General features: G+C 37.2%; 3 protein-coding genes and 2 pseudogenes across 3 annotated transcripts; all 5 read left to right on the forward strand.

Moving 5' to 3' along the window:
* On the forward strand, nucleotides 10,247-11,232 carry OR51L21P (olfactory receptor family 51 subfamily L member 21, pseudogene; annotated as a pseudogene).
* On the forward strand, nucleotides 22,741-23,700 carry OR51L16 (olfactory receptor family 51 subfamily L member 16). Its single transcript, NM_001390367.1, has one exon. It carries the CDS (start codon nucleotides 22,741-22,743, stop codon nucleotides 23,698-23,700), a length of 960 nt encoding a protein of 319 aa, NP_001377296.1.
* Nucleotides 23,701-36,881: 13,181 nt separating this feature from the next.
* OR52A1G (olfactory receptor family 52 subfamily A member 1G) lies at nucleotides 36,882-37,820 on the forward strand. Its single transcript, NM_001390612.1, has one exon. It carries the CDS (start codon nucleotides 36,882-36,884, stop codon nucleotides 37,818-37,820), a length of 939 nt encoding a protein of 312 aa, NP_001377541.1.
* A 12,517-nt stretch (nucleotides 37,821-50,337) lies between these two features.
* OR52A5D (olfactory receptor family 52 subfamily A member 5D) lies at nucleotides 50,338-51,294 on the forward strand. The gene has a single exon (NM_001390611.1). It carries the CDS (start codon nucleotides 50,338-50,340, stop codon nucleotides 51,292-51,294), a length of 957 nt encoding a protein of 318 aa, NP_001377540.1.
* On the forward strand, nucleotides 64,702-65,638 carry OR52A36P (olfactory receptor family 52 subfamily A member 36, pseudogene; annotated as a pseudogene).

Consider the following 70,076-nt stretch of genomic DNA (forward strand, 5'->3'; position numbering starts at 1 on the left):
CTCACAGTCAGACAGGACTGAAGTGACTTAGCAGCAGCAATAGTTGAACAAGTATTTCAATAAAGTAAAATGCATCAAAATGTACAATTAAAATGGATGTATTTTGTGGCATAGGTATCTCAATGTTGTTGTCCAGTAGTGTCTGACTTTTTGCGATCCCATGAGGGTCGCCAGGCTCCTCTGTCCTCCACTGTCTCTTGGAGTTTTCTCAGATTCATGTCCTTTGAGTCAGTGATGTTATAGAAGGAGCAAGTGTCTTTCAATATAATAGCTATAGTCACTGTCCACAGTGATTTTGGAGCCCCCCAAATAAAATCTGTACAACTTCCACTTTTTCCCCTTCTATTTGCCATGAAGTGATGGGACCAGATGCCATGATCTTTGTCGTGTCCATCCTTGCATGAAATTTTGCTTTGATATCCCCAGTTTTCTTGAGGAGATCTCTAGTCTTTCCCATTCTCTTGTTTTCCTCTATTTCTTTGCATTGTTCACTTAAGAAGGCCTTCTGAGAAGGCCCCTCTTCTATCTATTCTCTGTAACTCTGCATTCATTTGGGTATATCTTTCTCTTTCTTCCCTGCTTTTCACTTCTCTTTTCTCAACTGTTTGTAAAGCCTCCTCAGACAATCACTTTGCCTTCTTGCATTTCTTTTTATTTCATGTGCTTTTGGTCACTGCCTCCTATACAGTGCTTTGAACTGCTGTCCATTGTTCTTCAGGCACTCTGTCTATCAAATCTAAGCCTTTAAATCTACTCATCACTTCTACTGTATAATCATAAAGGATTTTATATAGGTCATACTTGAATGACCTCGTGATTTTCTCTACTTTCTTCAATTTAAGCCTGATTTTTGCAATAAGTAGCTTATGATCTGAGCCACAGTCAGCTCCAGGTCTTGTTTTTGCTGACTGTATAGAGCCTCTAAATCTTGGAGTGCAAAAATATAATTAATCTCAATAAAGCAGTTTTAAAACTTAGTGGAGAAGACATAGGAAATATATAATCAATGTTGCCATTATTGACAATAAAATTGTGTTTCATTTACAAAATTTGCAAAGTAGAAAGCTACTAGATAGTAGCTATCCAAAAAATATCTAGTGCTAAACAAATAAGGAAGCAGGATGGGTATGATAAGTACTAGTATAATGATTAATACACAAATGATAATAATATAGAGATGCTAATGCACTAAGATGTTATCAAGTATCATATATGAATGTATAAAATTGAGAGAAGAAAGTTAAGAGATGTTATAGAGATGTTATCTTAATAGTGATTTTAAACAAAAGGATTCCGAGGTTGGGAAGATCCCCTGGAGGAGGAAATGGCAACCTACTCCAATAGTCTCGCCTGGGAAATCCTACTGTTCATGGCATAACAAAGAGTCAGACACAACCAAACAACTAACACTTTCCCTTTCAGGTGTCATCTAAGTCAGAGAAGAGTAATAACCGTTCTTGCATAAATACCTCACTTAGAAAGGGAACAGAATAATTTCCATTGGTTTACATAGTGATAAAGGGGTACTGGTTTGATAATTGCAAAATTTTAAGGGTTCCTTCCTGCTTACAAGCACAAGATGGCAGTGTCCCCTCATGTATGGATCTCAAATGACATAATAGCAAAGTTTTTTCCTTCTAGTTATTTTCCGATATAGTTGACATACATGCCTGCCTACTCAGTCGTGCCCAATTCTTTGCAACTTCATGGACTGTAGCCTGCCAGTCTCCTCTATCCATGACATTTCTCAGGCAAAAGTACTGGAGTGGGTTGTCATTCCCTTCTCCAGGTAATCTTCCCGACCCAGGGATTGAACCCTCATCTCCTGTGTCTCCTGCATTGGAAGCAGGTATTCTCTAGGACTGGCATAATCTCTAGGACCTACCCAATTTTATGTTTATTTTTTAGTTCTGTAGTCCCCTTATTTTATTTTATAGTCTTAGTATTCATAGTTCTTTTATTCCACCAAGTATTTTTTCAGTTGGAACCCTCCTGTCTCCCACTGTATATGTAAACTCAGCAGCCAGAAGAGGTAGGGTCAGGATTTCCTTTAATTTGTCCACTTTTGTCTCTGTTAGGTGTTCTGTTCTTGTGGAAAATCCTGCTGTCTCAACCTGAACACCATTGCCTGAACTTAAATCTAGAATATACTACATAAGTATCTGTGATTTGGGCATTTACTTACCTTTTCAATTTTATAGCTCCCTCAGAGCATTGATAGCATTGAAGACTTCACTTGTTAATCTGTGCTTTTAATTTTCAATTATACATTTTTCATTTAAATTTTAAAAAAATATTCCAGTTTCTTCCTGAATATTGAAATCATGGCAGATTCATTTTGATATTTGGCAAAACTAATACAATTATGTAAAATTTAAAAATAAAATAAAATTTAAAAAAATAATATAAATTTATTTATTTTAATTGGAGGCTAATTACTTTACAATATTGCATTGGTTTTGCCATACATCAACATGAATCCGCCACAGGTGTACTCATGTTACCCATCCTGAACCCCCCCACTCACTTCCCTCCCCATACCATCCCTCTGGGTCATCCCAGTGCACCAGCCCTGAGCATTCTGCATCATGCGTCAAACCTGGACTGGCAATCCATTTCACATATGATAATATACATGTTTCAATGCCATTCTCCCAAATCATCCCACCCTCACCCTCTCCCAGAGAGTCCTAAAGACTGTTTTATACATCTCTGTCTCTTATGCTATCTAGCTTACAGGGTTATCATTCAGTTCAGTTCAGTCACTCAGTCGTGTCCAACGCTTTGTGACCACATGAATCGCAGCACACCAGGCCTCCCTGTCCATCACCATCTCCCAGAGTTCACTCAAACTCACGTCCATTGAGTCGGTGATGCCATCCAACCATCTCATCCTCTGTCGTCCCCTTCTCCTTCTGCCCCTAATCCCTCCCAGCATCAGAGTCTTTTCCAATGAGTCAACTCTTCGCATGAGGTGGCCAAAGTACTGGACTTTCAGCTTTAGCATCATTCCCTCCAAAGAAATCGAGGGCTGATCTCCTTCACAATGGGCTGGTTGGATCTCCTTGCAGTCCAAGGGACTCTCAAGATTCTTCTCCAACACCACAGTTCAAAAGCACCAATTCTTCGGCGCTCAGCTTTCTTCACAGTCCAACTCGCACATCCATACAGGACTTCTGGGAAAACCATAGCCTTGAATAGATGGACCTTTGTTGGCAAAGTAATGTCTCTGCTCTTGAATATGCTATCTAGGTTGGTCATAACTTTCCTTCCAAGGAGTAAGTGTCTTTTAATTTCATGGCTGCAATCACCATCTGCACTGATTTTGGAGCCCCCAAAAATAAAGTATGACACTATTTCCACTGTTTCCCTAAATATTTGCCATGAAGTGATGGGACCAGATGCCATGATCTTCGTTTTCTGAATGTTGAGCTTTAAGCCACCTTTTTCACTCTCCTCTTTTACTTTCATCAAGAGGCTTTTTAGTTCCTCTTCACTTTCTGCCATAAGGGTAGTGTAATGTGCATATCTGAGGTTATTGATATTTCTCCCGGCAATCTTGATTTCATCGTGTGCTTCTTCCAGCCCAGCGTTTCTTATGATGTACTCTGCATAGAAGTTAAATAAGCATGGTGACAATATACAGCCTTGAAGTACTCCTGATGGTTATTGTTACCATCATTCTAAATTCCATATATATATATACATTAGTATACTGTATTGGTGTTTTTCTTTCTGGTTTACTTCACTCTGTAAAATAGACTCCAGTTTCATCCACTTCATTAGAACCACAGCTCTCTTATCCATTCGTCTGCTGTTGGACATCTAAGTTGCTTCCATGTCCTGGCTATTGTAAACAGTGCTGTGATGAACATTGGGGTACACGTGTCTCTTTCAATTCTGGTTTCCTCAGTGTGTATGCCCAGCAGTGGGATTTCTGGGTCATATGGCAGTTCTATTTTCAGTTTTTTAAGGAATCTCCACACTGTTCTCCCTAGTGGCTGTACTAGTTTGCATTCCCACCAACAGTGTAAGAGGGTTCCCATTCCTCCACACCCTCTCCAGCATTGATTGCTTGTAGACTTTTGGATAGCAGCCATTCTGACTGGCGTGAAATGGTACCTTATTGCTGTTTTAGATTTGCATTTCTCTGATAATGAGTGATGTTGAGCATCTTTTCATGTGTTTGTTAGCCATCTGTATGTCCTCTTTGGAGAAATGTCTGTTTAGTTATTTGGCCCATTTTTTGATTGGGTGTTTATTTTTCTGGAATTGAGCTGCAAGAGTTGCTTGTACATTTTTGAGATTGTCAGTTGCTTCATTTGCTATTATTTTCTCCCATTCTGAAGGCTGTCTTTTCACCTTGCTTATAGTTTCCTTGTTGTGCAAAAGCTTTTAAGTTTAATTAGGTCTCATTTGTTTATTTTTGCTTTTATTTTCAATATTCTTGGAGGTGGGACATAGAGGATCCTGCTCTGATTTACATCAGAGAGTGTTTTGCCTATGTTCTCCTCTGGGAGTTTTATAGTTTCTGGTTTTTGTTTAGATCTTTAATCCATTTTGAGTTTATTTTTGTGTATGATGTTAGAAAGTGTTCTAGTTTCATTCTTTTACAAGTGGTGGACCAGTTTTCCCAGCACCACTTGTTAAAGAGAGTGTCTTTTCTCCATTGTATATTCTTGCCTCCTTTGTCAAAGATGAGGTGTCCATAGGTGCATGGATTTATCTCTGGGCTTTCTATTTTGTTCCATTGATCTATATTTCTGTCTATGTGTAAGTCCCATAATGTCTTGATGTCTGTGGCTTTGTAGTAGAGCCTGAAGTCAGGCAGGTTGATTCCTCCAGTTCCATTCTTCTTTCTCAAGATTGCTTTTGCTATTTGAGTTTTTTTTTTTTTCCATACAAATTGTGAAATTATTTGTTCTAGCTCTGTGAAAAATACTGTTGGTAACTTGATAGGGATTGCATTGGATCTATAGATTGCTTTGGGTAGTATACTCATTTTCATTATATTGATTTTTCCAATCCATGAAAATGGTATATTTCTCCATCTATTAGTGTCCTCTTTGATTTCTTTCACCAGTGTTTTATAGTTTTCTATATATAGGTCTTTTGTTTCTTTAGGTAGATATATTCCAAGTACTTTATTCTTTTCGTTGCAATGGTGAATGGAATTGTTTCCTTAATTTATCTTTCTGTTTTCTCATTGTTAGTGTATAGGAACTCAAGGGAGTTCTGTGTATTGATTTTATATCCTGAAACTTTACTATATTCATTGATTAGCTCTAGTAATTTTCTGATGGAGTCTTTAGGGTTTTCTATGTAGAGGATCATGTCATCTGCAAACAGTGACAGTTTTACTTCTTCTTTTCCAATTTGGATTCCTTTTATTTCTTTTTCTGCTCTGATTGCTGTGGCCAAAACTTCCAAAACTATGTTGAATAGTAGTGATGAGAGTGGGCACCCTTGTCTTGTCCCTGACTTTAGGGGAAATGCTTTCAAATTTTCACCATTGAGGATAATGTTTGCTGTGGGTTTGTCATATATAGCTTTTATTATGTTGAGGTATGTTCCTTCTATTCCTGCATTCTGGAGGGTTTTTATCATAAATGGATGTTGAATTTTGTCAAAGGCTTTCTCTGAATCTATTGAGATAATCATCTGGCTTTCATTTTTCAATTTGTTAATGTGGTATATTACATTGATTGATTTGTGGATATTGAAGAATCCTTGCATCCCTGAGATAAAGCCCACTTGGTCATGGTGTATGACCTTTTTAATGTGTTGTTGGATTCTGATTGCTAGAATTTTGTTAAGGATTTTTTGCATCTATGTTCATCAGTGATATTGGCCTGTAGTTTTCCTTTTATGTGGGATCTTTGTCAGGTTTTGGTATTAGGGTGATGGTGGCCTCATAGAATGAGTTTGTAAGTTTACCTTCCTCTGCAATTTTCTGGAAGAGTTGGAGTAGGATAGGTGTTAGTTCTTCTCTAAATTTTTGGTAGAATTCAGCTGTGAAGCCATCTGAACCTGGGCTTTTGTTTTCTGGAAGATTTCTGATTACAGTTTCAATTTCCATGCTTGTGATTTAATTATTTTAAAGCCTATCTAATTTTTTTTTATTTTTGGATCCTCTATGTTTATCTTTTTATTATTATTATTTTTAATATTAATATTATAACACATATACTTGTTTCTTTTTCTGCTTGGTTATGCTATGGCCAAATATTTTGTGTAAAAATAAACTAGAAATAATTTAAGTCTAGGATAATGTCATATGATATTATATAAGTTTGCAGGATAGGTATACACTTCTGATAGATGGTTATTGGCACTGATAATCTCATATCTCTTTAATAAAATCAGAATTTGAGGTTATTTTCACCTATGTTAGTCTCTCTGAAAACTTATCTATTTGTGACTCACCCGTACATCTAGGGAAGATCCCATATGGTCTGCGTATTCTCTAGGACCTGGGTAATCTCGAGCACCTCTCCAGAACTAATATCTATTTTAGTTCTGAAGTCCCTTTATTTTATTGTGTAGTTTTAGTATTCATAGTTCTTTTTTTCCACCAAAGAGTTTTTCAGTTGGAACCCTCCAACCTCTCATTGTGTATCTAAACTCAGCAGCCATTAGAGGTAGAGTCAGAGTTTACTTGCATTTGTCCACTTGTTGCTCCCTTAGGCTTTCTCTGCTCCTGTGAAAATTCCTGCTGTCTCATCCTGAACAACATCCCTCCCTTAGGCTCACAGCTCCCTACTCCTTAATGTACCACTAGTGTCTGTGATTTCCTCAGGCTTCCAGAGACCAATAAAACCAGGAAAAATGATGAGCTTCTTTTATCACAGATGTATAAGCTGGAAACATTCTATACTCCTTAGAAAACACTATTTCCAAATTGAGCACTTTAACTATGAGCAAGAAAGCAAAGTGGCGAAAGTTAATCAAGTGACAGAGAAACACAAGTGGCCTACAGATAGGAGTAAGTCGATTATGGGGGAGGAGGGCAGATCTGGGAGGGAAAAGCACTCTCAATTTCTCAGTGGAAAGAAGGGAAGAAACTGTGGGTCAAAAGTAAAAGATTGGCTTTGGATAGTTGGAGATAGAGAATTTGAATGAAGTGAAAAAATAGTGAATTTTGCAGGGAAAAAATATATCATGTGATGCAATAATATGAGATGAAATGTGTTTTGTTATTTTAAATACTTTGGAAAAGGGTATTTGGATAGAGTGGTGAGGAAAGAAACTTGATTATACAAATTGAAAAAAGGAAAGAAGGTCTGCAGTTTAGTGAACAGGAGTGGCAACGAGGTCAGAAGTAGTAAAATGTGTAAGAGGCAATCTAGGGGATTTGAGAATGAGAGCACAAAGATGGACAGGGAAGGGAGCAAGGGAAAAATCACGTGTATAATCCACCTCTCTTTTTCCATACACAGGGAAAAAGGACCTTATAAGTACTGAAATGGCTTCCCTTTCATTCAGAGATCAGTAGGTCATTTAACATATTTTAAACACAGAAATGAACTAACTTGTTTATGTCTTTAAAAATTCACTGCTCTAAGGAGATTTGGTTTGAGGGGAATGACACAAAAGTGGAAAGTATTAGATGAGATAAGTGGCTAATAAAATAGTTTAGAAGAGAAATCATGACAGTGGTAAACAGCAAAAGTGAATAAGTTAAAATATTTTGCACATCAAAACAAGACATGTTAGTGGATTTGAATAACAAAGGACAATGCATGTTGATCTTATATAAATATTTAGTGGTTTAAAAAAGATAATAAATACACAAATCATTTTAAGATTCTAAAAGTTCTGTTAGATAATAGGACCTGAATATTTTTCATGAATAAAACTTAAGGAATTGAATAATAGTGTCTGTTTTTCTTAAGCTATGAAAAGATCTGTGTTAATAAGAGAGATCTCTACTCATGAAATTAAAAGACACTTGTTCCTTGGAAGAAAAGTGATGACCAAACTAGACAGCATATCAAAAACAAGAGACATTACTTTGCCAACAAAGGTCTATCTAGTCAAAGTTGTGTTTTTTTCCAGTAGTCATATATGTAAGTGAGAGTTGGACTATAAAGAAAGCTGAGCACCAAAGAATTGATGCTTTTGAACTGCGGTGTTGGAGAAGACTCTTCAGAGTCCCTTGGACAGCAAGGAGATCCAACCAGTCCATCCTAAAGGAGATCATCCTGAGTATCCATTGGAAGGACTAATGCTGAAGCTGAAACTCCAATACATTGGCCTCCTGATGTGAAGAACTGACTCTTTGGAAAAGACCCTGATGCTGGGACAGATTGAAGGCAGGAGGAGAAGGGGACGACAGAGCATGAGATGGTCAGATGGCATCACCAATTCAATGGACATGAGTCTGAGTAGGCTCCAGAAGTTGGTGATGGACAGGGAAGCCTGACACACTGCAGTCCATGAGGTCACAAAGAGTCGGACGCGATTGAATGACTGAACTGAACTACTCATGAAAGAGTCATTGAATCATGCAGAAAAAAGCCCAGATGATTAAATTTCAGGGGATTTGGTAATATACCTAAGATGCTATATGGCTGTTGTGACAGACAGCCTGGCAGTAAACATATAGACTAGTTAAGTACTGATGTGTTTAAATGTCTAAGGGAACTGATTTTTTGTTGTTGTTGTTTATTTTAATATCATTGTGGCATTAGGAATAGCACATGATGTAAGGCATATGACTGAATCTTCAAACATTGACCAAGCTAGTCACATAACTGCAGCAACCATGTAGATGGGTTAGCCACTGTTCTGGGAAATCACCATCCACATGAGCAGAACCCTAAAACTGATATCCATTAAAGCTATTATTGTACTTATGGAGTATTGGGCAAACCATTCGAGTCTCTAAGCCTCCACTTACATATCTATAATATTTCTTTCTGTTCACATCACTGAGATACTTTATGGTACAAATATGATTATCAAAATGTAAAAATTCAAAATGAAGGGGGACTGTGGTAAGCATTTTTAATAATTTAATTGTCTGTACAATATTGTGGGACAAGGCTTGTTATCTTTTTCAATGAGGTACATAAAACAATGAGCAGAGGAGCAAAACAAAAACATCAAGAGAATGAACTATGTTATTGCAATTATAGTGGACCACTGAATCGCAGTCTGTGGGTGAGTTAATTTCATTCTAATATCTAGGGATGATGAGACTGTGATGGTTGATATTTTTCTTATAGTTTTCAGAGATGGCCAAAGACCATGTCCATAGATGGCAACATCAGAAAACTTGTGAATTCCAATGACAATAAAAGGGATCGATCAACAAACTGACATAACTCTCATATCAATTATTATCAGTGGAACAAATAATGGAAATTCACTTAAATAAAACTCTTGCTTCATTGCAGGGTATTACTGTTAGTCTTTGCAACCCAATGGACTGTACCTCTGTCCATGGAATTCTCCAGGCAAGAATACTGGAGTGGTTGCCATTCCGTTCTCCAAGGGATTTTCCTGACATCCTGACCCAGGGATTGAACCAGGATCTCCTACACTGCAGGCAGATACATTACCACCTGAGTGATCATTTCAGGGTAAGTACATAAAGAAAACTTGGTAGAGAATATGAAAGAGAAACCAAATTCCAAATACTCTAGACTGTAAATTGCTGCTGCTGCTGCTAAATCGCTTCAGTCGTGTCCGACTCTGTGCCACCCCATGGGTGACAGCCCACCAGGCTCCCCCATCCCTGAGATTCTCCAGGCAAGAACACTGGAGTGGGTTGCCATTTCCTTCTCCAATGCCTGAAAGTGAAAAGTGAAAGTGAAGTCACTCAGTCGCGTCCGACCCTCAGTGACACTGTGGACTGCACACTTCCAGGCTCCTCTGTCCATGGGATTTTCCAGGCAAGAGTACTGGAGTGGGGTGCCATTGCCTTCTCTGAGACTGTAAATTAGGTCAATCCTATTTACCCTTGATGATTTTGAATCTGATTCCCATTTAAACCAGTTTGAGGGCCAGTCTGTGTGCCTCTTTCAACTACGCACACTTGCTGGACAGTTCATATCTTATAATGTTACTTCATTATTCCTGTGGGCTTTATCTATTGGTTAAAATAAATCCATGCATTCATTGCTTTAACTTTTTCTGTCATACATTATAAAATGTTTCCACCTAGTATCCTTGTCAGAGAAAATGAATGCTTTAGGGTTGTGTTATTCCTTTTAGGAGTTCACATTTTTGTGGTAGAAAAATGGCTCCGTGCGACAGTCTCATGACAAGCTGTAATTCAAGTATTGAACAGTTGGCTTCATTCTACCTCTCTGGGATTCCTGGCTGCAAGGATGTTCAACACTTTATTTCCATCCCCTTTTGTGTGTTCTATCTGATTGGAATAGTGGGCAACTGTACAGTTCTTCACATCATCCACACTGACAAGAGTCTCCATGAGCCCATGTACTACTTCCTGGCCATGCTGTCCCTCACAGACATGGGCATGTCCATCTCCACCCTGCCCACAGTACTGAGAACCTTCTTTGATGCTAAGGTTTGATGCTAAGGAGATTGAGATGAGTACTTGTGAAGCCCAGATGCATTTTATTCACACTTTTTCTCTAATGGAATAAGTTGTGCTCCTAGCCATGGCTTTCGACCGCTATGTTGCCATCTTCGATCCTTTGAGGTATTCCAGCAAACTTACCCCACAACACATTGTCTACATAGGGGTCTTCATCATAATCAGATGCTCCACTGTCCTCCCTGTTGTTCTTGTTCATATCCCCACATTTTCTTTCTGTCACTCCCATGTTCTCTCCCACTCCTTCTGCTAACATCAAGATGTCATCCAATTGGCCTGTTCTGACATCTCATTCAATGTTTTGTATGGCTTGTTTGTTGTTGCATTTTATTGGGGTGTAGATTCTCTAGGAATCTTTTTATCTTGCTCTCATCCTCTGCTCTGTGTTGCACATTGCATCCCAGGGAGGGAAACTCAAAGCCCACAGTACATGTGTCTCCCATATTTGTGCTGTGCTCATTCTATATGTGCCAATGATAGGGTTGTCCTTAGTGCATCGTTTTGTAAAACATTTCTCTCCCATTATTCATATTACCATGGCAGATATTTACCTGTTAGTTCTACTAGTTCTCAACCCAATTATTTATAGCATCAAGAAAAAACAGATTCGCCAAGGTTTCCTGCTGCTGCTGCTGCTGCTAAGTCGCTTCAGTCGTGTCTGACTCTGTTTGACCCCATAGACGGCAGCCCACCAGGCTCCCCCGTCCCTGGGGTTCTCTAGGCAAGAACACAAGAGTGGGTTGCCTTTTCCTTCTCCAATGCATGAAAGTGAAAAGTTAAAGTGAAGTCCCTCAGTCATGTCCAACCATCAGCTACCCCATGGACTGCAGCCTTCCAGGCTCCTCCATCCATGGAATTTTCCAGGCAAGAGTACTGGAGTGGGGTGCCATTGCCTTCTCTGAAGGCTTCTTAGGGATATTATTATCCAAAACGATCAGGTTTGCTCACACTTAGAAGATATATGATCCCCTTTCAACCTTTACATTCATTTTCTTCATCCTGAAGATAACCTGTCAGAAATTCTTAGACACATTTTGTACTTATAGTTCCATGATAGTCAATAATTTCTACATGTCACCTCAAGAAAAATAATTGTACTTATTTCTATCAGTACTTCCTTGCTTTATATCATCTCAAAATCTTTGTGTCAGGAGATTTAGTAAGAGGGAATTTATTTCATTCGGCTATTTTATGGTGATATTTTCCATTTAGATTTTAAGATAAAATCAAGTTTCCATGTTAAAACTAAGATAGACAAGTTAACTATTCAAAGGAAAAAGAGATAATATAGAGTAGAGTAGGTGTTGATAGCTAGGTACATTTTGTTTCCATTGAGGCAAATTAGACTTCATTCTCCATATTTTAATTCACATAATAATCAAATGAATGTTTTATTTTAGAGATGGGATAAATGAAAATATTGCATTTATCTCCTTTACATCTACTCAAATGATTGTCAGAAAAAAAGCTAGACAGTAAATGCATATACATACTTTTCATCAGTGGAGAAAACTCACAAGACAAATACAGACTTCACACAAAAGGGACTCTCTACTCATGAAATGGGGTAGAAAAAAAGTAAAAATCCTTTGGTTAATGTACACTTCTATTAAGTCTAATACCACCTGATCTGCCTCTTGAGAAATTTGTATACAGGTCAGGAAGCAACAGTTAGAACTGGACATGGAACAACAGACTGGTTCCAAATAGGAAAAGGAGTACATCAAGGCTGTATATTGTTACCCTGCTTATTTAATTATATGAAGAGTACATCACGAGAAACGCTCGACTAGAAGAAACACAAGCTGGAATCAAGATTGTGGGGAGAAATATCAATAACCTCAGATATGTAGATGACACCACCCTTATGGCAGAAAGGGAAGAGGAACTGAAAAGCCTCATGATGAAAGTGAAAGAGGAGAGTGAAAAAGTTGGCTTAAAGCTCAACATTCAGAAAACGAAGATCAGGGCATCTGGTCCCATCACTTCATGGGAAATAGATGGGGAAACAGTGGAAACAGTATCAGATTTTATTTTGGGGGGGCTCCAAAATCACTGCAGATGGTGACTGCAGCCATGAAATTAAAAGTTGCTTACTCCTTGGAAGGAAAGTTATGACCAACCTAGATAGCATATTCAAAAGCAGAGACACTACTTTGCCAACAAAGGTTTGTCTAGTCAAGGCTATGGTTTTTCCTGTGGTCATGTATGGATGTGAGATTTGGACTGTGAAGAAGGCCGAGCGCCAAAGAATTGATGCTTTTGAACTGTGGTGTTGCAGAAGACTCTTGAGAGTCCCTTGGACTGCAAGGAGATCCAACCAGTCCATCCTGAAGGAGATCGTCCCTGGGATTTCTTTGGAAGGAATGATGCTAAAGCTGAAAGTCCAGTACTTTGGCCACCTCACGTGAAGAGTTGACTCATTGGAAAAGACTCTGATGCTGGGAGGGATTGGGGGCAGGAGGAGAAGGGGACAACAGAGGATGAGATGGCTGGATGGCCATCAATGACTCAATGGACGTGAATCTGAGTGAACTCCGGGAGTTGGTGATGGACAGGGAGGCCTGGGGTGCTGCGATTCATGGGGTCGCAAAGAGTCAGGCACGACTGAGTGACTGACTGAACTGAACATGTGCAGACTGGTTCCAAATAAGAAAAGGAGTACATCAAGGCTGTATATTGTCACCCTGCTTATTTAACTTATATGTAGAGTACATCACGATAAACACTGGGCTGGAGGAAGCACAAACTGGAATCAAGATTGCCGAGAGAAATATCAGTAACCTCAGATATGCAGATGACACCACCCTTATGGCAGAAAGTGAAGAAGAACTAAAGAGCCTCTTGATGAAAGTGAAAGATGAGAGTGAAAATGGTGGCCTGAAGCTCAACATTCAGAAAACTAAGATCGTGGCATCTGGTCCCATCACTTCATGGGAAATAGATGGGGAAACGGTGGAAACAGTGTCAGACTTTATTTTGGGGGGGCTCCAAAACCACTGCAATCATATGGTGATTGCAACCATGAAATTAAAAAACACTTACTCCTTGGAAGGAATGTTATGACCAACCTAGACAGCATATTAAAAAGCAGAGACATTACTTTGTCATCAAAGTTCAGTCTAACTCAAGCCTATGGTTTTTCCAGTAGTCATGTATGGATATGAAAGTTGGAATATAAAGAAAGCTGAGCACAGAAGAATTGATGCTTTTGAATTGTGGTGTTGGAGAAGAGTCTTGAGAGTCCCTCAGCCTGCAAGGAGATCCAACCAGTCCATTCTAAAGAAATCAGTCTTGGGTGTTCATTGGAAGGACTGATGTTGAAGCTGAAACTCCAGTACTTTGGCCCCCTGATGTGAAGAGCTGACTCATTGGAAAATACCCTGATGCTGGGAAAGATTGAGGGCAGGAGGAGAAAGGGACGACAGAGGATGAAATGGTTGGATGGCATCACCAACTCGATAGACATGGGTTTGGGTGGACTCCGGGCATTGGTGATGGACAGGGAGGCCTGGCGTGCTGTGGTTCATGGGGTCGCAAAGAGTCGGACACAACTGAGCAACTGAACTGAACTGAACTAACATTTGCAGAACCTTGAACAAAAATAAAGCAAGAAAGATTCCCTCCAGATCACCATTAATTGTAACTGCCCACCACCCTTTGCTGTCTCTCACAATTCCCTAGAAAATAAGAAGAAAGACATTTTCAACAGCTAAGCTTAAAGTACACATTTTAATGAAAGAATCAAAATGGATCCAGACAATTGGAGAATTTTAAAGAGAATGCTAACTAATAATTTTTGTACAAACACTATTTTAAATCACCCCAACACCCCTGCTTTGTTAAATTATGGGAAGCAAAAATAATAATTAAATATTTTATGCAAGGGTATGGCTGGAATATTCATTGGAAGAACTGATGCTGAAGCTGTAGCTCCAATACTTTTGGCCACCTGATGCAAAAAAACTGACTCATTAGAATAGACCCTCATGCTGGGAAAAATTGAAGATAGGAGGAGAAGGGGGTGACAAAAGATGACATGGTTGGATGGCATCACCAACTCAATGGACATGAGTTTGAGCAAATTCGAAGAGATAGTAAAGGCCAGGGAAGCCTGCAGCCCATGGGGTCAAAAAGAGTCGAACACAACTGTGAGACTGAACAACAATGGCTAGATAATTGAAAAGCAGAAAAATACAGAAAGTAACTTTAAAAATCAAACTATACAGAACCATAGTTTTCAAAAATTCTTTTAAAAAGTAACGTAAACTCAGGAAGAAGAATTACAATAGACAACAAACTCTGCAGTTCCAAATGAATTGAAGACAGAAAAAATTCTGCCAAAATATACCTTAAAATTAAATCAGATAAGAAGACAGATTTTTTTTTATCAAAATGAGTCACTGAACACTGGAGAATACCGAAAAGAATTTTTTTAAAGTGCTATTAAGATTTACACATGATGGTAGCATTATTTCTTCATCCTAACTATGTGCAGGCTGAGCTCCAGGGCAAACCTGTCATATTTTCTTTGCCTATTAAGGAATTTGTTTAACATCCCTTTCTAAAAGAGTCTTCTTTTCTCCTTCATATCTAGGCTTACTTGCACTCTGTCCTCTACTTACTCTTCATTAGTCACAGTTTTTTCTCCTTGTTATATGTAGAAAAACTAAATATGCAAAGATTTACCTGAAGCTTTCTCTCTTACACTTGGGAAACTGATGTTCTTGAGTTGAATCCCCCCCCCCCCATTTTGGAAGAAAAAGCAACTTTTTGGTCTGATTAACCAAGAAATGAACATTAAGCTTCTTATTAAAAAATGATAATTGCACATATTAAATCTTGACTATATAAGAAGCTTGTGGATAGTCATGATGATAAACCAGAGACAGAGATAGAAATTGACAGAAGGTGTACAAATGTATATAAGGTAGAAATTTCTCCTTTATATTAATTAAGGTTCTATTAGGGGAAGAAACAGAGAAGGCAATGGCACCCCACTCCAGTACTCTTGCCTGGAAAATCCCATGGACAGAGGAGCCTGGTAGGCTGCAGTCCATGGGGTCGCTAGGAGTCAGACATGACTGAACGACTTCACTTTCACTTTTCACTTTCATGCATTGGAGAAGGAAATGGCAACCCACTCCAATGTTCTTGCCTGGAGAATCGCAGGGACGGGGAGCCTGGTGGGCTGCCGTCTATGGGGTCACACAGAGTCGGACATGACTGAAGCGACTTAGCAGCAGAAGCAGGGGAAGAAAAGTCATTCTCAAACTGCATAAAGACTTTGATAAAGGCATCAGGGGGTTATTGAAAATATGTGTGCAGGATTTATGAAAACTAAAAAGAAATATTTATTTGTATGTCTTATAAATATATAGATGATGTATGTATTATAGTATTACAGAAGGTAATTTGCTGCCAACACTAGTCCTAAAGTGTCAAGAAAAAAGAAAGGTATTTACCAAAATATGGAAGGGACAGGAAGGATATAGAGAAGGACACTCAGCATGAGTTTTCCCTTTCTGTAGAGAGATGCAGCCACCATGAGGAAGCCACAGTGGGGGTCAGTGTGGAATCAAGGGAGTAAACCCTCCAGCTGTATGTTTTTCTGTATTCCTGTTTTGCACCATTTCCGTTGTTGATCAAATCAAACCAGAAGTCAGAGGGCAAAGTGGCTTGTTGAGGCAGCTCACTGTCGTGAGGAGACAGAACATAGCAGATCTGGAAAAGAGCTTAAGGATGCCCTTCTTCCTGTAGTCAGAGCAACCAGTCTTCCTTTCATAGTTGTATCTACTCTTGGGCTTTGTGGTCTAGGTAGTGCTCTCTATATACTTGTTAATGTGAACATTTGTCCATTACCTTCTCATCATCAGAATGAATCATCCATAATGGAGCTTACACCTAGGTTGCCAAAGAATTCAGCAATGAGAGGTTGAAATTGTTTATTTCCCTCTATTTTATACATGAGAAATATATAGACCTCATGATAAAGTAATATGGTTGCGCCAACTAATAATCCTCTGAATTTGGGATCTTTGATCATATCAAGCTTAGATGATGTCAAAGTGATTTAAGTTCATATTTAAAAAGTAAGTATAGGAAAAGTATAAGGCATCTGGTGCCAATGAAATCAGGTAAATTCAAATTGTTTTCTGGTAATTTAAAAAAGAGCTGTGTTAATTTGGAGTTGCAAAGGGTTTCTAGTGATGCCAGTATTTTCATGGACTATTAGTAGATGGTGAATTTCTTAATAAGTAATTTTTCATTATGAAAGCTATTGCTTCTATTGACATAATTACTTCTATTTTCAATTCCTGAGAGAGTCAGTTCTCAATGAGTATCTTAAATACTGGAAGATTACTGGCTTAGTGCAATCTACAATATCTTAGTTGAGTGAATCAGTGATAGTGTTAAGACTTATAATTAAACCAATATTACCAGTCTCAAGACCAGAATTGCAAAGATTAAAAGTAGAACACATTTTTAAAAGAGTTCCTGTACTAAGCATTTAAAATTCAGTATTGTTGGTGGACACAGTTTTATTCACCCTGAGTAGTCCACATGCCAACCCTGCTGCATGGTATAATTACCAATAGACATTTAGAAGTCAATATTGTTGACAGACATAGGAAACCTTATTCATTGAGTGAAAGCTTCTCTTCATAGTCTGATCCAATGTATATAATCTATTCAGCAGGAAGAGCTCAATGACACAGTGAAGTCAGTACCACTTCAGAGAATCAAGACTTGAGTGATCGCATTGACTTTATTGTTTATGATCTTTCAAATACACTTTATTTTTTATTGTAATTTTAAGAGTACAGCAAAATTGAGTGGAAGTTAATAGACATTTCTCACATATTTTGTATTGTAATAGTTTTGAGGGAGGTGACTCACATAAGTGTTTCATTTTTATCTAGTATTGGTAACAGAACTGAACTAGAGTCATTCCCAGCCTTTAAGTTGTAGATTCTATGTCCCTCAACAGTTTAAGTCCTTAATAAGTCCTTTTCATTGGCTACTCCATAGCTAACATTCTTTATCACATGCATGCGTGCCTGTCAGTGACTCATTTTATCCGACTCTTTGTGACTCTATGTGCTGGGGCCCTCCAGGCTCCTCTGTCCATGGAATTTTCCAGGCAAGAATACAAGTGGCTTGTCGTTCCCTACTCCAGGGGATCTCTCCAACCCAAAAATCAAACCTGCATCTCCTGTATTGGCCAGTGGATTCTTTACCACTGAGCCACCTGGGAAGCCCAACATCTTTATTAGCCAGCCATATTCTGGATACAAGCTACTATTTCATCACATGTTGCACTACCACATTTGTTCCAGATATTGAGGTGATCAATATTTGAGACTCTCTATAACCTTCATGTTTCTTTGCCTGTAGCTCAAATGGTAAAGAATCTGCCTGCAATGTATGATACCAGGATTCTATTCCTGGGTTGGGAAGTTCCTCTGGAGAAGAGAATGACAATCTACTTCAGTATTCTTGCCTATAGAATTCCATGGCCAGAGAAGCCTGGCAGGCTACAGTCCCAGGGATCACAAAGAGTCAGACACGACTGAGCAAGTGAACTGCACTGATAATGCAGCTTGGGAATGCAAAGGCAAGAAGGCTATGTGTGTGTTAGTTGCTCAGTCATGTCCAACTCTTTGCATCCCCATGGGCTGTGCACATCAGGCTTCCCTGACCATCAGCAACTCCTGGAACTTGCTCAAATTCATGTCCATCGAGTTGGCAATGGCATCAAGCCATCTCATTCTCTACCATCCCTTTCTCCTTCTGCCTTCAATCTTTCCTATCATAGAGTCTTTTCCAATGAGTCAGTTTTTCACATCAGGTGGCCAAAGTATTGGAGCTTCAGCTTCAGCATCAATTCTTCCAATGAATATTCAGGACTGATTTAGGGAATGGAAAACAGAGGATTTGGAAAAGGGCCAAAAACTACAAGGGTGGCATAAACAGGGTTACAGGTGCAGTCTTGAATTTCTCATGGAGACTCACATCCCTAAGGACTGGAGGAAGACTTATTAACTCATCTTTCTTTCCTTGAGAATTAGAGCAGTCACTCATGACAAGAGCAACTTCTATCATTAGGTGAGGATTGGGAGAAGTAAAACTGAGAGGTAATAGGAAAATACAGAGGGGGCTTGAGAGATCAAAGAGAGCCAGGCAGACACCCAAAGTGTGAGAAGAAGGACCAGGGGAATGGTTTGAGAAGGAAGAGGTTCTCAGGTTATTAGAGTGCATACTTTCTCCAGATCTTTATTGTCCATACCCATAGACAGAGGATTCAAGCCAGACATAGGTTTTTCAGATAGAACTTGCCTGAGTCTGAGTGAACTCCCGGAGTTGGTGATGGACAGGGAGGCCTGGCGTGCTGCGATTCATGGGGTTGCAAAGAGTCAAACACGACTGAACTGAACTGAATATACCCTAGGCTTTCATGGCAAGTAGTCCCCTGTCTGTCAGTGCACATGACTGTTTACACAGCATAAAGGAATATTACCAGACATAACAGAAGACGAATCCAGAATAAGAGTGGGATTACAGCAGATAACATTTCAGGTCCCTTCTAATACCATGTATCAGTGATTTTTAACATCATATTAACTATTAATTAAAAACTTTAAATTAAAAAAAGTTTTTAATTAAGAACTTCCCTGGTGGCTCAGACAGTAAAGTGTCTGCCTACAATGCAGGAGACCCAGGTTCTATCCCTGGGTCAGGAAGATCCTCTGGAGAAGGAAATGGCAACCGACTCCAGTACTCTTGCCTGGAAAATCCCATGGACAGAGGAGCGTGGTAGGCTACAGTCCATGGGGTCGCAAAGAGTCGGACATGACTAAGCAACTTCACTCACTCTATTAATTATTTTCTAAACCTCAAAACTTACAGATTTTTAAATTTATTACCTAACTCCACTGACCTCCTTCTCTGGGGATGTGAAAGATACCAAAAGCTATGTGAATGAATTTGAAATTGCAGTATCAGGACAAAGAGGTTTTTGATTGTCACATCAAATGGGAGCTAAAACATGGGGGCTGTGAAATAATAGATGGACCAGATACTAGTGAATATGGAAAGTAATGAATATTTATGTTGTGATAACAGAATGCTAATGTGACTGCTCATATTCCAGTTCACTGAAGATTCCAGTTCACCCAGGGTCCAGGTCACTGAAGTCCTCAAAATCTCATTCTTACTCTTGGTGAGATTTCTCATTCTATTTTGGACTCTTCTTACAACCCCCCAATATTGGCACTGATTAAAATGAAATGTATATATGTAGTTTCATCATGATGATCAGAGGAATTTCTGGGTAGAAAAAAATACTAAGGAGCAATTCATATTTCTTGCTATACTGAAATTTTAGTGGAGGAAAAGGAGATTAAACTGATACAGTTCATTTTCTACTTCTCAGAGCATCTGGGTCACTTGTAAGACGGCTACTCATGGTGTTTCCTCTAGAGGAGAGTAATTAATAGTCTCCCCTTGTCTTCCTCCTCTCATTATACTTCAGTCGTTGTTGCTGTTATTGTTATCATCATCATTGTTGATGTCATCATCATTGTTCTCATTTTCATCACTATCATCATCACAGAAAAGGCTCTGTACCAAGTATTTCACACACAATATCTCCTTCACCTTAGCATATCCCATCAAACTATTAGTATCTTCAGTTTACAGAGGAGGCAACTTTGGTACAGAGGAAAAAGAGTCATTTTGTCTAAATTAAAATGAGTAAGCTTTGAAACCAGAATATAACTTAAGTTAATGTGATTGCAGAACCAGAGAAACAGACTCTACATAAGGGAGATGTTAGATCTCTGTCTCTTTAAAACCTCAGAAAAAAGTCAGTGATATGATGAAAGATGACCTCTAGATCAGGTATCTTCCAGTTTTCAATGAAACTTCATGTTTACTACTTCATGTCAATGGGAGAGAACATTTATAAAAGAACAAAAAATGGTCTGAATTGACTAAGCAGTGAGATAAAAACCAGATTTTAAAATTTTGATTATAGAATAGAAATTGGAAAAGAATCAACAAAGATAAGGGATAATATTGGAAAATCTGAGCATTGAAAGTAATAGCCAGTGCAATTTTAGACAGGAAGGTGAGGAGATAGACAGGAATTTGAGAAGTTAAATAGCAGGACCATAAGAAATATCAGTTCATACAGTAAGTGGGTAGAACTTAAGTGTAATATGAACAGTCAGGAAGATTGAATTTGTTTCTAGAATTTACTTATCTGATGTCTTGATTATGGATCTTGCATTTCTTAGAAAATTATTAAACAATTTGGGGAATATCTTCTGTAATCAAGGGTATTTACATGGAACTAGAGGAGACTGAGGGGATTTCATTTCCCAGAACATCAAAGAAGACTTTCCAAGACAGAAGATGCTGATTTATTAGTTTACAGTGGAAGGTAATTTGTCCCATAGACTTTAAATTCTTAAACCAATATTTTGGTGAGCATGGAGGCTGGGCAGTTGATGAGCAAGTGGGTTTTGAGAAGTGGCTCACCTTTCTTAATACAGAGATTTCTTTCTTGACCACGAAGAAATCCTGGAATCTAGTGGGGGAAGATATATTTTCTCATTTGAGCATAAAAGTTTTGGTGTGAAGGTCAGATGCCAGTAGGCACTTTTTTGTGCATTTTACTTTTGTTGTTGTTGTTGTTTTCTCTTATTTTTGATTTGATGGATAAGTTTCCAATCTCTCAACAATCCCTATAACTATTGTTTTGTAATTTTTTACAGGAAAAAAAAAAAAACTAGTCTCTAAATGATTAATCAGTTCTGTAACATAAGAGGAAGAATGTTCAGAATCTTTTAAATCAGATTCAAAATCAATTATAGTTTGCTTAACATTCCATATATTATGTATTTTATAATTAAAAGTTTTAAAATCCACATATTCTTCTAAATCATCTTAACCTGTATTTACCTCAGGGGGATGCTCATCCCAGAACATATTGATGTTAGAGTTGACTCTATGTAGATATAATCCCTAGGTGGCACTAGTGATAAAGAATCCATCGGCCAATGCAGAAGACTTAAGAGAGGTGGGTTCTATATCTGGGTAAAGAAGATCCCCTGGGCAGGAAATGACAACTGTCTCCAGTATTCTTGCCTGGAAAATCCCATGGACAGAGGAGCCTGCCTGGTCCCAGTCCATAGGGCCTCAAAAAGTTGGACCTGACTAAAGCCAGTTAGCATGCATATGTGGATACCATCCCTGGGGTATCAATCATGTGGTCAAACTTATGTATAGTAAGAATAAGAACCATCCTGACCAAATCTTGCCTGAATACTGTAATGATGCCTTGCATATTCAAGTATTGCTGAAAAATCTATCAAGCTCAGATGAAGACATTTATAAAAGCCATTGTCTCTGTCTCTCTCTTTAGTCTTTAAGTCATGTCCGACTCTTGTGACCCCATGGACTGTAGCCTGCCAGGCTCCTCTGTCCGCAGGATTCTCCAGGCAAGAATACTGGAGTGTTGTAGAAAGTCAATTTTTTTTTTTTTTTTTTTACACAGCTAAAATAACACCAGTGGACTTCCCTCATGGCTCAGATGGTAAAGAATCTGTCTGCTATGTGGGGGACTTGGGTTTGATCCCTGGGTTGGAAAGATCCCTTTTGGCATGGTAACCCACTCTATTATTCTTGCCTGGAGAATCCCTGTGGATAGAGGAGCCTGGAGGGCTACAGTCCATGCAGTCCCAGAGTCAGATATAACTGAGCGCCTAAGCACAGCATAGCACATAAGACCAGTAACTCTGGCCAAGACTGTTCTAAAGAAAAGTATAAAATTAATAATATAATCTACAATGGTTTTGTATGTGCTGCTCTGGGGGCAGTGTCTTTAGAAGGAAATTGTGTATATTTAGACAGCTTGTTAATAGTTCTTCATCTGAGGAGAAGGGAAAGTCCTTATAGTTATAAAACTGAATGTTTTCTGTAATTGATGACACTCAGCAGTGAAACGAAGAAAAACAAAGCAAAACTGTGAGGGTGAATCTAGGAGAGATTATAGGACAGACTGAAGTTTTGTTTTGTTTTTGTGACACAGGTGGTGATCTTATCATTTGTTCCCCCTCTGAAGTGTGATTGTGAATTGGTATTGTGGTTTAACAGTAAGCCCTATGGAAACTGCAAACTCCAGCAATATCCTGGCCTCCACCTTCTATCTCACAGGTATCCCTGGATATGAGGAATTTCATCACTGGATTTCCATCCCATTCTGTCTCCTCTACCTTATTGGAATCATGGGTAACTGTACTATCCTACATGTTGTCTGGACAGACCCCAGGCTCCATGAGCCCATGTACTACTTCTTGGCCATGCTTTCTCTCACTGACATGGGCATGTCCTTGCCCACAGTGATATCACTCTTCAGGGTGCTGTGGTCCATTTCCAGGGAGATCCAGTTCAATACCTGTGTGGTCCAAATGTTTTTCATTCACACTTTCTCCTTCACTGAATCATCTGTGCTCTTGGCCATGGCCCTTGACCGATATGTGGCCATCTGCCACCCACTAAGATATGCCACCATTCTCACTCCTACACTTATCACTAAAATTGGAATTGTAGCCCTGCTTAGAAGTGCCTTTGCCATGATTCCACTTCTAGCCCAGCTGGCTTTCTTTCCCTTCTGCCACTCTCACGTCCTTTCTCATTCTTACTGTCTACATCAGGACATGATCCGCCTTGCTTGTGCTGACACTAAGTTTAATGTTATTTATGGGTTAGTTCTGATCACTTTGCTGTGGGGAATGGACTCTCTGGGTATTTTTGTGTCTTATGTTTTCATCCTTCACTCAGTATTAAACATTTCATCTCAGGAGGGGAGATTTAAGGCCCTCAACACATGTGCATCCCACATCTGTGCTGTACTTATTCTTTATGTGCCTATGATTGGGCTCTCTATTGCCCATCATTTTGCTAAACACTCATCCCCCCTCATCCACATCTTCATGGCTCATATCTACCTGCTAGTTCCACCTGTGCTCAACCCAGTCATCTATAGTGTGAAGACCAAGAAGATCCGCCAAGGAATCCTCCACCTGCTTTTCCCCCTAAGAATCAGTTCTTCTGTGATGTAGACATGTCCTCAAGTCAATGATGGCATCAACCTTAAGTGTGAAAATACATAGTGAATGTCTACACTCCATGTTGGTACCAGAGTTACCAATAAAAGATTACTTTATAAAGAGAAATAGAACTGACCGTTGATCTAAAGGAGAGAATTGATGTCCACTGGAATTATAAAGCCTGACTTGGCATGTGCTTCATAAACCTCCTTTAAGTATGAAATTGTTGGAGTGAAGTTTTGGAAATCATTTCCATCTGTTGTCTCTCATTTCTAATCCTAACCATGATTCAAGGTTACCCATCCATGACATTTTCCCTGAGTAGTCTAAATCTTTTTTTTTTTTTGCTTCTTGACATACTGTATTTGCCCACAATTATTATATTACCTTTCTCATAAGTGTGTTTATAAATCTGCTGAAGTTTCCTATATTAAAGATTGAAAAAATCATATGTTGATATAAGAGCTTATTACAGCTCACAGCATTTTATCTATCTTCATGGTGCATTAGTAGCATATTTTAAAATTTTATACACATGTTCAGTCTTTTCTGAGGAAATTTAGTTTCACCAGGAATAGAAACAGTCAACCTTCATAGTCTGTTTGTTTTTACTTAATTTTCAGAAATAATTTTAATCTTTCAGAAAGCTGCAACTCAGAACCTTTTGAAATCCCTGAGATAATGTCTTGTGAAGTCAGGGTTTATAATCCATTGGATTAAATGTATCTAAGAATAATTTAGGATATAATATTCAAATGTAAAAATTCTAAGTCACTAAGGTATAACCACTTACATTTGTGATAGCAAGAAACAAAATATAAAGCTTTTTATCCAGGACTCTTAGCATACAAACTCTTTTCATATAACTCAAATGATCTAGTTTCATGTATGCATAGAGTTGTATAAAAAACTGATACTTCTCATTGAAATTTCTTAATTCACATGTCTACACTTTTTCAAAGACAAGTAAATTAAGCAGGAAAAAAAGATTTAAGAATGCTTTATAACTTTCAGTATGTATATTGGTTTTAATAATAAGTAATATGTTTTCTCAGATCTTACTCTATCTACTGTAGGAACTGTGTCTCATACAGCTTGCTACTTGTGAGAATGAACACTAGGTTGGTTAAATTATGCACTTAATAATTATTGAATACATAATTGATTAATAAATGAATCAATCATTGGATATAGAAGAACTAGTTGTTTTGCATTTTTAAAAAAGTCTTGGAGAGAAAGATTTCACCTGTCATGAGCCCACATTTCATATAACAAAAGAGGTATCATTAACTTAAAATTATATTTCAAATGTCAAGCATATGACAGACATCTTCACATGACTTATTTCTTTTGCCTAGTTTAAATGCAATTTCTAATTACCCTTCTCCTTCAGCATATTCACTTTGACCAAAGGGATATCAAGTAAAAATAAAGCAAGATATATGAACATCAGACTTAGTTAATATTTCCTGAAGTAGATAAGAAAAATAAAATTAATAGAAATAAATTTTAGAAGAAAATGTGAACATTATCATCTGCTGTATGTCATATAAATAGCATTTAACTATAGCCATTCTATAAAACATTCAAATTTAAAATATATTTTTAGTGTCTGCTTGCTGAACACACCTATTATAATGCTTCTGCTCCAAAAAATGAAAAAAAATTATCATTTTTTTGGCTAACAGAAATATATTTAAACTATTGAATGTTAGACTTTTCATTTCACTCACAAAGAAAAATATACAAATGAATATCTAAATAATGCAAGCCAACTTTTGACTTTACGTATTATTATCCTCTAATGTTTCTTAAGATGTATTATGAGTTACATTATATTCATAAAGTATACATTACTAAAAGCATTCAGAAAACACATAGTCTCAAAATTAAGATAACTCTTCCAGCGAAATATAGTCAGTGAAGACATGAGTGATTGAATAAACAAATGAATGAATAGCATTTTTTATTATGCTATGATCGCAAGTTTGTATAATGAATTGAGAACAGAAATACTATTTTGTTTTTAAAAATTTAATGAAAGCTGAAATCCCAGCAAATAGATAGTGCTATTGAAAGAGGAAGGCCTCTTGTTTTTCCATAAATTCACAATAATATGATCTAAGCATCTATCTTATTTGTACATGGGTTTATAAATTGAGGCACTCTTACTCATATTGTAATATATAGTAATGTTGAGTTGTTAAGTTGTATCTGACTCTTTGTGACCCCATGGACTACAGCACGCCAGGCCTTCGTGTTCCTCACCATCTCCCGGAGTTTGCCCAAGTTCATGTCCATTGAAAAGGTGGAAACATCCAACCATCTCATCCTCTGCTGTCCTTTTCTCCTTCTGATTTCAATCATTCCTAGCATCAGGGTCCTTTCCAATGAGTTGGCTGTTAAATCAGGTGGCCAATGTATTGGAGCTTCAGCTTCAGCATCAGTCCTTCCAATGAGTTATTCAGTGTTGATTTCCCTTAGGATAGACTGATTTGATCTCCTTTCTGCCCAAGAGACTCTCAAGAATCTTCTCCAGCACCAAATTTGAAAAGATCAATTCTTCAGTGTTCAGTCTTCTTTAAGGTCCAACTCTTACATCCATACATGACTACTGGAAAAACTATGGCTTTGATTATATGGACCTTTGTTGGCAAAGTGATGTCTTTGCTTTTTATTGTTTGATAAAGTCATGAATATTTATTTGCCTTCTAAAAGCATTCTCTGCCTACCTGAAGAATCTATAAGATATCTAGAAGGCCAAATAATAATTTATCATTGTGTTCCAATCCCCTATCATTAGGCAAACATGCAATGATATTGTTTTCATTGTGTCAAATGTTAGTCTTTGAACTATGCATTGATCATCTTTATGCTGCAGAAAGCCCTTTGTAGCAAAACATGATAGCAAGCAAAAAATCAGAGCAGAGCATGTCAGTATCCAGTTTACCATCTAAGTATTTAGCTTTTTTTTTCTATATAAAATGTTGCTGCAAAATATTTAATTAGCATTCTTAGTCATTCACTCATTCAACTGAATAAATATTAAAACATAATTTCCTTAAAAAAAAAACAAACCTATAACATGGATAAGTATGTGATTACACGGAATACCTAGAAACAGCCATATATATTTATAAAAAGAATTATAAATATTTTCAAGACAGTCAAAATGCTTCAAGCATTTGACCATGTATATATTTCTATTATGTTCATGATGCACTTTTTTACTGTTTGATGCCGGAGAAATATTTTAGCTCCTGTATAAATCAAGAGATGAATATTTTCTAGTGGAGATAAGGAGTTACTTTGCAGTAATTATGTTATGAGAGTTCATAGATGATAAAGTTTGTCCTAGTACAATGGAATGCAACTAGCAGAATATTTAGTGTAGGAAGAGCTAAACTAGGACAATTGCATGTGCTAAATATAAACACGCCACATGAATCCAGTGAACAGAATCCAGACCACTTATCATACTTTCCTTTTCTTCAGAATTGCCCTGACACAATTTCATCCCCATTAAATTAGAATAAGGGATATAATTGTTTGGTCCAGGTTGAATAATCTGACCCAATATATTGAAATTATGCATCTTATCCAACAGTTATTGTAGCTAAGACCAGATAGTGTCACCAGATTCAATAAAGAGGTCATCCATTCCTGCTGGTGAGGTCTTATAGAAGGCTGACTTTAATCCTACCTGAGATATAGATATTCAAATTATCCTTAGCTGTCATGACATCCACAGAATGTTACCATGAAATATCCTGCTTTTTGTTTTCTTTATCTAACCAAAGGTAATTTCTATTGTTTGTCACCAAAAGAATCTTTAATACACTAAGGTATTGAAAGAGATAAGAAATTCATATTTTGTGGAAGCAAAAGGAAAGTTTTTTGATAGGAAAGGAAATGAAATATTTAAATTGTAGGTCATATATACTGCATAAGGTATATTGGGGGTTTGTTACATAAAATCATTAGCATTTTTATTAAGATACTTATCCATTCAAGAAATGTTTATTAATTATGTGTATATTCTGGGCCCTGTGGATGTTATGGTAAGAATAGAATCAAAAAAAATTCGTGAATATATAGAGTTTACATTTTGTCCTATCCATAGCAAATTGAAGTAGAAAAGGCATTATTTGTTATCCAAAGGATATTTACATGTATGTAGATACAGTGGCACGTTACCTTAATATGTTCAGATAATTCTTGGTGGTACTTGAGCAATAACTTGTTAGCTTCCTTTTTACCCAATATTAGGAAAATAACATTTAGAAATACAAATTTTTAAAGATTTATTCATTGCATAGATGTTGCAGGAGTAAATCTGTCCAGATTTATTTAGGTAAATAAATATTTATTTATTTAGTTTGATCAGCCTCTTCATTTTTAGGAGAGGAGATTGGGGTACAGAAATATTAATGTTTTACTAATACATTAGTGGTTAAGCCAGGGATAGAACTGTGTTTTTGAGAATCTTTTGAGTATATGTCCCATTTCTAATTCTCATCCTCTTCATATGTAAAATTAGATACTTTAATTCAATTATCAAAAGCAGATGTATATTTGGGGGGAGGTTTTCACTTAAAAAGTGCCCCCCAAATTAAAAAAAAGTTAAAGAAAAACCTGGTGTGGCTCAAGATTTATTTGTTTCTCTCTCTTTTTTTTTCTCTTACTTTGAATATTGCAACTTAATCATGGCTATGTACTTGTCATGACTGGGGCAGCGGGGTTACTAGCAGAGGCTAACTGCAGTTAAACTACACAAATTGGAAGTAAATTGCCACACATTTACTTTGAAGTGTACAAAACTCCCTGTATAGCACAGGGAGCTCTGCTCAGTATCATGCAACAACCTCAATGGGAAAAGAATTTCAAAAACAATAGATACATATGCATAACTGAATCTCTTTGTTGCACATGTGAAACTATCACAACTTTGTTAATCAGATATACTCCAATATAAAATAAAAAGTTAAAGAAAAATATGAATATAATGTTCATCCATAATATTCTAGAGAATACAGAAATATTCAATTTTGAAAAGTACTGTTTGCTTTGTTAGTTTTCAGTTTGTCTTTTAGTGCACTATTATGAGAAAAATGATGGTTGTTTTTTGTTTATGTAAAAGACTCTGAGTTTATGTTTGTGACTCTTGCCTTTCAGAATGGTCACCATTCATGCCCACACACATCCCTATAGCTCAGTCTGCCTAAACAGCTCTGCCCTTGTCAGATGAGTTCCTTTATGCTGCCTTTCTTCTGAGTTCCCTGTGATGGTAATTTTTTAATTACAGAATTCCTGCCTTTCCCATCAGTTTTATTTGCAAATTATTGTTAATTAACTTGTTCTAGTTACAGTGGAGAATGTATATTATTTCAGAAATAAGGATGGGAAGAAACATCACATTTAATAATCATATTGATCAATGATGATAAGTAAATGATCCCTATCATATATACATTAAGGTTGACATTAAACACAATACATTTATGTATATCATAATTCAAATTTTGAAGTAAAAATAACTATCAGAGTCAGCCATGGGCAGTAGTAGTCCCCATTTTATACAACAGCAAAGTAGGTTTGGGGAATTTTAAATTTTATGTAAGTTGAGTTTTTTTTTTTCTCCATAAATATTTCTAAGAAAAGTTTCCCAGTATTTAAGTCTCCTTAAAATCTCATATTGTAAGTTATCCTCTCAGTTTCTTTATTCTAAAACCTGACTGGAAGACACAAACTGAAAGGAACCCATGTAAATAACAGTGAAAAAAGAAAACTGAAAAAAAATGATTCATGAAATGTCAAAGTCAAAATGCTATTTTTACACATTAGTCTTTAATTAAGTTAAAATACATAATTTTAACTTATAATTGGAAATGTGTTATTAATTCTTGGTGAGACGTGGTATTATTAATCCTGATGTTATTAATCCTGAGACAGTTAAGCATCTGCCTGCAATGTGGGAGACCTGGCTTCGATCCCTGGGTTGGGCAGATCCCCTAGAGCAGGAAATGGCAACCCACTCCAGTACTCTTGCCTGGAAAATCTCATGGAAAGAGGAGACCAGTAGGCTACAGTTTTCAGTTCAGTTCAGTTCATTTCAGTCGCTCAGTCATGTCCAACTCTTTGCGACCCCATGAATCACAGCATGCCAGGCCTCCCTTTCCATCACTATCTCCTGGAGTTCACTCAAACTCATGTCCATTGAGTTGGTGATGCCATCCAGCCATCTCATCCTCTGTCATCCCCTTCTCCTCCTGCCTCTAATCCCTCCCAGCATCACAGTCTTTTCCAATGAGTCAACTCTTTGCCTGAGGTAGCCAAAGTACTGGAGTTTCAGCTTTAGCATCATTCCTTCCAAAGAAATCCCAGGGCTGATCTCCTTTAGAATGGACTGGTTGGATCTCCTTGCAGTCCAAGGGACTCTCAAGAGGCTTCTCAAACACCACAGTTCAAAAGCATCAATTCTTCGGCTCTCATCTTTCTTCACAGTCCAACTCTCATATCCATACAGGACCACTGGGAAAATCATAGCCTTGACTAGACGGACCTTTGTTGGCAAAGTAATGTTTCTGCTTTTCAATATGCTATCTAGGTTGGTCATAACTTTTCTTCCAAGTAGTAAGTGTCTTTTAATTTCATGGCTGCAGTCACCATCTGCAGTGATTTTGGAACCCCCAAATATAAAGTCTGACACTGTTTCCCCATCTTTTTGCCATGAAGTGATGGGACCAGATGCTATGATCTTCGTTTTCTGAATGTTGAGCTTTAAGCCAACTTTTTCACTCTCCTCTTTCACTTTCATCAAGAGGCTTTTCAGTTCCTCTTCACTTTCTGCCATAAGGGTGGTGTCATCTGCATATCATTTTATGGGTTCGTAGAGTCGGACACGGCTGAGCGACTTCACTTTCACTTTACTATTAATGCATTATGTGCATATGTGTGACTATACATCTATATACATGGTATATGTATATGCATATATATGGGGCTTCCCTGGTGGCTCAGATAGTAAAGAATCTGCTTGCAGTGCAGGAAACACAGGTTTGATCCTTGAGTCAAGAGGATCCCCTGAGGAAGAGAATGGCTACCCACTCCAGTACTCTTGCATGGAGAACTCCAGGGACAGAAGAGCCTGGTAGGCTGTAGTCCATGGGGTTTCAAAGAGTTGGACATGATTGAGTGACTAACACCTTCCCTTTTTTCATACATATATATGGGCTTCCATGGTGGCTCAGTGGTAAAGAACCCATCTGCCAATGCAAGAGATGTGGGTTTGATCCCTGGATTGGGAAGATCCCCTGGAGAAGATAATGGCAACCCACTCCAGTATTCTTGCCTGGGAAATCCCATGGACAGAGGAGCTTGATGGGCTACAGACTATAGGGTAGCAAAAAGTTGGAGGAAGTTAGTAAATCAACAACTATATATATATATATTTAATAAGCACATGTGGTAAGTTGCTTCAGTTGTTTCTCAAAGAGTTGGGTACAACTTGACAACTGAACAGCAAATATATACATATAAAACCTTTATAATTTGCAGATTCAGTGTTTGTAAACTCACCTACTTGTTAAAATTTATTTGAAATATCAAAATCAACACTCACAGTGTCTTCATTGTCATTGGTAATTGTGCACAGATCAGCAAAATATTTGAACTGTCCAATGCACATGTTCCCATATCCACAGGATGATGTTCTGCCTTCTTGTTTCAGATCTTATACTATAAATGAGTACCCTTTCTTGCAGTCTTTTTATAATGTGTTTTTTTTCTCATTTTTGTGCTTCCAGTGGTGATTTTTCTGTATAAAATGGCCCCCAAGCAAAGGAGAAGTTGCCTCCCAGTCTCTGGTTTTATTTTACTCTTTCTATAGCATGCTAGGGCTTCCCTGGTAGCTCAGAGGGTAAAGCATCTGCCTGCAATGCAGGAGACCTAGGCTTGATCCCTGGTTTGGGAAGATCCCCTGGAGAAGGGCATGTCAACCCACTCCAGTACTCTTACCTGGAAAATCCCATGGACAGAGAAACGTGGTAGGCTACAGTCCATAATGTTGCAAAGAGTTGGACATGACTGAGTGACTTCACTTTCACTTTTCATAGCATGTTAACCAATATTTTTGATTTTCATGAAGTCTGATATTGATCAGTTGATACTTTTGTTTTATGTTTTTTGGTCCTTTCTAAGAAATCTTTGCATAACGTGATCACAAAAATGCTGTTTTCTCCTGGCAATTGTATAATTTTAGATCTTACATTTAGGTTTATAATCAATTTCAAGTTATTATTATTTGTTAAGAAGAAAACTAATTTTTTAAAATGACTACCCTGTTGTTTAAACATTATTTGTATAAAAGACTATTTTCCATTGAATTATCTCAGCATTGTTTTTGAGACTCAATTGATTTTTTAATATAGGGATTAATAATGACTTCATAATGTATGGATTTTGGCACTTCAGCAGATTTTGGAGATAAAAGTCACTCAATGACTAGCTTTTTCAAAATAAGAAATGAACAGAAAATAGGTCTTAAGTCTTACTCTGCTGAGGGCCTAGTTTGCAAGATTGATGGATGCTTCATAATGAATACATACCCACAATTTTGGTTAAAAAGTTAAAATTTATGGCACCCTATATTAAAGAATATTGAATTACTTTTAAAAAGTAAACAAGACAACAGAAAACAAAGAAAGAAAGAAAGAAAGTGAAAGCCAACAAACAAAAGGATTGACAGGCATGAATGTATTTCCAAATGTTGAAATAAAGAAAAACACTTGTTATCCTTCTGGGAGTAAAATTAACTGGGGACAGTTTTTCAAAGAATATTCAGCATGAACTGAAATCTGGATAAGATATGCTAGCCTTCTCTAATGGGAACAGAGTGAAGAAAATGAAAAAAAAATGTGTGCAATATTATTCTAGTAGATGACATATTGGAGATAACAGAATTCTTTTGAGTAGATAAAATAACTGTTGTATTTGTATAGCTTGAACGTCAGGATCCAGGAAAGAACTTTTAGAGTCACCAAAATTTAAACACAATTATTAGGAGAGAATAGATGGGACACAACATGGTAAATTAGGAAATAAAAAATAGGCTGAAGAGAAGTATAGTTGTCAGTAAAATCTCTGAATCAGTTCCATTCAACATGAGTCAGTATAATGTTTTCATTCTCCTTCACAGAAGAATTTCTGGAAAGAGAATTTAGATCTTTCACTTTTCATCACTATCTCTCATTCACCCTGAAATCCACTGTCAGTACTTTCCTCCAGCCCACAGAAAGATTTGTCCTAAATTTGCCAACATATCCAAATTACATCAACTATGTCTAAAAGTTCAGTTCAGTTCAGTTCACTTCAGTCGCTCATTCATGTCCGACTCTTTGAGACCCCATGAATCACAGCACGCCAGGCCTCCCTGTTAGTTACATATAATAAAGTCTAGAAACTGGGTAAAATACATCAAAGAGAAAGGTATCATATGCATAAGACTTTCTAAGAATGTATTACTTGCACACATGATAAAAGTTATACTAATTCATCTCTCTGCGTTTCCAAAAATTTGAAGAAATACTTTTCTTCATTAACAGAATATGAAATGATTCCTTCATATATCTGACACACATAACAACTTCTTTTGAAGGAAGAGATAAGCAACAGAAGGGAAGTTATAAATGGAGGGGTGGAAAAAATATAGTCATGTGTGCAACCAGTTACTCAGAACTCCAACTGGTAGGATTTAGAAATGTCCACCACAATTGGTCACTCTGAGAAATTCACCAAAAAAAATTTTCCTGAATGTACAAAAATAGTCTCAATAAAATACAAATCAAAGGAGTGAGACTGCAGGAAATAAGTGCATAATAAAAGAACATTATGGATACAGATTTTTCTTCCCAAATTGTCTGATTGAAAGGGAGTATTCCAGGTTATTTACTTAAGTAGAATTCATTAGCAAAGAAACATGTCTATAATAGTAGTAGACTTTATGTTTGCTTTTTCCTTTGAGAAATGAGGAAGGCAGAAAAAGAACTTGGCTTATTAAATGAACACTGGTATATATAAATATCTCTTATGTAGAATGTTATGCAAAAGAAAAAAAAAGAGCAAGGAGATATCTGTAAGTTGTAGTAATAATTTCAGGGATATTAAGTATGGATGAACCCAAGAGGACATAACTAAACTTTGGTGGGTCCCTTGTGGTTTAACTGGTGGCTAATAAGCCCCTCATTTTATGTTTATAAATCCTCTTTCTCCACACATTTATTAGAGAATGTTAAACTAATGTTTAGCAGCTTTCTTCTTCAATTCAAGCTGAATAAATTGCTGCTATGCCTCCAAGTAATACAGATATTGCCTTTGGTTTTATTAGAGAATGAATGCAAAAACATGATCAGACAAACTTACAAAAGATGGAATATGTCTATTACAGAGACAAGAGAAAAAACATGAAAGGCTGTCCTAGAGATATCTACTCATCGCAGATGGCCCCACCACCAAATGGATTCGTGTTCCTGAAATTGACTGTGTGCTGTTACAGGGAGTCCAGATAGAATGAAGAGGGACTGAGAACACATAATACACAGGAATAAGCAGAGTCTGTGTTATAAATGTTGAGAGATGTCAATATGAAGAACTGACAATACTTTTCAGATATCTGGTAAAAGCAGAATGGGCACTCAACAATTAGCAAGTAAGTCTCACTGTTCCCAAGTTTACCTCTGTAATGTTTCATTGTCAGCTTTTTCAACAGTAGTCACTTCATCCATTCAACTCTGCACTCAATCATGTACTTCCCACCTGCCAATCCACTATCTGTAATTATCAGATCATGCTCAAATATTGCTCCTACTTCTTCAGAAAGTTAAATACTGTGGATTTCCATTATCATTCTGAATATGTTTTAGAAGGAACAACGACTATTGTTAGAGTTAGGTATGCATGGATTGATATACGATTAGTTATTGGGGAGCAAACCTATGGATATCCAATTGTTCATTTTAATGACTGCTGTTGCTGCTGCTGCTGCTGCTGCTGCTGCGTCGCTTCAGTGTGTCCGACTCTGTGCGACCCCATAGACGGCAGCCCACCAGGCTTCCCCGTCCCTGGGATTCTCCAGGCAAGAACACTGGAGTGGGTTGCCATTTAATGACTAGTCTATCATAAATCTATGTCGACTGATACAAGCTATAGCATTAAACGGAGAAGGCAATGGCACCACACTCCAGTACTCTTGCCTGGAAAATCCCATGGACGGAGGAGCCTTGAGGGCTGCAGTTCATGGGGTCCCTAAGAGTCGGACACGACTGAGCGACTTCACTTTCACTTTTCACTTTCATGCATTAGAGAAGGAAATGGCAACCCAGTCCAGTGTTCTTGCCTAGAGAATCCCAGGGACGGGGGAGCCTGGTGGGCTGCCGTCTATGGGGTCGCACAGAGTCAGACACGACTGAAGCGACTTAGCAGCAGCAGCATAGCATTAAAATGACCTCTTGAGTCTTCCATTTGTGGTTTGGCAGCAGGAACCACAGCTGCTTCCTGCATTACTGCCCCATTTGTTGACATTCAGTGTAGGGTTAACTGATTATGAGTTTACTTACATGAAGCAATTTTATTGGAGAGTCTATGAAGGAATGAAAAAAACCTAACCCTATTTCCACAAACTTACAAACATTTCTCTAATGTTCAGTTTGATAATTTCTTGATTTAAAATATGCAGTGCTTAACAGGAAATGATTTTGATCAGGTTAAGTTCAGTTTAGTCGCTCAGTCGTGTCTGACTCTTTGATCAGGTTAGCAAATTTAATATAATGGGTAAGGTCCAAAGTTTTCAAAAAAATCATTTGTCAGTGAATTGAGTAATGATTACATTTTTTCACGTGTTGTAAATTTCTCTTCTTAAACATTTCTGAAATCCTGAGGTGAGCTTTCTGTTTCCTGTGTGTAGTTCTATATTTGACATCTTTTAAGAAGCATGGGAGAAGGCAATGGCACCCCACTCCAGTACTGTTGCCCTGAAAATCCCATGGATGGAGAAGCCTGGTAGGCTGCAGTCCATGGGGTCGCACAGAGTCGGACATGACTGAAGTGACTTAGCAGCAGCAGCAGCAAGGAGCATATCCTTCCATCCCTTCATTTTCTATTGAATTGTTATGCCTGAGCTCAGAAAAAATGGCTCAAGTGTTTCAGACTATCTATTTTAAATGAAAAATCAGTGAGCTTAAATTAGTTAAATCTCATGCTAATGACAGCTCTGAAAGGTTTAAACTCAAAAGAGAAGACTCTATTAAATTTACATTTCCCCATGTTCTTATATCCTTAGACCATTAAGAATGAGACCTCTTACCTCTCTATTCAGTTGCTACTGTATTTCTTATCTCCTAAAGGTCCACTGTACTTATTTTGTATGTGTATTCAGTAATGTATTTTATTCATTTTAAATACAAAATCTTAGTTATTTCAGCTGTTGGAAAAATAGGCAAATCTAATGCAGTTTTACTAGAAATGTAAAAAGGTGGCAAGAAACTTTGGATTTGAGTGATCTTTTCTACAACTCTCCCTTCACCTTCCTCTGAAAGATATCTAGTCTTCAATAGATATATAATATAGATCACTACATAAACAAATATATTTTTATTTCAGGTGACAAGCTTATCTAGGTCTAGTCTCTTTCTTGGATAGCATTCTGCACTTATAATGGTCAAGTCTGAGATTTTGCCAGTCCAAACTGACTGTTTTAGACTGAGAAACGACTGAGAATAACAGAGTACTAAAGCAGAAATTGGAATGTGGAATATGGAGCGAATTATCAACCTCTGCCTAAAATGTAGCTGCCAGCAAAATAAACAAGCATACTGTTTTTGTCCACAGGTCTGAAGTGAAATAACAGATGAGTCAGTAGTTGATCCTCTTACTCGGAAATTTGACTGGTTCTATCTAATGCAGTGGCAAATCACATTTTTAGGGATTGTCTGTCTTTAGATGTCTGTCTTTAAAAAATGATGTATCATTATGGATCTGTCTTTTACCTCTATATTTGAATGAGGCAGATGACATGGTCTTAGTGTTCTGGCAAAAATCATGCATTCAATATTGTGACTTTGGATGAAAATAGGAATTAAAAGAGGAAGCAGCACTGACTTAGATATTCTTTTGTTTGCATCAGGAGACCCTAGGACACTATGTCCATTTCCAACATCACAGTCTTCATGCCCTCTGTGTTGACACTGATAGGGATCCCAGGCCTAGAGTCTGTGCAATGTTGGATTGGGATTCCATTCTGTATTATGTATCTCATTGCTATGATCGGAAATTCTTTGCTTCTGATCATCATCAAATCAGAGCCCAGCCTCCATGAGCCCATGTACATTTTCCTAGGCATGCTAGGGGTAACTGATATTGCACTTCTTACCAGTGTTGTGCCCAAGATGCTTGGAATCTTCTGGTTTCACATACCAGAGATATATTTCGACTCCTGCTTGCTTCAAATGTGGCTCATTCACACATTTCAGGGCATAGAGTCAGGCATCTTGCTGGCCATGGCCCTGGACCGCTATGTAGCCATCTGTTATCCACTCAGACATGCTGCCATCTTCACTCCCCACCTCATTTCTCAAATAGCAAGTGCGGTAACACTCAGAGCTGCCCTTCTTGTAGCCCCTTGCCTAGTACTGATAAAATTCCGATTGCAATTTTACCACAAAACAGTCATCTCCCACTCATACTGTGAGCATATGGCCATTGTGAAACTGGCTGCAGGAAATATCCGGGTCAACAAAATCTATGGTTTATTTGTGGCTTTCAACATTGCAGTGTTTGATCTCTCTTTCATTACATTGTCCTATATACAGATATTTATCACAGTTTTTCGTTTGCCCCAGAAGGAGGCTAGGTTGAAAGCATTCAACACTTGTATCGCTCACATCTGTGTCTTCCTCCAGTTCTACTTCCTTGCCTTCTTCTCCTTCTTCGCACATAGGTTTGGTTCTCACATCCCCACTTTTATCCATATTCTCATTTCTAGCATTTACTTGCTGGTCCCTCCATTTCTCAATCCACTTATCTATGGTGCAAAGATGAAGCAGATCCGTATCCAAATGGTAAAAATCTTCCGTTCGTAAAATTTACCATAAATAATACTTTGCTGTTTTACTTTTTGTGAATGGTAACGGTTTCACAATATAATAAAACAACATGTTATTTGAGATTCTTGAGTTTTCTGTTTGTTATATTTGTTGTTGTTTTTAATCTGCCAGCATGTTAGATGGTTTTAGGATCCTATTAGCACATGTCAATTCTCTGTTAATAAGATTATGGACTCTACCTCGGTAATGAAAGTAAGAATCAAAAAAGAGGGGAATTGTGAGCATAAATCTTTCCCTTTACTTGCAGATATGGTGATATAATGAACAATTCATAAAGGGGCTTCTAGGTGCAAGTAATGTATTCTCTTCTTCAACTGGGTTGTTACGTATTTATGCCTACTTTGTGAAAAATTATTTAAGCTGTACAATATATTTCTATACATATGTTAGACTTCAACACAAAGTTTTAAAATATTAAGTCAATGAATTCTCAGAAATGAAACAAAACAAAGGAGAAAATGTATCAAGTTAAAGAAATTGCTATAGGTTAAAGAAGTCTAAAAGGACATGAATATTAAATGCATTGTGTATCTGAATTGGATTTGGGGCAAGAAAATAAAGGTATAGAAGTCTTTGAAAACTTGGAATATGGAATACTACTTAGGCTGTAATGTCTTTAGTGCTAAATGTCCCGATATTGGCTATACTACTATACACTATATTTCCCTAGGAAAAAGTTAATCTAACTAATGGCACCCCACTCCAGTACTGTTGCCCTGAAAATCCCATGGATGGAGAAGCCTGGTAGGCTGCAGTCCATGGGGTCGCACAGAGTCGGACATGACTGAAGTGACTTAGATTAACTTTTTCCTAGGGAAATATATAACAACATAGTTAGCTTTAAAGGAATATTATGTCTCTAATTTACTCAAAAACACTTCAGAAAAATAATCTATCCAATTATCTACCTATCAATCCATCTATCTAGTCATTTGTTGAGTGATAAAGCAAAATGGGACAAAATGAAAAATCATTTGTGACCCTGGGTACATTGTATAAGGGAGTTTACTGTACTATTCTTGAAAAAGATTGCACATCAGGATACATTGTATTTTTATCAAGTACTTTTGAAAAATATTCTCAATTTAGAAATAGTTACCGTTATTTACTCATTCAGCCAAGCCAGAAACATCATTTGCTTTTGCTATTGTCCTCAGTTCTATAAAATGTACAGGTCTCAGTGATTATCTCTAAAATAAATTCTCAAATAAATTACCTTCTCTCTATTGTGTGTGTGAGTGTGTTCAGTTGTGTCCGACTCTTTGCAACCCCCTAGACTGTGGTCTGCTAGTTACCCCTGTCCATGAAATTCTCCAGGCAAGCATATAGGATTGGGTAGCCATTTCCTCCTCCAAGGGATCATCTTATTCCTGTTTTCAACCATACATAAGAGCCTATGAAGAAGAAAATAATATTTTTCATCTTTTATTTGCTGGCATTTTTCATACAAATGCTGTGTGGATTTTTCAACAGAAAGTATGAATCTGTATCTTATTCCTGATCTTATGCATATCAATATGTGTAGTTTTTTTACATTCTGAGTGCTCTCCTGCTTTTAGAACTTAGGCATTTCCTTCAAGGAATTTAGACCATTTTCCTTTTTGTCTCTATCCCTTCTAATGGCTCTCATAGCATGTATCACAACATTTTCTCTGTATGTAACTTCTTTTTTCATATAGATCTCATGTGTAATTTATATGTATACTCCTGACCTACACATATACGAAACATTTTAAATATGAACAAATACATATTGCTGAGGATTTAGAAAATGAACGCACGAAAATTCTACCACAACTTTCATAATGAGAATTTATTTTCACAATAGGATAATCTGCATGGTTTCCTAAAGAAGACAAAGCCTTCTCAGGTGACACAATGGTAAAGAATTCCCCTACCAGTGCAGGAGACACAAGAAATGTAGGTTCAATCTCTAGGTCAGGGAGATTCCCTGGAGTAGGAAATATCGACCCACTCCAGTATTATTTCCTGGAAAATTCCATAGACAGAGGAGCCAGGCAGTCTACAGTCCAAGGGGTTGCAAAGAGTTGGACCTGACTGAATGACTAAGCAGGCATGCACTAAAAAACATGTGGAAGAAGAGGTGTTTAATAATTTAATAATTAAATTAATAATTAATCATAATAATTACAAATAATAATAATTTAATCAGATAATATTTCCATAGTTGTAGAATAATTATTCCTACTCTTAAATTATCTTTAATTTCTACACTTTATTTTTAGAACAGTTTAAGTTTTACCAAAAAAAATAGGTAAAAAGTCAAAATTCCCATATAACCTTTCTCCCCTGAATAAATATTTAACTTAGCTACCTTTTTGATCTATTCAAGTCACCACGTTTATTTGGTATATCCTAAATTTAAAAACATGCATCTAGTAATTTTTCTAGTATGTTCTTTCTATAACATACTGACTCAAATTTTTTTTAAAAATTCATTGAGATGCAATTCACATACCATGTAACTCATCCTTTAAAGAGTACAAGTCTCTGGTTTTTGATATGTTCAAAAAATTGCACAACCAATACTATTATCAAATTCCAGAACATTTTCACCATCCCAATAAAGATAGTCCACTCCCATTAGCAGGTACTTCTCATTCTCCTGCCCCATTACAGGGCAACCATCTTTGCCTTTCTGTGTCTGTGCTTTCACTACCTTGGACATCTCATATAAGTGGAATGAAACAATATTTGGCTTTGTATGTCTGGCTCTCTTCTTAGAAAGAAACAATAATGAATAGGTAAGATAAATAAAGATAAGAAAGATGCCTACCTATCAATTAATGTACAGTTCTATCAAGATAATTAAAGATAAGAAAGAAAGAATAATGAACTAAGAGAACACTTAGAATAATGTTCTCAAGGTTTCTTTGGGTTGTACATAAATAAGCATGTCATTTACCTTTATGCTTAAATGATATTCTATTGTATGATGTACCTGAATATGCTCTTGCACCAAGTAAGCAGGTATCTGGCCAAATAAGCTTTTTCATGATCCTTTTCTCTCTGAATGGTAAGGATCACCATCTTAATTTAGACAATTTTACAAAAACAATAGGCATGTTCAGAACCTTCTCATTTTTATTTTTATTTTTCATATTTCATTTAATAATATTTCTTCTAATTTGATGAGTTTTATTAGCCATCTTGTAGTAAAGCTATTAGACTTCAATTTCTAACTGGTTATGATTTTAAATTGTTTTTTCTCTCTTTTGTTTTCTTTTAAAACATTGGGAAATAAGTGCCTTTTCTGAAAATTTGCTGTTTCCTAATTTATTTCACAAAGGCATACATTTCTATTAAAAATGCTTTGGAAAATTTCTTATTGATATTCAGGGTTCAAAGGAACTATAATACATGTGTCAACAAAACAAAACAAAAATCACATCATTTATAAAACATATCCCCCACTGTTCTAACAGATTTTAACTAAGTAATATATAAGAATATATATGCCTCTAACATTCTACAGCACTTTCATGGCTTCAGGTTCAAACAGTTTTTGCATATTTTCTAAAAGTATATTGGGAGTCATTCAATAGGTCTATATTGGTCATTGCAATATGTATAGAGAGTATTTAACTTATATGCAGAATACATCATGAGAAACTCTGGGCTGGAAGAAGCACAAGCTGGAATCAAGATTGCCAGGAGAAATATCCATAACCTCAGATATGCAGATGACACCACCCTTATGGCAGAAAGTGAAGAGGAACTAAAAAAGTCTCTTGATGAAAGTGAAAATGGAGACTGAAAAAGTTGGCTTAAAACTCAACATTCAGGAAACGAAGATCATGGCATCTGGTCCCATCACTTCATGGAAAATAGATGGGGAAACAGTGAAAACAGCGTCAGACTTTATTTTTTGGGGCTCCAAAATCACTGCAGATGGTGACTGCAGCCATGAAATTAAAAGATGTTTACTCCTTGGAAGAAAAGTTATGACCAACCTAGACAGCATATTGAAAAGCAGAGACATTACTTTGCCAACAAAGGTCAGTCTAGTCAAGGCTATGGTTTTTCCAGTGGTCATGTATGGATGTGAAAGTTGGACTGTGAATAAAGCTGAGCGCCAAAGATGCTTTTGAATTGTGGTATTGAAGACTCTTGAGAGTCCCTTGGATGGCAAGGAGATCCAACCAGTCCATTTTGAAGGAGATTAGTCCTGGGTGTTTCAATGTAAGGACTGATGTTGAAGCTAAAACTCCAATACTTTGCCCACCTCATGTGAAGAGTTGACTCACTGGAAAAGACTCTGATGCTGGGAGGGATTGGGGGCAGGAGGAGAAGGGGACGACAGAGGATGAGATGGCTGAATGGCATCACTGACTCGATGGACGTGAGTCTGAGTGAACTCCGGGAGTTGGTGATGGACAGGGAGGCCTGGTGTGCTGCGATTCATGGGGTCACAAAGAGTCGGACACGACTGAGTGACGGAACAGAACTTAACTGAATGCATAGACTTCAGACTCTGTGGTCCTTACCTCCATCTACTTCATGTACTATCTGAAAAGCAGTAATCTTGATTTTCCTGAAAATATTTCATTTAATCATGGGTTCACCTGTTACTTCAGTGGGCTATTGGCACTCTGATAAGTACTGGTTTTGTGTTTTTGTTTTTTTTTTCTGGTTCAGATTCTCAGCTACAGCTGATTCTAATCTGCTCATGTGAATCACTGAGTGCCCAGGGGCAAAGGCACACACACACTCTGATCCAGGCTGAGTTAGTTTACCTGTATATCTGCTCACAATCCTATACCATTGCTTTTTCTGAAAGTGAAAGTTGCTCAGTCGTGACAGACTCTGCGACCCCATGAACTGTATAGCCCACCAGGTTCCTCTGTCCAGGGAATTCTCCAGGCCAGAATACTGAAATGGGTTGCCATTCCCTTCTCCAGGGAATCTTCCAGATCCAGGGATCAAAACCAGGTCTCCTGCCTGCAGGCAGATTCTTTATAGTCTGAGCCACCAGGGAAGCCCATTGCTTTTCCTAGGATGATGATAATTTTATGGCAGTTTAATAGAGGATGAAGTCAGAGAGTCTTTTAATTCAAAAGGAACATGACTAATAAATAGTGCCTAACCCAATGATCAGAGAAGGCAATGTCACCCTACTCTGGTACTCTTGCCTGGAAAATCCCATGGGCAGAGGAGCCTGGTAGGCTGCAGTCCATGGGGTCGCTAAGAGTCGGACACGACTGAGCGACTTCATTTTCACTTTTCACTTTCATGCATTGGAGAAGGAAATGGCAACCCACTCCAGTGTTCTTGCCTGAAGAATCCCAGGAACAGGGGAGCCTGGTGGGCTGCCATCTATGTGGTCGTACAGAGTTGGACACGACTGAAGTAACTTAGCAGCAGCAGCAGCAGCCCAATGATACAGGACAAAACCAGTGTGACTTCAAGTATGGCCATCTGGTAATCCAGGGTTATTAGCCACTCTCTTTTGTTCTTTTCAGTGAATCAAAGTTTATTCCTTTCTCTTCTCTATATTGAAACTTAAAAACACTATTGTGAGGCACAAACCTTTCTTTCAACCAAGTGAATAACTCTCATGTGGAAATTGATATCAATTTTAGACACTAAATTTTTTAAAAATATATACCATCCTTTCATAACAATTCTGAACATAACTGGGATAATTTGGTGAGAGCTGGTTTGGATATGGGATAGATTTGTGTCCCAAATTTTGCATAGAAGAAGCTCAGAAAATGACTGGTAGCTGAGGCTCTGAGGTGAATGTTCCCAGGTCAGCCCCCATCATGGGACTAAACAAGAAGTCAGTCCTTCTCTGACTAAAATTAGATTACAAAAAATATATATATATGTATGTATGTATGTATTTTACTTCTCTGTCAGCATGTCTTGGATGGTTATTTTGAACATTTAAAGATGTTTGTCTTACCTTTATTGTTTCATTATTTTTGTAAATAAATATCACTGACTTGTTTTGTGCTGTCTTGAGGCACTGTCCTCTTAAGAAATTTTTAGAAGGAGGTTCATTTTGGTTCCCAGTCCTAAAGTGAAACCAAAGTTTGAGAATTTTTTTAGATGCAGAACCAGCTATTAGAGATAAATCTTATATGCTCTGAATGTGCCTTCTTTTTCATTCCTGTCTCCAGTGAACCTGAAAGCTCTCCAGGGATTGGTGAAAACCAGTCCCCAGGTGCATCCTAGAGTATAAAGCATTCACTCTTCACTATCTGAAATGTCAGAACGTTTACTACTTTATAGTTTCTATTTGTACTACCACAGATGATCTCTGGTAAGTCTTTGGGTGTGAGACTATGCACTGAGTGTGGGAAAGTGGAGGATTGGTTTCAAAAAGATGTATATGTCATACAATCAATCCAATTCCAGTATGTAAAAAAAAAAAAAAAAAAAAGGTAATACAATCTTACAGTAGCTGAATGTTTAGTCACCAGAGAGATGTGTCTCATGCTTTTCACAACATTTCTGAATCACTTAGCCACACTTGGTAACAAATTTAAAAATGAAGTTGAAAAATAAAGGTATTTAGAGATTGGTATCTGTGCTCATGGATTAATGGAAAACTTATTTGTTAAAAGGTCAGGAAATTATACATGTTTACTTCCCTGATAGCTCAGTTAGTAAAGAATCTGCCTGCAATGCAGAAGATCCTGGTTCAATTCCTGGGTTGGGAAGATTCACTGGAGCAGGGATAGGTTACCTACTCCAGTATTCTTGGGCTTCCCTTGTGACTCAGCTGGTAAAGAACCCACCTGCAATGCGGGAGACATGGGTTTGATCCTTGGCTTGGAAAGATCCCCTAGAGAAGGGAAAGGCTACCCACTCCAGTATTCTAGCCTGGAGAATCCCATGAACTGTATAGTCCATGGGGTCACAAAGAGTCGGACCTGACTGAGCGACTTTCACTTTCACATTCACACTGGAAACAATGGAGGAAAAACCTGCCTTCAAGTAATTCAGTAAAAACACTTATTCAGATAAAGTGTTCATTAAATATCACAAGTTATTTGTGAGAAGATAAATGTCTGTTGATTAATAACTGGCATTTATTGACAGATCAATATATTTTATGTTTCCTTCCAACTATTTAGATGGATTTTGTCATTAATAATCAAAGTCACATGGTAATTAGTTTCTATCTATGAATATTGCTTGAGAAATAAAGAAATTGATACAATTCAAAGTTTTATACCTGGGTGCAGAGAAGGCAAACATAAGTAGTAGTATCCAGATTTTAAACTCCCTTGGCTTACTGCAGATCTTGGGCAATTAACTGCCATGACCCATGGCTATTATATATCATTGAATTGAAGATTTAGGACTTTAAGAAGAAATTAAGAAGGAAGCCATTTAAGGCTCATTATAAAGAATATCTATTTGACATTTGGAGCTGTCCTGAAATGTGGCACGCTATCTCAGAAACAAATAGTCCTCTATATTCATGAGGACTTGAGACAGAGAAGGGTGGGTGAATGTCAGAGAGTTCATAGAGGAAAGATTCCTGAGGTTGTAGAAAGTGTGGAATTAGAGCCCTGAATTCCTTAAATCTTTTACATCTTGAAATTTAGCTGATTCAAAATTGGAGTTGTAACACTAATAATTCATGCTTTATGCTGTAAACATGATCCAGGTATATTTACCCTGGCTTATGAATTTCAAGAGCTTAAGATACCTTTCTTCAGTCTTCTAAATCTGCTTACATTTGTATACACAGAGTTCCTTTCAGCTTTTCTTTTGTCATTCATAGCTGAAATTCTCAAGGAAAAACCTCCTTTAGCCTCATCTCTCCTTTTCTGCTGCATAAAGTCAATGAGTCTCACAGATTTTTATTCCTTGTTATTCTTTTGCTATACCATACTACTTCATAATGCAATGTATGGACTATCACTAATATCATTCTGACTGGGTCTGTTAACACTTAGCTGCCACATCTTACAAGCCATCCATCAAACTGCCAACAGAGGGAATTCTTTACCTTCCAAAAAAAAGTGTCCTTCCACCAAAAATATAAAACCATTTGGTTTAAAACACTTTACATTTGATATTATTTCCTTCTATTAGCCATCATTTCTGCTTATGAAATGATTTATATGTGAAAAATATTTATATGGAGACAATGTCACCATAACTCACATGAAAGTGAAAATGAAGTCGCTCAGTCGTATGTGACTCTTAGCGACCCCATGGACTGTAGCCCACCAAGCTCCTCCATCCATGGGATTCTCTAGGCAAGAGTACTGGAGTGGGTTGCCATTTCCTTCTCCAGGGGATCTTCCCGACCCAGAGATCGAACACAGGTCTCCCACATTGCAGGCAGACGCTTTAACCTCTGAGCAACCAGGGAAGCCCTTGTGATTTTTGTACAAACTATTTTCTCTTACCATGACTGTCTCAGTCTCTTTTATCTAGTAATTTCTACTGAAAAATTATTCCCCTTCATAGGCAATTTATTCTTCCCATTTTGATTAAAAGTACATAATCATTCATCTTATTAATTTAAAAGTGCTTTTTCTGTATAACTGTATAATAATGTTTAGCAACCAGGATGATGTTCTTTTCCCTACACATCTATGGGCTATTTGATGACATCTAAATACCTTTTGAGTGCCAAGATGAGCAAGAGCTACTGACATCTAATGTGTACAAAATAAGGATGTTGTAAATCTCTACAAATGCAGAGAATTACCCCAAAACAAAAATTTATCTGACCTAGACCTTGGTGGCCCCCCTGGTGGCTCAGTGGTAAAGACTCTGCCTGCAATGTAGGAGACCTAGGTTCAACCCCTGGTCAGGAAGATCCGGTCCACTGGAGAAGGAAATGGCAACCCACTCCAGTATTTTTCCCTGGGAAATCCTGTGGACAGAGGAGCATAGTGGGCCATAGTCTACGAGGTCACAAGGAGTCAGACACTACTTAGCAACTAAACATCAACATATCTTGGTAATTGTACCCTGCTTAGGAAACACTGCCCCAGAAAATTGTCATTAGGACTCATGAAGTTAGAGTCAATGAAAAAATTAATCTAAGAAGCAAGTTTAAAATTTTATTTGGGACAAATTGAAGATTATAATCCAGGAACAACATCTCAGAAAAATCTGTGGACTGTTCCCTCTATTAGAAATGAAAGCACAGTTATATAAATTTTAGGGCGAAGAAAGTTGTACTTTGAATGATGTATTATTGACAGTTTATATAATCCAGATCTCCAAGAACAACGTGGTGGGTCATTGCAACCCCTTATAAGATTAAGAAGGAATGTTACCTTTTAAGGAGTTGTGGTGTCAGGAAAATGTTGTTCTTTCTAATGAAGCAGGTATTTCTGCCCATGGGCTAGTTTGGTCTGATGCTTAAGACAGATAAACAATGCAATCTAGGGGGAGAGAAGAGGTCAAAGGCAGAGAAAATAATTTCATGTTTAAATTATTTGTCTTCTCCATAAAATAAGAATTTTATTTCTCAGTAGGAATATAAAACTATCATCTGGAAAGGTAACTACATTTTTCATAAGAGATATTGTCTTTTAGATTGAAGGCACACTTTTCTATTTCTATATCTGCTCATTTGTTTACTGCTGTCTTCTCTTTTGCTCACTTTCCTTTCTGCAATTATTCACAATATTAACTTACCTAGAGCTATGGCTTCCATGTTTTATGGATTCTCTGGGTCAAGTATTCCTTATACAGCCATGTTAAATCGCTCAAATATTCTGGATAAAGAGAGTAGCCTGTATTTTTGAGTCAAACCATAGAGATTGTTAGCAAGTATATGGATACCATGATGTTCCAAGTGGGGTCCTATGCCAGACAAGTAGCATCTAACAAACATGTACTATAATGTATATAGTAAAACTATTTGGCAAATTAAGAAGCTAACCTAAGAGTTGTCCTCTTTCAGATCCTGAGAGGAACAATCTCATTGAAATCTTTTGTGTATTTTAATACAATCCATCCTGATTTAGCTGTACTCTGAATGTATCTCCTAATATTTACTGAATTATAGCTGTAAAAATCTCAGAAGACACAAATTACTTTTTTGTTTTACCTAGATCAATATCCCTGGAGAAGGCAATGGCACCCCACTCCAGTACTCTTGCTTGGAAAATCCCAGGGGCAGAGGAGCCTGGTGGGCTGCCGTCTATGTGGTCGCACAGAGTGGGACACGACTGAAGTGACTTAGCGAGCGAGCGAGCGAGATCAACATCCCATATAATTTAGAACAAAGTACATTTACTTATGGGCTTCCCTGGTGGCTCACTGGCAAAGAATCTGCCTCTCAGTGCAGGAGATGAGGGTTCGATTCCTGGGTTGGAAGATCCCCTGAAGGAGGAAATGGCAACCCACTCCATGGCAACTTCCTTGGGAAATCCCATGGACAGAGGAGGGCTACAGTTCATGGGGTAGCAAAAGAGTCAGTCATGACTTAGCGACTGAACAAAAACAAATATTTATTTATATTATTTATAAATATATTATTTATAAATTAACAAGTCTTAGCTTTTCATTTGAGAAGGAAATGGCAGTCCAGTATTCTTGCCTGGAGAATTGCAGGGACGGGGGAGCCTGGTGGGCTGCCGTCTGTATGGTCGCACAGAGTTGGACACGACTGAAATGACTTAGCAGCAGCAGCTTTTCATTAATAAAATAGGGTAATGTTGTCAATATAATAGAGGAAAATTAAAAAATTAAAAATTTACAAACTTAAAAAGATAATATAATACTTATTTAACAATGTTTGACACTACTTTTTGAGTTTCAAGCACTCAGCACAATGTAAGTACATCATAGTTATATGATAAATACATTGATATTTGTTCTATAGTTGGTGTAAATAATACTTTTATTATAATGGATGCTTAATTAATATGTATTTAATAAAATCATTAGGAAATAAACTTCTCAAATGTTAATTTCTGATTTGAAAAACATCTGCTTTGGTATATTGTGTATATGCTCCAAGGAGAATTCCTAAACATGAGTGTCCAAAAGGAAAGCCTTGTTCATAAGGGAATAAGTTTTAAGAAAAATAAGCAACAAATGCTCTTGCAATTGACCTCAGGTAGGATAGATATATCTTTTTGTCTGTGAGAGAATCTAAGCTTATCAGGGCAGACAACTTGAAGGATGAAGGAGAGGATATGAGCAGAGATTCTTCTTATTCCAAATCTGTTGTTTTAGGACTTTCTCATAGTCTTTGTTTTATATTTGCTTTAATGGTTCCAAAAAGGAGCTTTACAATTAGTCAAAAAATATTTACTAATTAGTAAATTAATATTTTGCTTTTCCTGGGGTTAAACACACACATATCAGTATACATGTATTCACAGAAGAAATAGTAGGGGATTGGCAGCCTGGAAAAACCCCAAAGAGTTTGGAAAATGATAAGACAAAGTCACTTATAGGAGGTCTTGAAAGTGAATAGTGGTATGAATGAAGTAACTACTGAAGGGCATAGACAAATAAGGAGCTGAATCTGGTTCTATGAAATAAAATTGTGTAAAAGAAAAATGTTAACTATAGAAATTGTATTTTGAGTGGCTATTAGATGCATAAGGCTCTAAGTAAAGGAAACATTATATTTAACACAAGTTCTTATGTTATTGCAAATAATTAAGAAAAAAAAATAGCTTTTCAGACCTAATGGTTATTGGTAAAGAGGGAGAAGAACAGAAGACTTAGGCTGACACTTGAAATTGAATACAAGTGATGTGTACATTGCAGGGCATAGAACAAATCCTTGGGAACTAAGGATATGGGGATAACATCCATGACTTTTAAAAGTAATGGATTTATTTTCTGAGAGGTTAAGTAGAGGAAGGTAAAGATGTGTGACTCATTTTTGGGAAAACATTGAAAGTTTGAATAATTAGTTTAAAGCACTCGGAGAGAGTGTATTTCAGAGGGATCTGGCCAAGAAGAAACCAATTTAAGAGAAAAAAAAAAAAATAGTGAGCTGCAAAACTGAAAAATATTCTAATCAAACTTGCTTTCTGATTATGACCAAACAGAAAGAGTTACTACTACTATAGATCCTTCACGCCAGATCTAGGTACAGTCTAATCTTCAAATTCATTACTTTGAATTAGATGAATTTTCCCCTCAATTCCAATTGGTATGTGACCAAAAAAGAAAGAAAGCACTGATGATTAGCACTCATAAAAGCACAAGCTAAGGGGAATTTCTTTCATTAGTCGTGGACCAGAAAGAAGCCATACAGTATGTTCACTTAGTTTTTCTCACTGAAAAAAATAAAGGCATGCAGAAACATAGAATCTGATGATTGACTACTTAAAGACATTGAGAAAAGAGATGGAAAATTAGAGAGGAGTCATTGGGCAGAGAAAGTAAGATTGTATCCTCCTAGTCTAACTAAAGCATATTTTGCTGAAATAACTCATTCTAATTTTTAATTTTTCAGTTTTAACAGGAATTAAAAGATGACATAGAAGTAGCACTTCTTGATTCTACTACTCACATCACCATGCTCAGACCCAATGGCTCAGTCTTCACGCCCTCTGTACTAACACTCATCGGGATTCCTGGCCTGGAGTCAGTGCAGTGTTGGATCGGGATTCCATTCTGTTTCATGTACCTTATGGCAGTGATTGGGAATACATTAATTTTAGTGATAATCAAATATGAAAACAGCCTTCATAGTCCAATGTACATTTTTCTGGCCATGTTGGGGGCCACAGACATTGCACTTAGCACATGTATTCTTCCCAGAATGTTAGGCATCTTTTGGTTTCACTTGACAGAGATTTCCTTTGATGCCTGTCTTCTACAAATGTGGCTTATTCACTCATTCCAGGCAACCGAATCAGGTGTTTTACTGGCCATGGCCCTAGATCGCTATGTGGCCATCTGTAACCCCTTGAGACATGCCAGCATCTTCTCCCAAAAACTCTTGACTCACATTGGAATCGGTGTAGTACTCAGGGCTATCGTTCTTGTAGCACCATGCATAGTGCTTATCAAATATCGTCTTAAATTCTACCGAACCACAGTCATCTCCCACTCTTACTGTGAGCACATGGCCATTGTGAAACTGGCTACTGAAGATATACGGATCAACAAGATATTAGGCCTGTTTGTTGCCTTCACTATCTTAGGATTTGATATCAGCTTTATTACTTTGTCCTATTTTCAGATTTTTGTCACTGTCTTTCAACTGCCCCAGAAGGAAGCAAGATTGAAAGCCTTTAATACATGCATCGCTCATATTTGTGTCTTCCTGCAGTTCTACCTCCTTGGCTTCTTCTCTTTCTTCACACACAGGTTTGGTTCTCACATACCACCATACGTTCACATCCTTTTATCTAGCCTTTACCTTTTAGTTCCACCTTTTCTCAACCCAATCGTCTATGGAGTGAAGACCAAACAAATTCGTGACCGTGTCCTGAAAATGATCTTCTCCAAAAGACATCCTGATCATTAGTGGCTCCTTCTGTAGAGATTTTAGGTTAGTTTAAAGTAGCAACTTTAATATGGTGAAAAGTTACATCATGAACGAATATCTACATCTGAAAACAATCTTTAAAGCTCAAATGCTGATAATTTAACAAGCCCTCAAATACTTAAAAGCTTTGGTTTGCTATTCACATAAAGAACAAGCTTCCTTATGATGAGATTTCAAATTGTTTCTGTTACTCTTGTTTGGTCCTGTTTATTTAAATCTAGAATGTCCCTTCTAGCAGCACATATTGACAGCAAAATTGAAGAAAACAGCACTTCATTTCCAGTAATTTTCAAGCACCATGAAATATATCAATATTTTTAGGCTGCTAAACCAATTCAAAGCTATAATTCTAGCTATGTTTCACTTTATAGTATTTGTTTATGAATCTATATTTTGATTTTTTGAAATCACTTATCCATTTTTGTCTACTTCATCTGAATAACTGATGAATATATAAACTATGTAAAATTAGTAATATCAATGTCAGAAATATAAAATCTGTATGATGCTGTCCAAAGTCTATAAACACAGAGGAGTTTTCACAGGAAAGCATACATTAAAAATTTTAAGCATATTCAAAAATATACCTATTTTATCCAAAAAATCCAATCAGTATCTAAATAGAAAACATCTTTTCAGAGACAAATATTTTAATGATTTTACCCAATTTGAGTTTTGCTTGAAATTGGAGCTTTAGTTCTAGCATTGAACACTTATACAAATACATTTTCACTGCATTTAGAAATTTCATACTTCAAGTATCTTGAATAGAGGAACTGTGTCTAATTGGTGCTTTTATCCACAGTTAGGTAATGCTTGAGGCGTCTTCAAATTTCAGAAAAATGACATTGTATAATGAACAATTAAGACATTTTCTTGCTGTTGATCAATGGTATTCAAAGCCAACAAATATAGAGACTTTAGGGTAATAAGAAAACTTTGAAGAAAATCGTAGTAAACAAAGAGAGATATCTGAATATGTAGTTGTAAATTAACATATAGTCAAAGAAAGAAATAACCCAACATTTCACTACAATAAAAAGAAAGAAAAAGGAATCATGTCATTTAAGAGGCAGAAGCAGATAATTATTTTGAATAAATAATTATGTTGAATAAAGCATAATGAACTTGTGTCATAATGTACTTTTACAATTGACCTCAGGTAGGTTAGATACTGAGCAGCATGTGGAATCTTTGGAATGTTTGCTCTGGACCAAGGACTGAACCCGTGCCCCCTGTATTAAAAGGGTGAAGTCTTAACCACTGGACTGCCAGGGAAGTTCTGCACTAAGTTTTTACTAAAATTTTTATAAACCTGAGGTATATGAAGAAAGGAAAAATACACCAAGGGAAGTAATAAAGCAATATGTTAATGAATCTCAGATGTACAAAAATTTCTTTAATGAGGTAACAAAAACTTAATTAGTTTTAAATCTGTTACAGCATTAAATGTTTCAAGAAGCTGTGGCAACCATAGTGCATAATGAATAACTGGTGAAGACATCCACCTCTCAAAAGAAGTAAAACAGCAAATATATGAATTGTCTCCAAGAGGTTATAGCATGTAATGTGCACAAAATGAAGATAAAAAGTTCTGATACACCTGAATAAGAAACCAAGGAAAATGGAATGTGATGATAATAACCAATTAATTATGCAGGAATTGGGAGAACCATATTCCAAAATATAAAGTGCAAAAAATTGCCAAAGTGCATGAATTATACTAGAAAAAGCACATACATTTGAAAAGCTCAATAAGAAAAATCAGCCTAGCTGTATCAACCGACAAAACCAAACACATTCCATATGCATCAGAATGCCTGCCTTTATTTATCTTCTGGAGTATGAAAAAAGACAAACAACATAAACCATAAAAGTACATCATCATACATAAAAAGTAATTTTCAAATGAGGTATGTAGGTATAATATGACTGTGTGTTGACAGTCAAGTTTTTTAAGCCTATAATTAGCTAAAGAGACCAATAACAAGGTGTAATAATCAAGCAACCATTTTTTGTCTCTTAAATAGAAGATTAGAAATAGGTCAATTAGTAAGAGTTGACAGTTCCGGAGAAAATACAAGCAAAGTAATTACCTTACCTTTCATAAGAATAGTTAGAATTTAAACATTGATTCAGGTGATTAGAAGCAAGTAATATAACCACTAGTGCAGATATATTTTCTTTGATTTTTGAAATATAATTCTCATACAGAAAAGTGAAAATAACCAATTTTGTAAAGTTCATGAAAATAACTTCTAGATGAAGAAACAGTTTCTCATTCCTTACACGTCTTGTGTTGTGTTCCTTCACCATTACAGTCTCTCATTCTTCCTAAAGATAATCTCTATATTAATAGCTAAAGTAATTATACCTTTTTTTGTATATATGTTTACAACCTAAACATGCATTCTTAAACCTTATAGTTTAGTTTTGCTGAATTTTCAATTTTATATAATTAGAAGTACATAGTATTGATTTTTTTTCTGTTTTTCTTCTTGTGAATTTTTGACTAGAATATTTTTTGTCCATCTTTCATGTTCTTTGCTGCATAATGTACTATGGTATGGATATACTACAGCTTTTTTTACCCGTCCTCTGTTTATGGGCATTGAGAAGATTTGATTTTGAAAAACACAATTTTAAACATTCTTGTATATGTATCTTGGTGCACTTAGAGTGATGATTTCTGCATCCAAAAGTCTTGTTGCTAATTCATAGGGTACTGCCAATGTTAGTAAGTGGTGTAATGCATTTCTAAAATGTTGGTTCAATTATATTCACTGGCAGAATATAAGAACCTTTATTACTGGACATCATTACTAATATTTGATATGCTTATCATCATTTTAGCCATATGGTACATTTATAATAGTAGTTCCTTGTCATTTTAGTTACCATTTTCAAACAAATAATCAGATTAAATCAAATTTTTACATATTTATGATATGATACATTTGGATTTTTTCTATTATTTTTATTAATATTATGAGGTCTTTATATATTTTGATGTAATCTTTTTCTAGATTATACACATTAAAAATGTTTTCTGCTTTTTGTAGAATACTTGAAATATTTTTGAAGACTAGATATCCTAATTAATCAAAATTATAAAATATTTAAATAAGTGCTAGTTGCTTCTGTTGCAGAAATTCAGGGAGGGGAGGGGCTCCCAGGGCCCAAGATTGAGCTCTTGTTTAATACGCAGAAATGAATTATCTGAACAGAGGCACATGTGTTGACAAAGAAGAAATTATTAGAGAGGGAAAGGGGCACTGGGGCAGGAGAGCTGGGGCAGAAAGGGTAATGGGACCCAAGAGAACTGTTCTATTATGTGGCTCAAAGTTTCAGGTTTCATGGTAATGGGCCTAGTTTCTGGCTCTGGCCAACCATCTTTCTTGGCCCATGTTTGCTCTAACTCAAGGATCATCATGGTGGCTCACACATCTCGTAGCCAAGATGAATTCTAGCATTATGGGTAATTGGCAGTACATATCATCTCCTTTCTCCTCCTTTTGGCCCCTCTCTAGATTGCCTTTTTTTTTTTTTCTCCAGCTAGCACCATTTCCTTTATCAGCAACTCTCTTTATGAGATAATCCATGCAACTGGTTATCATTGTGCCTGGCCAAAGTAGGTGGTTTCAGTCAACAGTTTCAAACATTTCCACATTGATCTAAGAAATCTTTTCCTCTCATGTGTTTATCAACAGTCATCTTATACAATGGCATTCTTTCATATTTAGACTAAAATTCATTTAAAATTGCTTTTCAGTTGTAGGTGAAATAGAGAGTATTACATATTTTTAAGCTTCATTATTAAAAATGGCATGTAATTAACTGTACATATTTAAAATGCACTATCCAATGAATCTTGGCATATGCACAAGCTCATAAAACCATTACCATTATCAACCTGTGACTCTCCCAAATTTCCTCATGTGCATTTATAATGCTGTACTTGGGTAGATACCCGTCTTCAAGCAACCACATATCTATTTGAAATCACTAAATGTCAATTTAAATTTCTAGAATTTTATGTAAATGTGAGACAAGAGGGAAGGGAGCAGGCACAACTTTGAAAGAATTACATAATGTGAGAACATGAAATAAACCAATAGAATCAAATGGGTCCAAGATGGTGAATGGCTTGACTTCCACTAAAACTTGAGCCTCACTATATGCTCATTGTAACACATCAGTAAGCTAAATGACACACCCACAGGCACCATGACAATTTCAAGGCCATCAAAGACTAAAACGTGGGTAATGGCTCAGTTCCTGGAAATCTCCACCCCTTCCCCAAAATGGTTGGAATAATCTTCCCACTCATTAGTCTATGAAATTATCCATCCCATAAAAATTAGCCACAACATATTTTGAAGCTGCTCTCATCTTCTGAGATTGTGCACACTCTGTCTGTGAAGTGTATTTCTCTCTAAATAATTCCACTTCTTACCGGTCAGTTTGTCTCTCACTGAATTCATTGATGAGACATCAAGAATCTGAACTTCATTGAGTCCCAAGATCTGGTGTGATCTCAGTTTAAAGACCATGAATTCAAGTCTCAAACTGGGTTTTGGCTGAGTTCAAGTCCCAATCAGAGATACATGGTTTCAAATGCATTAATACCAAATGTAATTTCATTTTTGGTCTTTTTTTTTTTTTTTCCCCTCTCACTGACCTCAATTATTTTCCAAGGCATTCATCAATAGTTCTCTTTTTTTGATGTTAAATAGTATTTTGTTTTGTGGATATACCACAATTCATTTATCCTTTCACTTATGGATATTTGGGTTCTTTACAGTATGTATATATTTTTATTCAGTCACGTTCATTTGCAGAGGAGAAGGAATGGACATGAGGGATATTTTGACTCTGTCACATATTGGATGAGCTCTAATGAAGCCAGAGAAGAGTAAAGGAATTGAAAACATAACAGATAACCATAGTAAGATGAGATGTGAATAGTGAGAGAGATAATAGACAGTTGAAATATGGCAATATCACCAGATTAGATGCACCTCATTGTGTTAAAACTATTGTTGAAATCAGAACGAGAGAGAGTGTGCTATTAAAAATGCAGGAAACACACTGGAAATAATCATCAGGTATAGAATATCTAGGAACTGTGAAAAGAGGGTAGGAAATGCAGTGGAGGTGGTATAAAAATGTAATTCAAATGTATTGATACATCTCTCAGTAGACAACTGCTGAGTTAATAGGTTTTCAGTTATTATGCTTAATTTCTTTAGTGCATCCTTTATTAATCATAACACTTTTGAGGGGAAAAAAAAGATATATGAATGTTTTCCTGGTGCAGTACTTGGCAAACAAGTTGAAATGGAGCAGGACCTTGTGGGGGCTGCCCTGGGAACAAAAGCACTCTCAAGTCTCCTATTCCTTATTTACAGGGGAAGGCTTCAGTCTCTTAGACCTTTCTGAATTCCAAAAGGGCTGATTCAAATAGCTACTAACAAAGGAAGTGGAAGAATGCAAAAATAAAGCAGTCAAGAAAAAGTGTGGAGATAAGGCAGAGCCCTCTTGCTAGTAACTCTTCAAGGGATACATATAACAATCTGATACATAGCTTGAGTTCTACTGCGGGAACTAAGGCCTCTACTCAAGTGGAGGATGGTAACCTTTGATTGACATTGACATAGACCCCATACTGGCCAGAAGCAGAAGGCTGCTAATTGAAATTCCTAGAACAATATCCTGTTACCACACCACCAAACAATCGGAAGAAAGTCACACACTCTGTAGCCTTCCCCAGAAATTTGCCTTTAAAAACACTTCCTCAAGGCCAGAGGGAGTTTGGACTTTTTGAGCATGTTCAGTTCAGTTCAGTTTCGTTCAGTCGCTCAGTCATGTCGGACTGTTTGCCACCCCATGAACTGCAGCACACCAGGCCTCCCTGTCCATCACCAACTCCCGGAGTTTACCCAAACTCATGTCCATTGAGTCGGTGATGCCATCTAACCATCTCATCCTCTGTCGTCCCCTTCTCCTCGTGCCTTCAAACTTCCCAACATCAGGGTCTTTTCAAATGAGTCAGTTCTTCACATCAGGTGGCCAAAATATTAGAGTTTCAGTTTCAACATCAATCCCTCCAATGAACATCCAGGACTGATTTCCTTTAGGATGGACTGGTAGGATCTCCTTGAAGTCTAAAGGACTCTCAAGAGTCTTTTTCAACACCACAGTTCAAAATCATCAATTCTTTTGCATTCAGCTTTCTTTATAGTCCAAATCTCACATCCATACATGACCACTGTAAAACCATAGCCTTGACTAGATGAACCTTTGCTGACAAAGTAATGTCTCTGCTTTTTAATATGCTGTCTAGGTTGGTCATAACTTTCCTTCCAAGGAGGAAGTGTCTTTTAATTTCATAGCTGCAGTCAACATCTGCAGTGATTTTGGAGCCCAGAAAAATAAAGTCAGCCACTGTTTCCACTGTTTCCCCATCTATTTCCCATGAAGTGATGGGACCGGGTGCCATGATCTTCGTTTTCTGAATGTGGAACTTTAAGCCAACTTTTTCACTCTCCTCTTTCACTTTCATCAAGGGGCTTTTTACTACCTCTTCACTTTCTGCCATAAGGGTGGTGTCATCTGCATATCTGAGATTATTGATATTTCTCCCGGCAATCTTGATTCCAGCTTGTGCTTCATCCAGCCCAGCATTTCTCATGATGTACTCTGCAAAGAAGTTAGATAAGCAGGGTAACAATATACAGCCTTGACATACTCCTTTTATTTGGAACCAGTCTGTTGTTCCATGTCCAGTTCTAACTGTTGCTTCTTGACCTGCATACAAGTTTCTCAAGAGGCAGGTCAGGTGGCCTGGTGTTCCCATATCTTTCAGGTGTTTCTACAGTTTTTTGTGATCCACACAGTCAAAGGCTTTGGCATAGTCAATAAAGTAGAAATAGATGTTTTTCTGTAACTCTCTTGCTTCTTTGATGATCCAGCGAATGTTGGCAATTTGATCTCTGGTTCCTCTGCCTTTTCTAAAACCAGCTTGAACATCTGGAAGTGCATGCTTCATGTACTGTTGAAGCCTGGCTTGGAGAGTTTTGAGCATTACTTTACTATCATGTGAGATGAGTGCAATTGTGTGGTAGTTTGAGCATTCTTTGCCACTGCCTTTATTTGGGATTGAAATGAAAACTTACCTTTTCCAGTCCTGTGGCCACTGCTGAGTTTAAAAAAAAAAAAAAAAAAAGAAATGCAAAAAAGCAAAATGGCTGTCTGAGGAGGCCTTACAAATAGCTGTGAAAAGAAGAGAAGTGAAAAGCAAAGGAGAAAAGGAAAGATATAGCCATTTGAATACAGAATTCCAAAGAATAGAAAGGAGAGATAAGAAAGCCTTTCTCAGCAATCAGTGCAAAGAAATAGAGGAAAACAATAGAATGGGAAAGACCAGAGAGCTCTTCAAGAAAATTTGAGGTATCAAGGGAACATTTCATGCAAAGATGGGCACAATAAAGGACAAAAATGGTATGGACCTAACAGAGGCAGAAGATATTAAAAAGAGGTGACAAGAATACACAGAACTATACAGAAAAGATCTTCATGACCCAGATAATCATGATGGTGTGATCATTCACCTAGAGCCAGACATCCTGGAATGTGAAGTCAAGTGGGCCTTAGGAAGCATCACTATGAACAAAGCTAGTGGAGGTGATGGAATTCCAGTTTGAGCATGAGTTGCTCACATTCCTTGCTTTATCACTGAAATAAAACAGTTCCTGTTCTAAATCCCAACTTTTCAGTTTCCTTGTTCTCCTGTGCTTTGCTCATAGGGGTTTGAGAAGAAAGTTGTTTTCAAATAGGATATAAGTACTATTGTATTCAGTGTTAAATTACCCTGTAATATTAGACCTTCTGGAATTAACAGCAAAAAAAAAAAAAAATTTTTTTTTTTCATCATAGGGGACTGGAGTGCAAAAGTAGGAAGTCAGGAGATACCTGGAGGAATAGTTAAGTTTGGCCTTGGAATACAAAATAAAGCAGGGCAGATTCTAACAAAGTTTTGCCTGGAGAATGCACTGGTTATAGCAAACACTGTTATGGCAAAGACCTTCTTCCAACAACATAAGAGACGATTCTACACATGGACATTACCAGAAGGTCAATATCAAAATCAGATAAATCATATTCTTTGTAGATAAAGATGGAGAAGCACTATACAGTCAGTAAAAACCAGAGTGGGAGCTGACATTCAAAAACTGAAGATCATGGCCTCCAGTCCCCTCCCTTCATGGCAAATAAATGGGGAAACAATGAAAACAGTGACAGACTTTATTTTCTTGGGCTCCAGATCACTGCAGATGGTGACTGCAGCCATGAAATTAAAAGACACTTGCTCCTTGGAAGAATAGCTATGGCAAACCTAGACAGCTATTAAAAAGCAGAGACATTACTTACTGACAACAGTCTGTACAGTCAAAGCTGTTTTTTGAATAGTCATGTATGGACATGAGAGTTGGACCGTAAGAAAGGCTGAGTGCCACATAAGAATCCATGTTTTTGAACTCTGGTGTTGGAGAAGACTCTTGAGTGTCTCTTGGACTACAAGGAGATCAAACCAGTCAATCCTAAAGGAAATCAGTCTTGAATATTCATTGGAAGGACTGATGCTGAAGCTGAAGCTCCAATATTTTGGCTACCTGATGAAAAGAGCTGACTCATTAAAAACAACAAAAAACAAACAAACAAACAAACAAAATACCTGATCCTGGGAAAGATTGAGGGCAGGAGGAGAAAGGGACAACAGAGGACGAGATGGTTAGATGGCATCACCAAATCAATGGACATGAGCTTGAGTAAACCCTGGGGGAGGGTGAAGGATAGAGAACCCTGGTGTGCTACAGTTCATGGGGTTACAAAGAGACACAACTGAGAGACTGAGCAACAAAATATAGTTAAGCATATAGAAGTTCCTGTGATCAAGGCGTTGTGGGAAAAGTATAGATCTCCATTTCTGATAAGACCTATCTCTTTAACCTCCTATCTCTTGAGACAGGAAGTGCACAATCAATGCATTACTTACTTCTTTTTCCCTTTATCTTTGCAAGTCTTACTTCTTGCAGAGCTTGCATGCTTGCTAAGAGGCTTCAGTCATCTCTGACTCTTTGTGACCCTATGGACTCTAGCCTGCAGGTCTCCTCTGTTCATAGGATTCTCCAGACAAGAATAGTGGAGTAGGTTGCCATGCCCTTCTCCAGGGGATCTTCCTGACCCAGGGTTCAAACACATATTTCTTACATTTGTCTTCTGTATTGTCAGGTGCATTCCTTCAACATCAGTCTCTATAGATAGGAAGTATATCTTCAGTTCCCTGCTGATTTTATTTCCCTTTGTCTTAGCAAGTCTTACTTTTATGGAACTTACTACACAACAAAGCCCTGCCTCCCTGCCTTATCCAAATACACTCCTGCTTGTATTGTTGACATGCATCTGGAAATCTTTGGAATGGCCATGGAGGCTCAAGAGTAAATAAATAGAATAAATAATAAGAGACAGTTATTTGTTTTGTTTCCAATTCAATTTTCTTAAAAAACATGGGATAAAGCAGGCAAATTTGCTCAATGAACAGAGTCTTATTCTCTGAACATTTCCCCTCTGATATTTCCTTTTGCTGTTAGAAATGTAAGAATGAGAGGAATCTCAGTGTCTGGTGCTGTGAGAAATGCAATTGCACTTTTGGATGAAGAGAATACTGTCACCTCTTGCCGGACTAGCTACATCAGGGTCCCCTGGGTATTGAGTAAGAAGAGAGTCCCAAGAAATGCTGGCTGCCCTTCTGGCCCAAACCTCCTTCTTTGACCCAAGGATTAAAAAAAATAATAATAATAACTCTCTGGATTTACAAGAGGCTAATGAACTTTGGTCAGCAGGGAAAATGATATTACAAAACACAAATCTTCCATAGCTAGGACCAGCAAAAAATGACCTTCTTCGCTGGCCCTTTCCCATACTACTTGTGGGTACCGAGTAAGTGAATAGTTAAGAACGTGTACTAGGTTAAGTGGAGATGAGATATATATCTTGAAGTACAAACCAGGTACAGACAGTGGATAAAGATTGCAGGACAAAAATCCTAGTCACAAAAGTAAATAGTATGGGTATTATTTTGAGAGAGTTGATTTTGAGGTCCTAGGAACTACAATTTTGGAACAGTAATAATAAATTTGAGAGTCTGCTTTGGAAGAATGAGAGGTAAAGACTAGTGAGCACCATGCTATTAAAGAGGCTGAATAGACCTATAGATATTTTAGCTGAAGGAGAAAGAATCTTAGGTGACTTGAATCTTTGTTCTGTTATATCCTAAGATATGTAACTTAAAAAGAAGGACAGTCTTTACAGGGAACAGATTAGCTCAAAATAAGGGGTATTCTTGTGAGAGGAATACAGTAATTACACAGAGAGTCCTGGACAGGCATCAACACACATTTAGTCAGCTGTCAGGAAGTTATACTAAATAATTATGTTTGACAAAGGTGATTTGGAAACCTATTATACAAGACATTCCAAATTTAAATTTTATGAAGAGAAAATAGGATGGTTTGAGGCCAAAAAAAACAAATAAGAATATTCTTTGGAGGTGATGATTTGATTTAGCGAGAAATGTCTTGGAATGCTTAGGACCATGACATTTTAAAAATGTTTCAGTTCAGTTCAGTCACTCAGTTGTGCCTGATTCATTGCAACCGCATGAATTGCAGCATGCCAGGTCTCCCTGTCCATCACCAACTCCCAGAGTTCACTCAAACTCACGTCCATCGAGTTGGTGATGCCATCCAGCCATCTCATCCTCTGTCGGCCCCTTCGATGGCCAAAGTACTAGAGTTTCAGCCTTAGCATCATTCCTTCCAAAGAACACCCAGGGCTGATCTCCTTTAGAATGGACTGGTTGGATCTCCTTGCAGTCCAAGGGACTCTCAAGAGTCTTCTCCAACACCATATTTCAAAAGCAACAATTTTTCAGCACTCAGCTTTCTTCACAGTCCAACTCTCATATCCATATATGACCACAGGAAAAACCATAACCTTGACTAGACAGACCTTTGCTGGCAAGATAATGTCTCTGCTTTTGAATAGGCTATCTAGGTTGATCATAACTTTCCTTCCAAGGAGTAAGTATCTTTTAATTTCATGGGTGCAATCACCATCTGCAGTGATTTTGGAGCCTCCAAAAATAAAGTCTGACACTGTTTCCACTGTTTCCCCATCTATTTCCCATGAAGTGATAGGACCAGATGCCATGATCTTCGTTTTCTGAATGTTGAGCTTTAAACCAACTTTTTCACTCTCCTCTTTCACTTTCATTAAGAGGCTTTTTTCTTCCTCTTCATTTTCTGCCATAAGGGTGGTGTCATCTGCATATCTGAGGTTATTGGTATTTCTCCCGGCAATCTTGATTCCAGCTTGTGCTTCTTCCACCCAGCGTTTCTCATGATGTACTATGCATATAAATTAAATAAACAGGGTGACAATATACAGCCTTGACGTACTCCTTTTCCTATTTGGAACCAGTCTGTTGTTCCATATCCAGTTCTAACTGTTGCTTCCTGACCTGCACATAGGTTTCTCAAGAGACAGGTCAATTGATCTGGTATTCCCTTCTCTTTCAGAATTTTCCACAGTTTATTGTGATCCACACAGTCAAAGGCTTTGGCATAGTCAATAAAGCAGAAATAGATGTTTTTCTGGAACTCTCTTGCTTTTTCTATGATCCAGCAGATGTTGGCAATTTGATCTCTGGTTCCTCTGCCTTTTCTAAAACCAGCTTGAATGTCAGGAAGTTCACAGTTTATGTATTGCTGAAGCCTGGCTTGGAGAATATTGAGCATTACTTTACTAGCATGTGAGATGAGTGCAACTGTGTGGTAATTTGAGCATTCTTTGTCATTGATGTTCTTTGGGATTGGAATTAAAAGTGACCTTTTCCAGTCCTGTAGCCACTGCTTAGTTTTCCAAATTTGCTGGCATATTGAGTGCAGCACTTTCACAGCATCATCTTTCAGGATTTGAAATAGCTCAACTCGAATTCCATCACCTCCACTAGCTTTGTTCATAGTGATGCTTTCTAAGGCCCACTTGACTTCACATTCCAGGATATCTGGCTCTAGGTGAGTGATCACACCATCGTGATTATCCTGGTTGTGAAGATTTTTTTGTACAGTTCTGTGTATTCTTGCCACCTCTTCTTAATATCTTCTGCTTCTGTTAGGTCCATACCATATCTGTCCTTTTAGATCAGCTTAATTTAGACATAGACAACAAATCACTTCTGCAAACTTTCTGTTCTCATTTTAAATATATATATATATATATATATATATATATGTATGTATGTGTGTGTGTGTATATATATATATAGTTCGGTCTCTGTGATCTCCGCCTCCATACGGATATCTAAGGCTTCCAATGTCATTCACTCAAACTTTGCTCTAACCAGCATCTTCTCATTGCTCTCCTTGTGAAAAGTCCAGGGTGTCTCTTCTCCTCCACCATGAACCCTCTAACCCTCTTAATTTTCTTAAATAAAAAATTAAAATGGTCTTTACACATTAATGTGTGGGAAAGAGACAGAGTGATGAGCTATAGGTACTTATCTAACTGAGGAATTTGTATGTTAGACTTGTTTCCTGAATCAAAATTTTAGGCAGCTGCCATCATCTACCTGGATGTCTGAGTCCTATAGCAATTTCATATTTGAAAATTCTTTTCTTTTTTTTGAAAATTCTTTTCTGAACAGGAATTTCTAAGTCAAGAAAGATCATTTTGTGAGTGGAGTCACAACCTTAGAAAGGGGACTTTGTTCAGTTTTGATCAAAACAGTACCAGTATGTTCTTTATGTACCAGCCTAAAGTAGAAGGACAGCAAAGAGTTTACAGAAATTTCAGAGGAGAGAAAAGTGCAGCTCAAGGATTTTGGTGCCTCTGTGTCTAAAGTATTTTCTCACTGTGTGTTCTTATTCTTCTTTTTTGTTTTCTTCACTCAATGAACAGTTTAGAAGAAGTAAGAGAAGATGGATTGGGGGAGGAAGGAGAATGCCACAGAGCATCCTGATCCTATTGACCCCATCACAGTCATGGAGTCCAAACACTCAGTATTTATGCTGTGGATGTCACTGAATGTGGGAAGATAATTGTGCTAAACTGAATACTTGTTAAACTTCCATAGGTCTCAATATTGCCATTTTCACAGCTATTGCAAAAAAAAAAAAAGATAAATAAACTGATGAAGTTGATTCTCCTATTTCTGTCATTCAGTACTTGAGGGAAAAGCTGAGAATAACGTATGTATAGAAGAGTAGAAAGGATCACAGTTTGGCCAATGTCATCCCCTTGCTAAGAGGCACCTGAGCTTCCATGTTTATTACAAATGGCACTGTGTTTATGCCCTCTGTGCTGACCTTTATTGGGATCCTTGGCCTAGAAACTGTACAGTGTTGGATTGGGATTCCATTCTCTGCAATGTACATCATTGCTTTGATGGAAAATTCTCTACTTTTCATCATCATCAAATCTGAACCCTGTCTCCATGAGCCTATGCATACCTTCCTGTTCATGTTGGGAGCCACGGACACTGCACTTAGCACCAGCATTGTCCCCGAGATGCTTAGAATTTTTTGGTTTCACTTGTCAGTGATCTAATTTGATGCTTACCTCTTTTGAATGTGGCTCATCCACACATGTCAGGGTACTGAATTAGGAGTCCTGCTGGCCATGTATCTGGGCCACTATGTAGCCTTTTATTCTCTGAGGCATGCTACCATATTCACTCAACAGCTAGTCACTGACATTGGAGTTGGAGTGATATTGCGGGCAGCCTTTCTCTTCATCCCATGCATATTGCTCCTAAAGTGCCATCTTACCTTTTACAGAACTCAGTTAATGTCCCATGCTTACTGTGAATATATGGCCCTTGTAGGGATTTCCACTGGAGATGTTGATAAGTTCTATGGTCTCCTTGAAGCTATTGCTGTTGGTGACTTTGACCTCATTTTGATCATCCTCTCTTATACACAAATATTTATCACTGTCTTACACTGGCCCCAGAAAGAGGCATGCCTTAAGGCATTTAATACATGTATTCCCCACATATGTATCTTCTTCCAGCTCCAGTTCTGGAACTGGAAGAACTGCTTTTCTCTCCTTTTGTACTCGTAGGTTTACCACATATATCTCATCTTACATATGTATCACTTTGTCCATTCTTTAGCTGCTGGTTCCACATTTCCTCAACACTTTTGTCTATGGGGTGAAGACCAAGAACATTCGAGATAAGGTAGTAAAAAATGTTCTGTTTCAAACGCCAGGCTTGACATTTGATAGAACTAGTTGATCCTATGGATTTAATGTGTCATCTCTTGAGTATATGTGATCTGCAAATCCAGTTAGTGGTTTGGAGTATCATCTTACTTGATGAATACATTAATAAAATGTGAAATATAAAGGATGATATGATGTTTACAGACTAAATAATAGTCTGTAGGAAGAATCAGAACTCATGACTCTCCTTATTACCAAGGCCATGTTTGAGTGAAATAAAAAAATTCAGAGACCCTCTGCAGATCATAGTAGAACATAACTGAATTTTTCTTATACTTAGAATCACAGGATCCAGCTCCTATGTTTGGTGTATAAGTCCCTTTACATTCTTTCTCCAGCTATTAAAAAATCTTTAATGATTACTTTGTCTCATCAAAATCCACCCCTTGAATGTCTCCTTCTGGTCTACTATAAACATAAATATCTATAAATATATCATTTTTCATGAAGTTACATTTACTAAGTATTTTATGCTACCTAATTGGTGAGTCTCATGCCATGAAATGTTTTTTTCTGACAAATTTAGGACTATAGCATACAATGTTATCCTTATGTATTTTTTTATTGTTCTTAAGTGTCTACTTAATTTCTTTATATAAAGAGCAATTTGAAAAAATCCTTGGTATTTGGGGTTTCTATGAATTTTCCGAACATAAAGGCAACTTTTAAACTTACTGTAGACCACATTGTTCTAAAGTTCATTCAATTATTTGATTCAACAAACAATTTTGAACTAGTAAGGATGGAGGTCTAAGAAACCTGGACAGAAATTATGAATTGTTAAATTATTATTAATTTTTAAATTTATTTATTTTTGTCTATGCTTGGTCTTCACTGCTGTGAGGACTTTCCTCTAGTTATGGAAGCAGGGGTTACTCTCTAGTTGTGGTGCACAGGCTTCTCATTATAGTGACTTCTCTTGTTGCAGAGTACACACGCCAAGGTGCCAGGGCTTTAGTAGCTGTGGCTCCTAGGATTTGGAGTGCAGTCTCTGTAGTTGTGGTGCATGGACTTAGTTGCCTCATGGTATGTGGGATTTTCATCAATCAGGGATCCAGTTTGTGTCCCCTGCATTGGGAGGCAGATTCTTTACCACTGATCTACAAGGAAGCCCTGGAATTCTTATTATATTGGTTTCTAAATGTCTTTTTTCTTCTTCTTCTTTTTTTTTTTAGCATTAAGCAAAGTTTATTTTGTTTTTTTATTAAGATTTTCATATCCTAATGATAATATTTCATAGATAGGTTTCATTTTTCAAGCTCATCACCATTGAGTGCAAGCAATCAAATGTTTGCCAAGTATATTTAATAGAAAAAGCAGATTTCAATTTGGTATGAAAAAAAAAGGTCGAAATTGGTTACATGTGAGAGTTCTGGAGTCAAATGAACTTGGTACAAAACTTTATTTAGTCACTTCCTAAATGTACACATTGGAAAAACGTTTATTGTCACAAATTAAGCTGTCTAACTGGCACCCCACTCCAGTACTCTTGCCTGGAAAATCCCATGGAAGGAGGAGCCTGGTAGGCTGCAGTCCATGGGGTCGCAAAGAGTTGGACACAACTGAGTAACTTCACTTTCACTTTTCACTTTCATGCATTGGAGAAGGAAATGGCAACCCACTCCATTGTTCTTGCCCGGAGAATCCCAGGGAAGGTGGAGCCTGGTGGGCTGCTGTCTATGGGGTCACAAAGAGTCAGACACGACTGAAGCAACTTAGCAGCAGCAGCAGCAACTTTTAATTATGAATAAAAATAAATCTCTTTGGGAACGAAGGATGGTGGTTGTCACAGTGTAATATAACGGATATCTTTATATAATGGTCTTTATATGGGACTTAGCAACTATTAAGGACTCAGTTATGGCCTTCATCTTTGTTATCATCGTTCTTTTTTTAATCATGCAAATCTTCATCATGCCTGTCTTATTATTAACTTTTCAGATAGTTATCATTAATAATATTCCACTAAAATGTATTTTAAAAATATAAATTTAAACTTTTTTCATGACCATTCTGTTGTCACTTTTTGTTGATATACATGTTGCCTGCAGTATTATTTATGCTGCTGCTACTGCTAAGTCGCTTCAGTCGTGTCCAACTCTGTGCGACCCCATAGACGGCAGCCCACCAGGCTCCCCTGTCCCTGGGATTCTCCGGGCAAGAACAATGGAGTGGGTTGCCATTTCCTTCTCCAATGCATGAAAGTGAAAAGTGAAAGTGAAGGCGCTCAGTCGTGTCCGACTCTTCGCGACCCCATGGACTGCAGCCCACCAGGCTCCTCCGTCCGTGGGATTTTCCAGGCAAAAGTACTGGAGTGGGGTGCCATCGCCTTCTCCGAGTATTATTTATATCTGTAACTCTTTCCTTATCTATATATTTATGTCTATGATCAAATTTTTTAATGTTATATGATTTCATTATTTATAATTTTACAGTTCCTTGGTTGTGTTTTTAGCGTTTAATAGAATTAAAATTTCCCACTGTGAATATGGATTACTGTGTAGTTTATTTCTCCTGTTAGAACTACTGAATTTTTATTTTTAAGCTATGAGTAGACACTTTCATTTATTAAGTAAATATTAAAATAAATATAATTTATTGGTTGATTGACCTTTTAATCATGGTGAAGTGTTTCTTTTACTCTGGTAATATATCTTGACCTATAGACTTAGTTTTGTTATTTTCAACTAACTTTTTTTTTCTAATTCACTAATCCTACCTTCTGCTTCTGTAACTCTGCCTTCCTGATTTATTAGATTTAGTCTTTGTGGCTTATAGTTTTTATAATATCCATCTAATTCATTCTTCCTATCTCTTTGTCTCTCTATTTAATTTTAATTTTGCTATATTTTGGTGAAATTCTCAATTTTTAAATTTATTTATTATTTGTTTTGCTGTTTCCTTGAGCATATTAAACACCATTACTTGAAAATTCTTGACTAATAATTACAATAAAAAACAACTGTGTATTTGTTTCAATTATTTCTTTTTCTCCTTGTTTCTGAACTCATGTTCCTGTCTCTTGCCAAATCTAGTAATTTTTCTAGGGTGTCAGATTTGACATATAAAATTTTCTGACCCCATGGACTGTATGTAGCCCACTAGGCTCATCTATCCATGCTTGCTTTCCAGGCAAGAACACTGGAATGGTTTGCCATTTCCTTCTCCAGGGGATCTTTCCCACCCAGGGATCAAATCTGCATCTCTTGCATCTCCAGCATTGGCAGGCAGGTTCTTTACCAGCCAGGATTTATTACATTTATCTAGTCAAGTTTCTGGCTCAACTGGAGATTCCTCTCCCACTTTATTGGCTACATTTCTGCATGTAAGGTTTTGCTTGCTAGAGCTTTCAACTGTGAGCTAAGTATACAATCCATAACCCAGCTTAATAATCCTGTGAGTCGAGCATGGCAAGACTGCCAAAAACTCTTTTTCCCCACCCTCAAAGTTCTCTTTATTTTTGGTCTCCCATTCAGCCAATGTGTGTGTGTGTGTGTGTGTGTGTGTGTGTTGTAGTTGCTCAGTTGTGTCTGACTCTTTGCGACCCCACGGACTGTGGCTCATCAGACTCCTCTGTCCATGGAGTTCTTCTCCAGCTGAGAAGACTGGAGTGGCTTGCCATTCTCTGTTCCAGAGGAGCTTCCCAACCCAAAGATTGCGGGAGAGATTGTCTCCTGCATTGTGAGCAGACTCTTTACTGTCTGAGTCACTGGGAAAGCTTCATTCAGCCAATGTGTTATGTGAAGATGACTTCATTATCAGTCTTAGTTCTGGGTTCTTCTTTCTCACCTGCAGTCAGATACTTATATTGCCTGCTCTCTCTCTTTTTTTTGTTGCTATTTTTTCCTGACTTTTAAAATTGGTTTTCTGCCAGCAAAAAAATTGTTCTTCTTCTCTTGCTTTATCCTCAGGAACTGCAGGTGACTCTGCAAATGTAGCTTTAGACAGTCCACTTTCTCTGTTCTCTGAAATATTCCTCTGTCATTCTATTGCTTCAGATTTTCTGCTATGCATTTTAACTATTTTTTTAAAGTTCATTGGTAAAGTGTTGCCTCCAGCTTCCATTATCTGCTTATCTTCACTGAGTTATAATTTAGATTTCATATATATAATATTTTATTTAGCTTGCTTTTACCTTTCAATACATTTAAAATTTATGCTTAGATAACTTTGCAAACACAAAATTATATAGTCTTTAATATATATGAAAACTTTTGTGACTTATACATATATGAAAAATCAATTAAGTCAAAATTACACCACATCTCATAAAAAATCCACAAGATATTTTTATTTAAACTTAATGCATTTTCTTATATAAAACTCAAACAATGTAAATTTCTTCTTCTGTTTGCTCTCCTTACTTTCTTATCAGAGTTAATTAGAGTGTGATATTCAGGCTTTTTAATACC

The sequence above is a fragment of the Bos taurus genome, chromosome 15 (genome assembly GCF_002263795.3).
Source record: "Bos taurus isolate L1 Dominette 01449 registration number 42190680 breed Hereford chromosome 15, ARS-UCD2.0, whole genome shotgun sequence".
Lineage (NCBI taxonomy): Eukaryota > Metazoa > Chordata > Mammalia > Artiodactyla > Bovidae > Bos > Bos taurus.

What these genes read in the sequence shown, in the direction of transcription:
- OR51L16 (NM_001390367.1), top strand. Translation starts at nt 22,741, where the DNA reads ATGGAAACTGCAAACTCCAGCAATATCCTGGCCTCCACCTTCTATCTC.
- OR52A1G (NM_001390612.1), top strand. Translation starts at nt 36,882, where the DNA reads ATGTCCATTTCCAACATCACAGTCTTCATGCCCTCTGTGTTGACACTG.
- OR52A5D (NM_001390611.1), top strand. Translation starts at nt 50,338, where the DNA reads ATGCTCAGACCCAATGGCTCAGTCTTCACGCCCTCTGTACTAACACTC.